The following is a 72,089-nucleotide window of genomic DNA, read 5'->3' on the forward strand; positions in this document are numbered from 1 at the left end:
GGAGAGAAGGGAGGTGAGGTAGGAGGGGGCGAGATGATGGAGAGCCTTGAAGCCGAGGGTGAGGAGTTTTTGCCTCATGCGTAGTGCTTACTTCAAATTTGTTAAGTGCTCCAGGCACTATTCGAAGCACTGGAGTGGCTACAAAAAATCAGGTTGGACACACTCCCTGTCCCTCATGAGGCTCAGAGTCGTAATTCCCATTTTACAGCTGAGGCAAAAGAGGCAAAGAGAAGTGACTGCCCAAGGTCACACAGCAAACATGGGGCAGAGCTAGGATTAGAATCCATGTCCTTCTGATGCCCCAGTACCTGGTGGTACCCTATGCTTTTTATTCTTTTCCAGAGGGGGTTAGAAAGCAACCTCTAACCTTGCCCCTCAGTGACATCATGCCGATCATCAACAATTCCAAGAAATCTCATAATTGAGCCCTCCACACAGCAGATTGCATCCCAGGGATTTGAAGCCCATGAGGTGGAGGTTGTTCAACCCAGGTCAAGGGGTCGTTCTTCACTGGGGAGTCAGTGTTGAGTGGGACCAGGTTTGCATAGTCCAAATGATGGGGAAGATGGAGGAATTGAGAAACAGCGTGGCTTAATGGATAGAGCACCGGCCTGGGAGTCAGAAGGACCTGGGTTCTAATCCTGATCCTCCACTTGTCTTTTATAAGACCTTGAGTAAGGCACTTCCCTTCTCTGGGTCTCATCTGTAAAATGGGGATTAAGATTGTGAGTCCCATGTGGGACAGGGACTGTGCCCAACCTGATTAGCTTATACCAGCACTGTAGTACAGTGGTACATAGTAAGTGCTTAACAAGCACCACAAAAAATTACCTGGTTGACCTGACCAGATTAACTTGTATCTACCCCAACGTTTAGAACAGTGCTTGACACACAGTAAGTGCTTAGCATCATAATTATTACTAATTACTGATTCACTTCCCAAAGGTAGCACAGCCAGAGGAATTCAAGACCTGCATTTCCTGCTTGGATATTCTAGATCCAGGATAGATCCATCCATGCATGGAACCACTCAATCGATGCTATTTATTGAGCACTTACCATGTACAGAGCACCGTACTAAGCACTCGGGAGAGTACAATACAAAGGAATTAGCAGACAAGTTCCTGGCCCATAACAAACAGTCAAGACTGAAATGAACAGTCTAACTCTCACTTGTGTATTTTTCCCCAGTGCTTAGTACAGAGCTCTACACACAGTAGTTGCTTAATAAATACTATTGCTGTTACTACTACAATTTCTCCTACTACTACTATGTTGTTGACTTGTACTTCCCCAGCGCTTAGTACAGTGCTGTGCACACAGTAAGCGCTCAATTAATATGATTGAATGAAAGAATGAATGAACAGTGAAACTGCTCACTCTTCCACTTTACCGTAGCAGTGCATACCCTCTTGAGCCCTTTTCTCTCAGCAGCTGTTTCCCCAGCATGCCTCCTGTTCCATCTCTACAATAATTACAATACTATTAATAACAGTGATATCTTTAACCCCTTACTGTATGTCAAGCACTGTACAAGATACAAGATAATCAGGTTGGACAGAGTCCCTACCCAACATGGGGCTCACAGTTTAAGGGAAAGAAAGAACAGGTATTTTATCCACATTTTCCAGATCAATCTATCAGTAGTATTTATTGAGCACTTACTATGTGCAGAGCACTTATGGGGATAACAGAGAAGTTCAATGACTTGCCCAAAGTCACACAGCAGGCAAATCGGGGAACTGGTATTAGAATCCAGCTCATAAATAACAGGCCCATGCTCTTTCCATTAAGTCACATTGCTCTCTGCCATACACTGAGCTCTTCCCAAGTACTAACATTCAGGGTGCGCCTCTTGGGTCTCTCGGTAATTGCCTTCAGGGGGAAATAACCCTGAAGCAGGGTGAGTCAGTGACTGGCCTTCCTTCTCCCTTGTACCCTCTGCAAATACAGCCTCATTTGCTTCTTATTTCTCAGAGATCTACACTGGCCCACACCAGTAAGACTCCCAGGTGAGTGGGCCAGGCCAGTGGACATCTCAGAGGGACAAGCTCCAGTCAGCCAATTAACCACGCTAACACACACGTTCCCTCAGACAAATATGCATGCTTCAACTCAAGTCATGCAGCCCCACCACACACACACACACGCACACACGCACACACACACACACACACACACACACACACACACACACACACACACACCCCAAAGACATAGAAATTCAAAAACGGATTTCTGTCAAGTGATGGCTGGGAGTAGTTATCCTTACCTGTACCATGATGATTACCACTGACTAGGAATTCCCACCCCAGAGCCTTTTCATGGGGATGGAGGAGAAAATCTGGACCAGCAGTTTATCCTTCCCAATCACACCATCCCATCAGAGATCCTGAATCCATCTGCTCATTTATTCACTTATGTCTTTTATTTAGACCTATTATCTTGCTCTCCGTGGTGGAAAGATACATTAATTCATATCTAATCTCTCTCCCATTTTACACTAAACTCCTTAAGGGTGGGGACGACGATTTTACATCTTTGACAGGGTCAATCAATCAATCAATCGATCGTATTTATTGAGCCCTTACTATGTGCAGAGCACTGTACTAAGCGCTTGGGAAGTACAAATTGGCATCACATAGAGACAGTCCCTACCCAACAGTGGGCTCACAGTCTAAAAGGGGGAGACAGAGAACAGAACCAAACATACCAACAAAATAAAATAAGTAGGATAGAAATGTACAAGTGAAATAAATAAATAAATAAATAAACAGAGTAATAAATATGTACAAACATATATACATATATACAGGTGCTGTGGGGAAGGGAAGGAGGTAAGACGGGGGGATGGAGAGGGGGACGAGGGGGAGAGGAAAGAAGGGGCTCAGTCTGGGAAGGCCTCCTGGAGGAGGTGAGCTCTCAGTAGGGCCTTGAAGGGAGGAAGAGAGCTAGCTTGGCGGATGGGCAGAGGGAGGGCATTCCAGGCCCGGGGGATGACGTGGGCCGGGGCTCGATGGCGGGACTGGCGAGAGCGAGGTACAGTGAGGAGATTAGTGGTGGAGGAGCGGAGGGTGTGGGCTGGGCAGTAGAAGGAGAGAAGGGAGGTGAGGTAGGAGGGGGCGAGGTGATGGAGAGCCTTGAAGCCCAGGGTGAGGAGTTTCTGCCTGATGCGCAGATTGATCGGTAGCCATTGGAGGTTTTTGAGGAGGGGAGTAATATGTCCAGAGCGTTTCTGGACAAAGATAATCCGGGCAGCAGCATGAAGTATGGATTGAAGTGGAGAGAGACACGAAGATGGGAGATCAGAGAGAAGGCTAGTGCAGCAGTCCAGACGGGATAGGATGAGAGCTTGAATTAGCAGGGTAGCGGTTTGGATGGAGAGGAAAGGGCGGATCTTGGCAATGTTGTGGAGCTGAGACCGTCAGGTTTTGGTGACGGCTTGGATGTGAGGGGTGAATGAGAGAGCGGAGTCGAGGATGACACCAAGGTTGCAGGCTTGTGAGACGGGAAGGATGGTAGTGCCGTCAACAGAGATGGGAAAGTCAGGGAGAGGACAAGGTTTGGGAGGGAAGACAAGGAGCTCAGTCTTCGACATGTTGAGCTTTAGGTGGCGGGCGGACATCCAGATGGAGATGTCCTGAAGGCAGGAGGAGATGCGAGCCTGGAGGGAGGGGGAGAGAGCAGGGGCAGAGATGTAGATCTGGGTGTCATCAGCGTAGAGATGATAATTGAAGCCGTGGGAGCGAATGAGGTCACCAAGGGAGTGAGTGTATATTGAGAACAGAAGGGGACCAAGCACTGAACCTTGGGGAACCCCCACAGTAAGAGGATGGGAGGGGGAGGAGGAGCCTGCAAAAGAGACTGAGAAAGAACGACCGGAGAGATAAGAGGAGAACCAGGAGAGGACGGAGTCTGTGAAGCCAAGGTCAGATAACGTGTTGAGGAGAAGGGGGTGGTCCACAGTGTCAAAGGCAGCTGAGAGGTCGAGGAGGATTAGGGCAGAGTATGAGCCGTTGGATTTGGCAAGCAGGAGGTCATTGGTGACCTTTGAGAGCGCAGTTTCCGTGGAATGAAGGGGACGGAAGCCAGACTGGAGGGGGTCGAGGAGAGAGTTGGGTCTCCAAACATCTAGTAAATACACAGGTCTGCATTCAGTAACTAACTTCTAACTGCATCCATGAGAGAGAATCTCTTGCACAGTTTGTCCCAGGAGTGAACTTTTTCTGGCCCTTTTCCATTCAGTTGAAGATTGTTCGAGCATGAATGGCCAAGGGTGAAAGATGGATCTGAACTACCAACAGATTATGGGTGTGAGTTGTTTTTATCATAGTGGTGGTGGTTTGCACTGAGTCATCCACAGTCTCCCTCCTCTGACAAGCACTGTGAGATGACTGGTAGGCGGGACAGGTGCAGTCCATAACCCCTAAACAGAACTACTCAGTTCAATCCTTTGACACCAATTCATTCATTCATTAAATTGTATTTATTGAGTGCTTACTGTGTGCAGAGCACTGTGCTAAGCGCTTGGGAAGTACAAGTCGACAACATATAAAGACGGTCTCTACCCAACAACGGGCTCACACTCTAGAAGGGGGAGAATGACAACAAAACAAAACATGTAGACAGGTATCAAAATCACCAGAACAAATAGAATTATAGCTATATGTACAACATTAACAAAATAAATAGAATAGTATGTACAAGTAAAATAAATAGAGTAATAAATCTGTACAAATATATGCACTTGCTGTGGGGAGGGGAAGGAGGTAGGATGGGGGATGGGGAGCAAGAGAGGGAAAAAGTGGCACAGTCTGGGAAGGCCTCCTGGAGGAGGTGAGCTCTCAGTAGGGCTTTGAAGGGAGGAAGAGAGCTAGTTTGGCAGATGTGTGGAGGGAGTGCATTCCAGGCCAGGGGAAGGATGTGGGCCAGGGGCCAATGGCGGGACAGGCGAGAACAAGGCACAGTGAGGAGGTTAGCGCCAGAGGAGCTCAGGGTGCAGGCTAGTGTTTCACTTAACTTCTCCTGCCATTATTGCTCTACTCGAATCAATTTTAATGATGTTGGTTTTAATAAGTAGTTAATCCGCTGTGATTTTTGTGTGTGTGTGCATGGATATAGAGATAATAATATTTATTGACTTCCACTTGGTGCAGTGTACTGTACTTTAGAAGTACCTAATAACAAAGTGATATATAGTTCCCAACTACAAGAAGATAACACTCCAATGAAAGAGAAAAACCTGTAAATATTTACTACTAGAGAGAAGGGAAAATCCAGAAATGATAAATTCCTCATCGATTACTACTACTGTACTTATCCTAGTGCTAGGTTTTGGGCTCAGTACATGGTAGGTTTTCAGTAAATACTCTTAATTGAGAGTTGGGATAAGGATGTGTGTCTGAGTCAAGGAGCATAGGTTTGGGGCTCCAGAACGATGGGGCCAGTGAGAAGCAGCATGGCCTAGTGGATACAGCAAGAGTCTGGCAGTCAGAAGGGCCTGGGTTCTAACTCCAACTCCACCACTTGTCTGCTGTGAGACCTTGGGCAAGTTACTTAATATCTCTGTGCCTCAATTACTTCATCAATAAAATGAGGGTTAAGACTGTAAATCTTTTGTGGGACATGGACTATGTCCTCTCTGATTAATAACAATAATAATGATGACATTTGTTAAGTGCTTACTATGTGCCAAAACACTGTTCTAAGCATTGGGGGAGATACAAGGTAATCAGGTTGTCCTACATGGGGCTCACAGTCTTAATCCCCATTTTACAGATGAGGTAACTGAGGCACAGAGAAGTTAAGAAATTTGACCAAAGTCAAACAGCTAACAGGTGGCAGAGGTGGGATCAGAACCTCTGACTCCCAAGCCCGTGCTCTTTCCATTGAGCCACCCTGCTTTTCTGATTAGCTTGTTCAGTGCTTAGAACAGTGCATGGCACGTAGTAAGCACTTAACAAATGCCATCATTATTATTCTACCTCAGCACTTAGCACAGTGTCTGGGCTAGTAAATGCTTCACAAATACCATTTAATAAACCAGAAAAATTGTAGAGTCTGTGTCACCTACCTATGTAAATTGTTACTTCTTTCTGTCATGAAATTACTAAAGATGACTCAAAGTGAAATTTCAGCAAGGGTGGGTAGTGAAGGGAGGTGGGTGCAGGATGACCAGAGGGAGAGGCAGCCTTCCACATGCACATCTGGCCCACTTAGGGAAAAAGTCTGGGCAGTGGCTAGTCTGGAGACCAGACCACCAGCATAGCTCTGGCCCTGGGCCAGACCTTCAGGTGCCTGATTGCTGCTGCTGTTTTGGTTACTGCTGCTACTGGGGCCACTGGGGTTAGTGGAATTCCTGCTGCTAACAAACACAAGGTGGGCCATGATGGCAGGAGTCAGGGCAGACCAGGAGCCCAGCAAATGGCGGAAAGGCCCTCGTGATAGCAATCCCGATGTTGCCAACCAGTGATGTGATCCAGGGAGCTTTGGCCCAGATGTGGGTGATAGACTGAAGAATCAAAGTTCAAACCCTCCCTCTGTCACATCCGCTTATGCAGTGGAAGTCATCGTCGGCAGGGAATATGTCCATCAACTCTGTTATATTGTACTCTCCCAAGAGCTTAGCACAGTGCTCGCAGTAAGCTATCAATAAATACAATTCATTGCTCGATTTAAGGTGATCTGGAGAGAAAGGTGGGGTAAAGAGAGGAGCAGGGAGGCTGTAGGTATTAAGGCCTTTCTAGGGCAATTTTCACCTCTGCACACAAGCCAAGGGCCCCGTTAGCCCCCCACCTAGCTCTACTCTGCTCCCACCCCAAGATTACCAGGCAAGATACTGCAGAAATTGAAAGTGTTTCTGCCATCTCAGCACACAGACGCTACAATAGGACAAACATCGTTATGTTTGTCACCACTCATAAGGACAATTTACATGGTTTTGAGAAATGATGGAAATATCCACAAACCACTTCAAGGGCTTCAGAAATTCAGGAGATAGGTGGGGTAGGGGGAAAGATTGTGGTGGCAGGAACAGTAACTCACTGGATGGTGGGATAGGAGGCCAGAGAGAGTCAGGGATAGAAGAGGCAGAGAATAAGTGAAAGACTGAACCAATAAGATTTCTCATTCTGTCAGCTTCCCCAATCTAACCCTACCTCCCAGCTTTTAAGTCTCTCCCAGGCTCTTCCACCCTAACTTGTGCTGGGTGCTCTGGACACAGTAAACACTCCATTAGTACCATTAATTGATTGACTGATTGATTGACCTCAGTGGGATGGCAGGATGGTCATTCATAAAACAATGATTCTTACCTCAGGCCCTATCAATTATATTCATTGAGCACTTACTGAGTGCTGAACACTATTCTAAGTGTTTGGGAGAGTACAATATAACAGAGTCGGTAGTCACATACCTTGCCCACAGCAAGCTTGTTTTCACCCATCAGAGATACAAACTCTGCCGTTTCACAAGAAAGCATTGAATTTAGCTTCCTATAGTCTTTAAATTGGTCCTCATAGTCAACACTAAGTCCCAAATTTTGTTACTGTCACCAAAATGCCTACAGAGAAAGATCCTCTTAGATCCTACCAACAAAATCTACCAATTGCATCCAAACTCACCTCTAAACTGTAAACTCGTTGTGGGCGGGGAACATGTCTACCAACTCTGTTCTACTGTACTCTCCCAAGCACTTAGTAACACTAATGATGATGATGACAGTATTTAAGTGCTTACTATGTGTCAAGCACTGTTTCAAGGGCTGGGGTAGATACAATCTAATTAAGTTGAGCACAGGCCCTGTCCCATATGGGGAGCACAGTCTCGAGCCCCATTTTACAAATGAGGCAACTGAGGCACAGTGAAGTGAAGTGATTTATCCTAAGTCAAACAGCAGACAAGTGGTCGGGCTGGATCAAACCCCAGGTATTGCTGACTCCACTAGCCCACTCTACTACAGTGCTCCACTCACATTAATCACTTGGCAAATAGCACTGATGATGTGGAAACCCCACGCCGACCACAGTGTTAATTTTCCTCCAGAGGACAGCCTTCACCTCCATAATTCCCTCATAGAGCTTTTCACCTCAGCATCATTCCTCAGGGTGTAGATGAGGGGATTCAGCATCGGAGGTATAATGGTGTTAAATAAAGTGACCATCTTATCCACCGCTAGGGTGTGAGAGATATGAACGTACATGAAGAGACAGGGGCCAAAGAATAGGAAGACTGTGGCATGTGAACCCCACTCAGCCTCGACTCAGGTCCTCAGGGTGAATAGGATTATGGTGTAGGAGATAACCAGGATGAAGAAGGCCACCAGAGAGATCATCCCACTGTTGGCCACCACCATCAGGCCCACCACAGAGATGTCAGTGCAAGGAAGTTTCAGTAAGGGATGCACATTGCAGAAGTAGTGATCTAGCACGTTGGGGCGGCAGAAGGGCAGCTAGATGGTGAGGAGGGTCTGAATGATGGAGTGTAGAAATGCGCCACCCCAGAGGCTGGTAGCCATGACTTGACACACCAGCTGGCTCATGATGGTCGGGTAGTGCAAAGGTCTACAGATGGCCACGCACCAGTTGTAGGCTATCATTGTGAGGAGGAAGATGTCTGTGCAGCCAAAGAAGTGCACGGCGAACAGCTGGGTTATACAGCTGCTGAAGGAGATGTTTTTTCTCTCAGCAAATACGTCGGTCATCATCTTTGTGGTGGTGGTGGTAGAATAGCAGACGTCAAGAAAGGAGAGGTACCTGAAGAAGAAGTACATGGGGGAGGCGAGGCGGGGGCAGGCATTGATGGTTATCATTATGAAGAGATTTCCCAACAATGATACCGTGTAGAAGAGGGCAAAGAGGGCAAACCCAATTCTCTGCAACACCTGGTTCTGCGAAATTCCCAAGAAAATAAATTCTGTCACATTGTTTCTCTTCTCCATATGTTCACTTTAGTTGGGTTGAGCAGAAGGGAAATGCATCTGCAACAAAACGCAATAAGAAATAACTATGGAGGGAGCAAATTCAGTCGAAATGTTTTTTTTTTTTTCAAAAACATTCTCCCTGGGAATTCCTCTGATCCGAAGTGTTCTCCATGGTCTCTGCAATGTTTTCTCTGATTCTATGCCCTATGATCCATTCTCTTGGAGCTCCAGCATGGGAGTTGGACAGATGGAGGGTATGAACAACAATTAATCAATGGTATTTCCTGATCACTTACTATTTGCAGAGCATAGTACTAAACGCTCAGGAGGGTACAATACAAATGACCACAATACAAGTGAATTGCTAGACATGATTGCTGCCCACAAGAGAGGCACCATGACCTAGTGGATAAAGCAGGGGCCTGGGAATCAATCAATCAATCAATGACGTTTATTAATCTCTTACTATGGACAGAACACTGTACTAAGTGCTTGGGAGACTATAATATAATAGAGTTGGTAGACACACTCCCTGTCCACAGTGAGCTTTCAGTCTAGAGGGAGCTTACAGTCTAAACAGATCTTACAGAAGGATCTGGGTTCTATTCCCCATTCTACCACTTGCTGTTGCGTGACCTTGGTAAGTCAATTCACATCTCTATGCCTCAGTTACATCTTCTGTGAAATGGGGATTAAGACTGTGAGCTCCTTGTGGGAAATGGAGTGTGTCCAATCTGATTAGTTTTCATCTACCCCAGCGCTTAGTACAGTGCTGAGCCTCTTTGTTCCCAGCCCTGGCTCAACCGAGGCTTTTTGCCCCGTGCTGGGTGATGCTAAGCACTTAGTACAGTGCTAAGCACTTAGTACAGTGCTGGACACTAAGTACAGTGCTCTGCACACAATGAATGAATGAATGAGAACTGCCACCTTGGATTCTCTTCCTGGTTATGGTGTCTCCTCGTGGTCGACAAGCACTTAACAAATAGCATTTAAACATTTTTTTAAAGGAGCTTATCTGCTATAGGGGGAATAGACATTAAAATAGATTACAGGCAGGAGAAATAAGGAGAAATAAGGATATTGACATCAATCAATCAGTCATTTATTGAGCACTTGCTGTGCACGGAGCACTGACTAAGTAGTTGGGAAAGTACAATATAACAATATAGCAGATACATTCCCTGCCTAAAATGAGTTTACAGTTTGTTGACCAGGCAAACACTCCCCAATCTCCTCCCCAAAGTGCTTTCCAACCCTTAGGTTTTTCACAAGTTATTTTTATTACAGGGAACGTGTTTACCAACATCTCTTATACTGTACCCTTCCAAGGGTTTAATACAGCACTCTGCACATGGTTTACACACAATAAATATCATTTATTGATTGAATGTCTTATCTTGTCTTATGCTGTCGAGTCGTTTCTGATCCAAAGAGATGCCATGGACACATCTCTCCTAGAATGCCCCACCTCCGTCTGCAATCGTTCTGGTAGTATATCCACAGAGTTTTCTTGGTAAAAATACCGAAGTAGTTTACTTTTGCCCTCTTCCGTGCAGTAAATTTGAGTCTCTGCCCTTGACTCTCTCCCATGCTACTGCTGCCCAGCACAGGTGAGTTTTGACTTGTAGCAGATTGCCTTCCACTCGCTAGCCACTGCCCAAGCTAGGAATGGAATGGAATGGGATGGGATGGAATGGATAGGCCTCTGCTTGACTCTCCCTCCAGTATTCGAGACTGGTAGAGTTCTGGAAACTCTCCAAGTGCGACCCTGAGAGGGGGATTGATTGATTACAGAATATCAAAAACCTTTAAGGACTAAGTCCCCTACATTTCCAGGTTAAGAGTACATGTAATAACTATGTTGGTCCTGATAGACACTGAAGCCCAGACCTGGCCCTTACAGAACTTTCCCCAAAGACGCATCATGGCCTAATTTAAAGACCACTGGCCTGTGAGTCAGAGGACCTGGGTTAATGATGGCATTTATTAAGCACTTGCTATGTGCAAAGCACTGTTCTAAGCACTGGGGAGGTTACAAGGTGATCAGGTTGTCCCACGGAGGGCTCATAGTCTTAATCCCCATTTTAAAGATGAGGTAACTGAGGCACAGAGAAGTTAAGTGACTTGCCCAAAGGCACACAGCTGACAATTGGTGGAGCCGGGATTCGAACCCATGAACTCTGACTCCAAAGCCCATGCTCTCTCCACTGAGCCATGCTATTGGCTGTGCCACTCACCTGCTTTGTGACCTTGGGCAAGTCATTAAAATTATCTGTGCCTCTGGTCCCTCATCTGCAAAATGGGGATTCAATGTCTATTCTCATTGCTATCTAGATTGTGAGCCCCTTGTGGGACCTGATTTTCTTGTATCTACTCCAGTGCTGCACTGTGGTACTTGGAACATAGTGAACACTTAACAAATATCACAGTTATTACACCTTTAACATACAATTCCTTTCACCTGTCATTTCCCTAGATCTTTTCACCTGCAGATTTGCCAAATTCAGCCAAAATGAAGTTTCTTTCACAGATATAAAAATTAAAATGTGTCACCTACCCATATGATATTAATTGATTAACATACGTTTACACAAGTGGGAGAGAGGAGAGAACCAGGGTTCAACTAGATTTAAAAAGCAAAAGTCAGCGAGATATTATAATCTTCTCTCTATTGTAAATTTGAGGAGGCTGTCAGATTTCCCATTCCTAGTTAAGCTTGTACAGAGTGCTCCAGCACCATTCAAAAGATCTTTCAAATCAGATAATGTATTTCCTAGAACCACAGAATGGGCACTGCCTTAAGAGGACCACACCTCTCTCTGTTGGATTGTTTCTAACAAATACAGTTCTGAATTCAACTTGTAGAATGAATGCTTCGATGCACCAAGCCCTTCCAGGCGTGACTGAAACCTTGTTGGCGAGGGTTAACGGACAGAAAACACACAATAACCACAGGAGGGATTTCCCAACCTCCATGCCTGGATTGTAGTTTCCACCATAACACTGAGAATTCTTCAATCAGAGAAAAACCAAGACTTCAGGAATTGGAAGAAGATGGAATCGACAGGGCTGTGTGCAATTGCTAAGGGCAGAGAGTTTCCTTGACTTACCACACTGTATTTGGAAACGTTACTAAAATGTCTTTATTCTACACTCCTTAGTTCCTCAGCTCTTTCTTTGAGTGCCATCAAGGTGGAATCTAATCAGAGGCAAAGCCCAGTGAATAGAGCACAGACCTGGGAGTCAGAAGGACCTGGATTCTAATCTTGGCTCCTCCACTCGTCTGCTGTGTGACCTTGGGCAAGTCATTTCACTTCTCTGGGCCTCAGTTACCTCATCTGTGAAGTGAGGATTAAAACTGCGAGTTCATGTTGCACATGGGCTATCTCCAACCTGATTAGTTTGTATCTACCCTAGCACTTAGTACAGTTCCTGGCACACAGTAAGCACCTAACAAATACCATTAAAAAATCTTTAACGTTTCTATTTTCTGGCAATTGACATCAAATTATTCCTTTTCAATCAAAGGCATAGCTCATAATTTTATACCATAAATATGAAAGTGCATAATAAAGATATGGTGATCGGTTTAATTTAAAATGTTCACTGCTGTATTATGACAAATCAGGGTGAATTTGCACAGCTACCTACCAACCACTAGCACCATGAGAAAAAGATTATATCAGAGAAAATCTTCTAGCATAAGTAAACAGATTAAAACTATAGCAATGGCTGTATTATTATCATAAATCATTCAATTTTTCAAAAATGAAATAAACTTTTCTTTAATCTCTGTATTATAATCTTGATCATTTATTTAGCAGGCATTTTATATGAATGTTCTACGAGTAATTTTGTTTATACTTTCACAAATTAAGTTGCCCTTTGTAATCTTTTCCTGTGACTCCATGTAATCTATCCATGGTCTGTGAGTCACTCAAGTAACGAATGGTTCTTAAAAACATATGCTACTGAAATATAAAAAAAAGTGTAAAGAAGACAACCAGAATCAGGATTTGATTTGCATGCTTTTAATTCTGAACAAAAGAAAATATCCAGCGCTTTGAACAGTGCTTAACAAATAGTAAGTGCTTAACAAATACTATATTATTACGATTATCAATGTCAAATATCATGTTTTCCACCACTACCAAATGACAAATTTAACTAAAAAAAATGAAAATCCGACTTCATTATAACAATTATAGTCAGATAGGCAATGTGATTTTATTTTATTTTTACATTTTACTAGGACAAAAGAGAACAATCACATTTTGTTGATATTCTTGCTGTTATTAAAAAACTCAGCTGTGAAGATATCAAAGGTTTCTTGGACGCTATGTGATTTGATCCACTTCTTCTAATAATCTTCCTGGACCTGGTATTTAGGGCTAAGAGATAGGATTTAGGGCAAAACCTTAACTTCAGGATCATTTTTTACTACAAAAAAAAGCCCAGGGTCTTCAGGAATGATTGCTAGAGCTATGAGACCAATCTGCAAGTGGTCCAAACTGGAGCCACTCTCAGACCAACTTTGGTTAGCAGGAGCTGATTCACTAGAACACAAGAAATTGGTTCCAGAGTGTTCCTAGTCGAAATACTACACCATCAGTCTCCCAGAGCCTCTAAATACATCATCTAATCTGGTTCTTGGAAAACCTTCCCCTTCTCTGACCCTAACGTACCAAGCATAGGCGATACCCTAAAGAGACTTCCCAAAATGTCTTAAAGCTGGGAAATGAACTCCCAAGAGTATTGAACTCCAGTAGGAATAATTTGACCTAGGAGAAATTACAAACAATATTAAACATGGTCATTTAGAAGCTGATTAACCCTCATCTAAAAATGAGCAGAAAAGAGAAAGGGGGGTGAAACAGCCATTTTTGCTTTTATTAGGAGCTCACGTTAAAGTGATTAATAGGAAAAGGGGTTGAAACTGTTTCATATAAAGTGTAGTTTGGGATTATTTGTGGATTATCTGTGGATCTCATTTATCTGTGCCACCCTATCTCTCATAAGATCATAAGATCAATACGATTGATTGATTGATAAGATCAGGAGAATTGAATGAATTTCTTAATGTCAGTCTCATGGAAAATCTCTGGTACTTTTATCTTCAAGTGTAGCTCTGCAGTGATGACATAGTCATGACATCATCACAGAGAATTTTATAATCCAGTCAATCAATGATGGGTATTTATCGAGCACTTCCTGACTGTGCATCAATCAATCAATCAATCAGTTGTATTTATTGAGTGCTTACTGTGTGCAGAGCACTGTACTAAGCGCTTGGGAAGTACAAGTTGGCAACATATAGAGACAGTCCCTACCCAACAGTGGGCTCACAGTCTAGAACGGGGAGACAGAGAACAAAATCAAACATATTAACAAAATAAAATAAATAGAATAGATATGTACAAGTAAAATAAATAAATAGAGTAATACATATGTACAAACATATGTACACATATACAGGCGCTGTGGGGAAGGGAAGGAGGTAAGACGGGGGGATGGAGGGGGGACGAGGGGGAAAGAAAAGAGGGGGCACAGTCTGGGAAGGCCTCCTGGAGGAGGTGAGCTCTCAGTAGGGCCTTGGAAGGAGGAAGAGAGCTAGCTTGGCAGATGTTGGGAGGGAGGGCATTACAGGCCAGGGGGATGACGTGGGCCGGGGGTCGACGGCGGGACAGGCTAGAACGAGGCACGGTGAGGAAATTAGAGGCAGAGGAGTGGAGGGTGTGGGCTGTGCTGTAGAAGGAGAGAAGGGAGGTGAGGTAGGAGGGGGCGAAGTGATGGAGAACCTTGAAGCCGAGGGTGAGGAGTTTCTGCCTGATGCGCAGATTGATTGGTAACCACTGGAGATTTTTGAGGAGGGGAGTAACATGCACAGAGCGTTTCTGGACAAAGACAATCCGGACAGCGGCATGAAGTATGGATTGAAGTGGGGAGAGACACGAGGATGGGAGATCAGAGAAGAGGATGATGCAGTAGTCCAGACGGGATAGGGTGAGAGCTTGAACAAGCAGGGTAGTGGTTTGGATGGAGAGGAAAGGGCGGATCTTGGCAATGTTGTGGAGCTGAGACCGGCAGGTTTTGGTGACGGCTTGGATGTGAGGAGTGAATGAGAGAGCAGAGTAGAGGATGACACTAAGGTTGCGGACTTGTGAGACGGGAAGGATGGTAGTGCCATCAACAATGATGGGAAGGTCAGGGAGAGGGCAGGGTTTGGGAGGGAAGACAAGGAGTTCAGTCTTGGACATGTTGAGTTTTAGGTGGTGGGCAGACATCCAGATGGAGATATCCTGAAGGCAGGAGGAGATGCGAGCCTGGAGGGAGGGGGAGAGAGCAGGGGCAGAGATGTAGATTTGGGTATCATCAGCGTAGAGATGATAGTTGAAGCCGTGGGAGCGAATGAGGTCACCAAGGGAGTGAGTGTAGTTCGAGAAAAGAAGGGGACCATGAACTGAACCTTGGGGAACCCCCACAGTAAGGGGATGGGAGGGGGAGGAGGAACCTGCAAAAGAGACTGAGAATGAACGACCGGAGAGATAAGAGGAGAACCAGGAGAGGAAGAAATTGGTATAGTACCTGAGAAGTTAAACACCCATTCCCTGTCCTCGATAGATCACAATCGAGAAAACTCAAGATTAAAAAAGAGTAATCAAGGGAGAAAGGAGGAACACAGTACAGACTTCCACCATGGGAACGAGGGTTCTAGATGAGTGAAGATCCAAACTCCCAGAACAGGTTGAAGGATATGGCGGGATCGTCTTGGATCCTGCACCTGCATCTGAGGGGACTTCATGATCAATCAATTGTATTCACTGAGTGCTTACTGTATGCAGAACATTGTTACAGTGCTTCACTGTGTACAGTCACTTTTGTACATCGGTTTGATTTTAACTCGAGGCCTTTGAATTGTAGCTCGCTTATTTCTGAAGACAAACTGATTTCTCTTTCTTTTTTTGCTCTGGTAAAAGACCCTCCATTACATTTAGTGTCTTCAAAGTGTCCCAGAAATGGTCACCACAATCTTAGACCATCCTCTCCTCTTCTTTCAGGAGAGCCTTTAATCCTGGAAAAGAAGAGGTTGTTCAGCAAAGAATGCAGGAAAGATTTGAGATCCTGGAGCAAGAAAAGCTCTGGCTAGAGAAGGATCACTTGGAAGTGTCCTCTATAGAAGGCTCTAGATGGTCTCTTAATTCATTCAATCACATTTATTGAGTGCTTACTGTGTGCAGGGCATGGCTTGGGAAGTACAAGTAGGCAACAAACAGAGCCGGTCCCTATCCAACAACGGGCTCTTTATGGTGGATGAGTGGAGTCCTCTGGTGATGTGGAGTTTTGGGATCACTTAAATCTGACATCAGGGTCATTGGGCGCCACCAGCCAAGCCAGACTGGTATTCAATAAGCCTCTCTTTCCTTGTCACCAAACTCTTTGCCTCTCTCCACCTCTTCTCACCACCCACCGCCTCTTCTCTGTCGGTCCCTCGGTCTTCTTATGTCTCCATTGCCCTTCCTCACTTTTCCAGTCTTACCTCTTGGAGGCGAGACTCTATCCCACGTTGGTTTGCAAGAAATCTGAATCCTTCTACAGCCCAGCCCGCACCCTCCCCTCCTCTGCCGCTAATCTCCTCACTGTGCCTCGTTCTCGCCGGTCCCATTGTCGACCCCCAGCCCACGTCATCCCCCTGGCCTGGAATGCCCTCCCTCCCCACATCTGCCAAGCTAGCTCTCTTCCTCCCTTCAAGGCCCTACTGAGAGCTCACCTCCTCCAGGAGGCCTTCCCAGACTGAGCCCCCTCCTTCCTCTCCCCCCTTCCCCTATCCATCCCCCTGCTTTACCTCCTTCCCTTCCCCACAGCACCTGTATATATGTATATATGTTTGTACATGTTTATTACTCTATTTATTTATTCATTTTACTTGTACATATCTATTCTATTTATTTTATTTTGTTAATATGTTTTGTTTTGTTCTCTGTCTCCCCCTTCTAGACTGTGAGCCCACTGTTGGGTAGGGACCATCTCTATGTGTTGCCAACTTGTACTTCCCAAGCGCTTAGTGCAGTGCTCTGCCCACAGTAAGCGCCCCATAAATACAATTGATTGATTGATTAATTGAATTCCTTCCCTATTAAATTAATATTTTTTGCAGCAGACCAATCAATGGTATTTATTTAGCATTGTGAACATAGCACTGTATTAAATGCTTGGGAGAGTAAACCTCAACAGAGTAGGTAGTCACATTCCCTGCCTGCAACGAGTGTACATTCTAGGGGAGGAGACAGACATTAATATGAATAACTAAATTTCAGATATGTACATAGCTTATGTGAGGCTGAGGGCTGAACCTGTGGTGAATATCAAGTGCTCAAAGGGAAGATTCAGTAAAAATGCTGCCATCCTAGCAAATCCATCAAAAACTTTAAACAGCCTAATGAATTTTTCTTAAAACAATGAAAAGAAGTTATATTGGTGACTAGAACTGCCTTTAAAAATGTCTTGCTAGTAGGGAATTGGTAGGCAAGGTTTCTATGGGGGCAGGCATAATGATCCAAGATTAAGAGAGGGAGAGAGAAATGGAGAAGGGGGAAGAAAAATAAAGGGGATGAGGAATAGAGAAAGGAAAGGAGAGAGAAAGTAAGAGAGAGAGGGAGAGAGGTGATAAAGGAAATGTAGAAAGAGAGGGAAAGGTAAAGGGAAAACTGAAGAGTAGAGGAAGTGAGAAAGGGTGAAGAAGAGGCTGAGAAAGTGGAGGGAAGAAAGAGAAGTAAACAGTTTCTCTCTCTCTCACACACACACACACACACATACCTGCATATGCACCTACGCTCTCATACTCATTTGCTCATATGCATATGATCTCTCCCTTAACCACACATGCAGCCCATAAAATTCCTTTTCCCTCAGATGTTTAATCACAAATCACCAATCTTCTTCCCGTATTATCTTTCATTTTCTCCTCCTTTCATTTTTATGACCCATAGTGTCCTCAAAGAATTTTTCATTTCGGCATTTTTCAAAGAGTAAATGATAGGGTTCAACATGGGGACGATGACAGTGTAGAACACAGCCACCATTTTGTCGATGGAAAACGTGGCATGGAGCTGCATGTAGATGAAGATGCAAGGTCCAAAAGACAAGATCAACACCGTGGTATGGGAGCCATAGGTCGAGAGGTCTCTGTGATGTCCTCTAGAACCTCGTGTCTTAAGGGGAGTAACATAATGACATATGAAACAACCAATACCAAGAAGCTGAGCCCAGACAGCATCCCACCTTTAGTCACAATAAGCAAGCCAATGACAAAAGTGTCCTTGCAGGCAAGTTTCAGCAGAGGGAGCAGGTCGCAGAAATAGTGGTCAATCACACTGGGTCCACAAAAGTGTAAGCAGAATATGAGGATAATTTGAGCCATCGAATGCAAGAAGCCACCCATCCAGGCCATCCCAACCAGGAGGCCACACACGTGTAGGCTCACGAAAGAGGTGTAGTGCAGGGGCTTACAGATGGCAACATAGCAATCATAGGCCATCATAGTGAGAAGGAAAATCTTGGTCCCACCAAAGAAGTGAATGAAGAATAGCTGGGTCATGCAGTCATTCAGGGAAATGTCTATATTTTCAACGCCTAAGTCTAGAATTAGTTCGGAGCAGTTGTGGAGGAGTAACAGTTCTCCACAAAGGATAGATAGCTGAGGAGATTGTTGTCCACTAGCGGACTTGACATGACTGACTCCATTTTGTGTATGTTGACAGTAACCCTCCATTTTGTGCAGGCCGAGAGAACAACTCCTTTTTGTATTTTATGCAAGGCTCAGCAACAGATGTCTTCAAGGCCAGTAACAAGTAACAAGTATCTATGTAAGGCCATAGGGCAGATAACAACCTGCACAAGGCAGTGAGAACAGAGAATAATGAGAATTTGTAACATCCTGTCGGTCCTAATCAGATTCCTGAAATTCCTAAATGCTCTGCTCCCATGTTGCTGTACCTCAATGAAAGAAACAGGGAGAATGGGATCGGGGCTGCTTGTCACTCGTACCTCTCCCGGGAGGTGAACGGGCAGGTAGCCACTCTCGATATTTACTGCTCTATCTGAACTCGTGTCTCTGAGTCATTTTTCCTATCTGCATCACCACCCTGGGTACAAGAATCCTGCAGCCGATTTACACCGAGTTAACCTATTTTGCACCCTACTTGTCGATAACTGTAACTTCTTTGGCGACCACGAAGGGACCCTCGTGCTGTGATCTGGATAGGAACAACCTCCTTGGGTGAGAATGGTTGACTCCACCGAGCTCGAATAATCCGTAAGTAAGGATCTGCTTTTAGGGTCTGAGTCTCCCCTTCTCTCTTTCTGGGTTGTTAATTTGGAGCGCCCGGGTGAGGTTCCGGGTTAGCGGTTTCTTCCTCCTCCGTTTACACTGTGGTGGATGGTTTCTCCCCCCTTCGGCTGAAGGGGTGGGTGGTTTCTCCCCGCTTAGGCTGAAGGGGCGGGTGGTTTCTACCCCCTTCGGTTAGAAGGGATGGGTGGTTTCTCCCCCCTTCGGTTGAAGGGGCGGGTGGTTTCTCCCTCCTTCGGTTGAAGGGGCGGGTGGTTTCTCTCCCCTTCGGTTAGAAGGGGCGGGTGGTTTCTCCCCCCTTCGGCTGAAGGGGCGGGTGGTTTCTTCCCCCTTCGGCTGAAGGGGAGGGTGGTTTCTCCTCCCTTCGATTGGAAGGGGCGGGTGGTTTCTCCTCCTGGGTTAGGAGGTGGTTTGTCGACCTCAGAAGGCATTCTGAGGGGCCTAGGAGACGTCCTAGGGGCTCTTTCCGGATTGAGCGGAAAGGGGGTTCCGGTTGTTGGAACCATGGCTGTGAGTCTTTCTAAGACTAGTAGGTGCCTGGCTAACGGTCTCCGATCATGGGATGAGGGTCACTTGCCTGTAACTAAAGAAATGTCTAAAAAACAACTTGTAGGGTGCCACAAGGCCTGGACTAAGTTCCGGGACCAACAGGGTTATTCTTTCTGGCCCGAGGGAGGGTCTTTTGATCCTCACACTCTTCGCAAACTCCGGGAGGTTTTATCTTGTTCCCGGTCTGATGAAATGTGCTATTGGTATTGTTGGGCTGAAGATAGTCAGAATCAGTCCTCTCAGACTGAAGTAGCAACATTGTCACCTTTGGCAGAAAAGGCTGCGTTGCCTTCAGTCCCAAGTCCGCAGTCCCACCCAGCGGACCTGATAGGTACCTCAGTTCCTATCCCCCCTGCTTATTTACCTCCAGTACCACTTCTAGCCCCTGTTCGTGAGAACTACCAGCAGATCCCAGGGGCAGGCAGGAATATCGTAGTAGCCGGAGTAAGGGCTCATGTCCCTTTCGAGCCCCAAACCCTTATAACCTGGCAGCAGAATACTTCACCCTTTCAAACAAATCCTCAGGAAGTGTATCGAAGTGTCCTGGGAATTTTTTAGAACCCATCTTCCTACTTGGGCGGATGTAGAAGAGCTGCTTGAATTGTTTTTCACTTCTGATGAGTGTTCCTGTCTCAGAGCCTTGACTGTGAAATTAGAGAACAATGGTCAGCCTCATGTGGCGTGTCCAACAATTGAGCCTAATTGGAATTTAAATGTGGAAATAGATTGGAATCGCCTTAATCAAAGGCGGCAGACTCTCCTGACTGCCATCCAAGAACTGGGCTGTAAACCTCCTAACTGGGACTCCTTTCATGGGATGTCCCAGAATGAAGGGGAAACCTCTGATGAATTTTTCACTAGTCTGAGTGAGAGAGAAGAGACGATGGTTAAAAGAATTGTATGTGTATAAAGGAAGAAGGAGGGAAAAGGAGAAAAAAAAGAGAAGGTGAAGCAATTTCAGCTGAAGGAAATTGTCTGCTCAGACATCTACACACTGAGGAGCAGGTGTCCCATAAGGGGGAATGATGGGTGGAGAGATTGCCTCTGAAGGAAATTGTATGTGTATGAAGGTTAGAGTAAGTGTGTGTGAAGGAGAAAGAGAAAAGACACGAGGGAATTTTAGTTGAATGTCGGTCTTCCTGTAATACTCCTGTGTTGCCTGTGCAAAAAACAGGCTTCCTTCTGTCCTATTGGCTAGTCCAGGACTTGCGTGCGGTTAACTCTTATGTTTTGCCCATGCATGCTGTGGTTCCAAGTCCCACGGCAGTAGTTAGCTCCGTGAGTCCCAAAGCAACCCATTTTACTTGTATTGATCTAACTGGTGCTTTCTTTACTATCCCGGTGTCCTGTGAGAGCCAGTAACCTATTATTCAGGTGTCCTTGATCCTGTCATTCTAGGTCAAATACCCTGTATCTGCTGCATAGCTGCGGTGGTAATACTGCTTGAAAAGTCTCAAGATATCCTCTTGGGACATCCCGTTGTTGTTCAGACTCCGCATGAAGTTGTGTGCCTTCTTCGGGGAGCCTTATCTGTGGCACGCCTGACTAAATATGAGGTTGCTTTATTGGAAAATCTGCAGGTACATGTGGAGCGCTGTGGCTCCTTGAATCCAGCTACCCTGCTTGAGTCCTCTCCCATGACTGACCAATTTCATGATTGTGATGAAGTAGTTCGGGAAACTGTCGCTCCTCGATCTGACCTTCTCGATGAGCCTTTGTCCTCTTCTGATCTAACTATGTTTACAGATGGCTCCTCCTCTATGGATCAAGGGGTGCACCTCACTGGCGCTGCTGTTATTACCCTAACCTCTGTGCTGTGGACCGGCTCACTCCCAGCTTCTTGCAGTGCGCAGGCAGCTGAGCTTGAAGCCCTTACACAGGCATTACTACTTGGTAAAGGGAAGGGTGTGACCATCTATACAGACTCTAAGTATGCCTTTGGGGTCTGTCATGCTACAGGTGCCCTGTGGCAAAGTCGTGGGTTCCTCACCTCAGCGGGTCATCAGGTTGCTAATGGGGATTGTATAGAGTGCCTATTACTCCTCTTGCTCCCAGCCGAGGTGGCCGTCGTGCATGTGCATGCCCACACCCGAGGAAGTGGTTCCCCGAGTTTGGGCAATCACCGAGCCGACAAGGCCTCTCGTTGGTCAGCTCGGCATGCCCCCCTTGTATATGTAGCTCCTGTTGTGGCCCTGGCCCCCACATCTATGCCTGGCACTCTGATGTCCTCCCTGATTACTAATAAAGAAAGAGCTGAGTGGCCCCAGCAATATGAGGCGCTGGAAGGGATGGACTCTTTTGGGTCCCTGATGGACACCCTATTCTGCCCGCTGCTGCACTGCCACCAGTTTGTCTGGGTCTTCACCAGGAAACTCACTTTGGTGCAGATGCCTTGGCAGCCACAGTTCTCCGAGTTTGGTTTGCCCCAGGTATCCATCCTGTCGCGAAACGGGTTACAGCCAGTTGTGCTACTTGCCAGAGCTTCAGTGCTCACCCTGGTCGTCGGGTTCCCTTGGGGGGACGCCCTTGGGTCTATTCCCCTTTTGAGGGTTTGCAGGTTGATTTTAAGACACCTCCAAGGGCTGGTCGTTTCCGATATTCACTGGTCATTGTTGATCACCTGACTGGGTGGATTGAGGCTTTCCCTTCCTCCCGAGCAACTGCTCTTACGGTGGTGAAATGTCTCTTGCAGGAAGTCATTCCCAGGTTTGGGCCACCTGCTGTTATTGATTCTGATCAGGGATCGCATTTTACTGAGTCTGTTCTATCTGAAATCTATCGATCACTTGGAATCGAACGTTCTTTACATGCACCATACCAGGGCGATTATGCCATGCGAGCCTATGTTTTGTCTCTCCAGGCAATTCTAGCTGAGCTGCAGGCTGCTGGAATCCTCCATCAGCGCACCCCTCTCACCAATCATCTGCATCCATTCGTCGCTGGAGATTGGGTTTGGGTTAAGCACATGGTCGGCAACGCTTCACTTAAGCCATCCTGGGAGGGGCCCTACCAGGTTCTCTTGTCTTTCCTTTCTGCAGTTCGTGTTGCTGAGCGCCCTTCATGGATCCACCACTCCCAGGTGAAGCCAGCCGTTTTTGATGCTTCACCTCCTGATTGTACTCCTCCATTAGTTTCTGCTAAATCTCAGGATTCTGAGCCACCCGCTGTCCCAGCTTTACAGCTGCATCGAACTTCTACCAGATGGGCCTCGGTCCCGTGAGATTTGTCTGGTTGCTTATTTGCTTATTTGTGTGTGTTGCTGCTGGCTTGTTTTTGGTGTGCTGTGTTTTTCAGCTCCTGAAGGCCTGCCTCTGATGTGCTTCATCTACCCTGATGCTTCTGCAACCCCCGACTGTACCCTTGTCCAAGGCTGAGATCATGGACAGGCAGTGCGGTCTGGATGTCGTGTTTCACTGAGAAGGGGGATTGTTGTGTGTGCTCTGTTGTGCCTGGATTTTTCTGATGGATATTTCTGTCTTTTCCTTTTTGCCTGGATTTTTGTCTTTTCCTTGTCCTATGCTTTAGGCACCGGCTTTGCGGAAGACCTTTGTTCTCCAGAGGAGGGTCGTATGTGATCCTCCCGGAGTCCATGGGCCTCAGAAGGATCAAAGGGGGGATTGTTGTCCACTAGCGGACTTGACATGACTGACTCCATTTTGTGTATGCTGACAGTAACCCTCCATTTTGTGCAGGCCGAGAAAACAACTTCTTTTTGTATTTTATGCAAGGCTCAGCAACAGATGTCTTCAAGGCCAGTAACAAGTAACAAGTATCTATGTAAGGCCATAGGGCAGATAACAACCTGCACAAGGCAGTGAGAACAGAGAATAATGAGAATTTGTAACATCCTGTCAGTCCTAATCAGATTCCTGAAATTCCTAAGTGCTCTGCTCCCATGTTGCTGTACCTCAATGAAAGAAACAGGGAGAATGGGATCGGGGCTGCTTGTCACTCGTACCTCTCCCAGGAGGTGAACGGGCAGGTAGCCACTTTCCGTCTTTACTGCTCTATCTGAACTCATGTCTCTGAGTCATTTTTCCTATCTGCATCACCACCCTGGGTACAAGAACCCTGTGGCCGATTTACACCGAGTTAACCTATTTTGCACCCTACTTGTCGATAAGAGAAATAATACATGCATGAGCCAAGATTCATACTGACATTAACATTTACTACAATGATAAGATTTCCCAGAACAGTGGCTGCATACAAGAGCAGAAATACAAGAAAACATACTTTCTGCACCTCCTTCTTTTGAGAAAGCCCTAGAAAAACAAATTTTGTAACACTGTAACTGCCATGAACTCCATTCCATAGGCGAGTGCACAGGGTGTTCATAGAGATGTTGACTCTGTAATGACAAAAGATTGGGGTTGTGTAGCTCAGCAACAGTAATATGCATCCTTTTCTTCATGTAGAACTTCCTTGAATTCTTTCACTGCCTGAACAAATTTGATCTTTTGCCTTTTCCTAACTCCCTTCCCTGTTAGGGGCTTGAACAACTCAATTTTCTCCAGTGGTTTTCCCATTTTTCCAATTTGCCTCTTCAGAATCTTCTCCAGAACGCATTCCCCTCTACTTCTCATTTGTTAACTCTCTCCCTGGGGCCTTTGCTGTCCTGTATTCGCCCTCTCCCTCAACCCACTTATTGACCTCATCACCATCGCCATCATCAATGGTATTTATTGAGCACTTACTAAGTGTGGAGCACTTTATTATGTGCTTAGGAGAGAACAATACAACAGAGTTGGCAGACACATTCCCTGACCACAAAGAGCTTAAAACCTCTTCATAAATGACTTCTAGTCTTCTGTTGATGAGAGGGGCAAATGATTAGCATATTTAGCCACCCTTCCACAGATATCCTCTTGCTCTTGCTCTTCACCACCAAACCCTTTCGATATGGGGAGGGAATGTTGTTCCCTGCTCGTTGTTGCATTGTACTCTACCAAGCACTTAGCACAGTGCTTTGCACACAGTAAGTGCTCAATAAATAAGATTGAATGAATGAATGAATGAACCCTTTCTAGGTATCTCTCACCTTGGCTTGTTTCTCACTTCTCCCTATACTGACACCCTACCATACTTTCTAAATGTTATTGTCCATAAAGTCCTACTTCATCAATTCATTCATTCAGTCGTATTTATTGAGCGCTTAGTTTGTGCAGAGCACTGTACTAAGTGCATGGGAAGTACAATAAAACTTCATGGATGGCCTGTAGGGACAGAGAACACATTTGGTAAATTTGTTAAATTAAAACCTTGATAAATTGATAAAGTGAGTCAGTAGAAAAAAAGCATGGATTGGAACAGTTCAAGGAAATACACTTAGGGATGAAAGCAAAACACTACAAAAACCAGAAGGATAAATCACTAGTAAGGGGCAAGTATTGAGTAGCAAAATTTAAGTATATTTATTGAATGCTTACTGTGTATAGAACACTGTATTAAGGGCTAAAGGAGTACAATATAGCAGAGTTGATAAATGATTTCCCTGTCCACAATGAGCCTATTGTCTAGAAGTAAGTACAAACGTAACAGATTCAGAGGGAATAACAAAGCATCAAATGTGAGTCACCAATATAGTGCTGGTATTTCAATCAATCAATCATTAGTATTGACTGAGCACTTACTGTTTGCAGAACACTATACTAAGTGCTTAGGGGAAGTTCAATAACAATAGAGTTGGAAGACACCATCTCAACCTTACAGGAGTTTACAGTCTAGTAGGCAAGACGGATGTTAAAACAAATTACAGTTAAGGGAAACAACAAACACCATGAAAATAATAAAGGGGAAATGGGCCTTAGATCAGGAAAGATCAATCACTCGGGCAATAGCAAGCTTATTGTCGACAGGGAATGTGTCCGTTATACTGTCTTGTTGTACTCTCCCAAGCACTTAGTACAGTGGTCTGCACACAGTAAGTGTTCAATAAATACAATTGATTAATAGTATTGATTGAGTGCTTACTCTTTCCAGAGAATTACACTAAGCACTTGGGAGAATGCATTAGGGTAGGCATTCTCTCTTAGTCGAGGAGATTATATCCAGATAGTGAAACAGACACTAAAAAACTCTCTACGCTGATGACACCCAAATCTACATCTCTGCCGCTGCTCTCTCCCCCTCCCTCCAGGCTCGCATCTTCTCCTGCCTTCAGGACATCTCCATCTGGATGTCTGCCCGCCACCTAAAACTCAACATGTCCAAAACTGAACTCCTTGTCTTCCCTCCCAAACCCTGCCCTCTCCCTGACTTTCCCATCACTGTTGACGGCACTACCATCCTTCCTGTCTCACAGGCCTGCAACCTTGGTGTCATCCTCGACTCTGCTCTCTCATTCACCCCTCACATCCAAGCCGTCACCAAACAAGCCGGTCTCAGCTCCACACCATTGCCAAGATCTGCTCTTTCCTCTCCATCCAAACCACTACCCTGCTCGTTCAAGCTCTCATCCTATCCCGTCTGGACTACTGTATCAGCCTCCTCTCTGATCTCCCATCCTCTTGTCTCTCCCCACTTCAATCCATACTTCACGCCGCTGCCCGGATTGTCTTTGTCCAGAAACGCTCTGTGCATGTTACTCCCTTCCTCAAAAATCTCCAGTGGCTACTAATCAACCTATGCATCAGGCAGGAACTCCTCACCCTCGGCTTTAAGGCTCTCCATCACCTCGCCCCCTCCTACCTCAACTTCCTTCTCTCCTTCTACAGCCCAGCCCGCACCCTCTGCTCCTCTGCCACTAATCTCCTCACCACGCCTCGTTCTCACCTGTCCCGCCATCGACCCCCGGCCCACGTCATCCCCCTGACCTGGAATGCCCTCCCTCCCAACATCTGCCAAGCTAGTTCTCTTCCTCCCTTCAAGGCCCTACTGAGAGCTCACCTCCTCCAGGAGACCTTCCCATATTGAGCCCCCTCCTTCACCTCTCCATCCTCCCCACCTTACCTCCTTCCCTTCCCCAGAGCACCTGTATATATGTATATATGTTTGTACATATTTATTACTCTATTTATTTATTCAGTTTACTTGTACATATCTATTCTATTTATTTTATTTTGTTAATATATTTGGTTTTGTCCTCTGTCTCCCCCTTCTAGACTGTGAGCCCACTGTTGGGTAGGGGCCATCTCTATATGTTGCCAACTTGTACTTCCCAAGCGCTTAGTACAGTGCTCTGCACACAGTAAGTGCTCAATAAATACGATTGATTGATTGATTAGATTACTAAAGAGAACCAAAGAGGAGGCTCACGAATTAACAAAATTAGAAAAGCTCAAGGCAAAAAGCATGCCACGAGCAAAGTTATATTAACTCATATCATAAAGTATTCATCTATATTTGACAAAAACAGGGCCAAGAAAATATCACCCACATGGTTGACAGGAAGGGAAAGCTGATAAAAAAAATAACAAAGGTCATTCATGGTTTTTTTTCCTTCACTCTTGAAAAAAAGATCAAATGGAACAGTACATCAGGGAAGTTCTGCTCGAGCTGTAAATTTGGAATGCTAGAGTAGGGAAAGAAATAAGATATAAGAATATCTTTCTAAAAATCTTGTGGTAGTATAGTCATACCACTTCAACCTAATATCACGTCCCCTTTTCCCCCATTCAAGTGGCTGTTGTTACCACAGAGTCACAGAGCCACTTCTCATTATTTTGCAGATCTGCTGGAGAACAGGAAAGGGGTTCTCCTAACCTGGAGGGGAGAAATGGCACCCAAATGTAAAGAGAAAAGAAAAGGTTCAGGGAAGAATACCAGGTAATTACACGGATGTCTGGAACAAACTGGAAGAAACCAAACATTTGTGGCCTTCTGAGGATGGAGTCTCCCATCAGAAACATCCGATGAATCTTGTGGTGGAGAATTTGGACTATGAACCTGTGCAGAGGACTTGGTCTTGGTGCTACTGGCTTGTGAAACACCAGCGTGGAGTGGAAAGCACACGATCTTGGGAGTCAGAAATCATGGGTTCTAATCATGGCTCTGCCACTTGTCAGCTGTGTGACCTTGGGCAAGTCACTTAACATCTCTCTGCCTCAGTTAACTCGGCAGTTACCTCAGTTACCTCGTCTGTAAAATGGGGATGAAGACTGTAAGCCCCACGTGGGACAACCTCATCACCTTATATCTACCGCAGCACTTAGAACAGTGCTTGGCACATAGTAAGCACTTAACAAATACCATTATTATTATTATTATTATCATTATTATTAGACTGTCTCACTCCTGTCAATCAGGTTCCTGCAGGGACTTGGATTTCAGTGAGCAAGTAGGTAGGCAGAGTTGCAGCATATTGCTAAATTCATGTGCATTCTTAATTATAATAATAATAATGATGATCATAATCATTACAGTATTCGTTATGTGCTTCATATGTGCCAAGCATTGTTCTAAGCACCTGGATAAATACAACTTTATCAGGTTGGACAGAGTCCCTGTCCCACATGGGGTTCACAGGCTAAGGGGGAGAAAGTAAGATTTAATCCCAATTTTACAGATGAATACATTGAGGCACAGAGAAGTGAAGTCTCTTGTGCAAGGTCACACAGCAGAGAAGTGACAGAGCTGGGATTAGAACCTTCAGACTTTCAGGCCCATGCTCTTCCACTGGACCACACTGCATTTCGTGTACACCCTCGTAAAATTCGAACTGGGACTAGAACCCAGATCTTGTGATACCCAGTTCAGGGCTCTTTCAACTGAACCAATAGCAGGGCCATTGAAATCCTAGAAAAGCCCAAGATACAGTCAATCAATTGTATGTATTGAGTGCATACTGTGTGCCGAACACTGTACTAAGGGCTTCGGAGAGTAGAATATAACAGAGTTGGTAGGAATATTCCCGTCTCCACCACTTGTCTGCTTTATGACCTTGGACAAGTCACTTAACTTCTCTGGGCCTTAGTTATCTCATATCTAAAATGGGGATTAAGACGGTGAGCCCCATGTGGAACATGGACTGTGTACAATCTGATTAACATATATCTACCACAACGGTTAGGACAGTGCCTGGAATAAAGTAAGTGCCTAACAAATAACAAAAACGAGCTCACAGTCTAGTGGGAAGGAAGATAAAATGAAACAAGATGTCACTCCAGCACTATTACTCCTGGTAAAGTCTACTATGTTTGGAGCGAAGGCTTGCAATGGTATTTGAACGAGGGATTCCCATATAACACACATATACATAATTCCATAGTAGGTAAATGTGAACACAACAAAGTCAAATTCTCAGAAAGATTTATTACCATTACCGTTCATTCATTCATTTATTCATTTATTAAATCACATTTATTGAGTGTTTACTGTGTGCAGATCGTTGTACTAAGTGCTTGGAAGAGTACAATACAACAATAAACAGACACATTCCCTGCCCACAGCCTCCCTTTAGGATGTGAGCTCCTTAAGGGCAAGGAACATGTCTACCAGTGCTGTTGTCCTCTCCCAAGAGCTTAGTACAGTGCTTTGCACACAGTAGGTGCTCAGGAAATGCCACTGATTGAAAAGTACTTTGTGCCCTCACAACTTCTTAGACCATTGCGCACAAATGGGATAAAGACTGGTATCCATCTGATTATCTGTATCTACCCAAGGGCTTAGCACAGTGCTTTGACACGTAATTAGCACTTTATAAATACAGAAATACAGAAAAATATACAGAATCACAAATTTCAGGGAATCGTGTAAGATGATTATCATCATAGCCATCTAATAGCATTTATTAAATCCTTATCCACTGTACTAAGGTTATTAAACACAACAACTCACTGGAAGCAGAAATGAAGGAAAAGCAGAAAACTGGATAAATATTGAACAAGTATATAAATCACATCAGCATTATTTCCATTCAAGCAAATAAGGGCACATTGTGGGGTTATAAATTTAGAAGGCATCAAGTTGTTTATAGATACAAATGCGGTGGCCCTGAAAGTTTGTAAATTTGCTAAGTAATTCAGGAGGGCTACTTGGAATAGTTGGAAATTTAGGGGTAACTGGAAGGAAGAAAAAGAGAGCACATGGCAGAACATTCCTAGGTAATTCACATGAAACTCAAGAACAGAACTTTATTTTATAGAACATGCTCTAGGAGCCTCAGATGCATTTCTGGATACACACCTGATTTATGTGTTACATTACCTAAATGCTTTCCACCTTAGCCTATATTCCTTTTCATTTCAAATAAATTAGCATCACATTAATACCTCCCTTTTAGTTTTTAAATAAAAGAGAAGTTTACAAATCTAAGAATAAAACCATTCGTTTGACAATTCAGAATATATTACTTAAAGTTGTGAAATTTCTTGGGTTTTTTAATGGTTGCTTTTTTATTATCTCTCACTAGATTATAAGAGCCTCAAGGACAGGGTCCATGTATCCTAACTCTGCGGTACTCCTCCAAGTGCTTAATTTAGTGTTTTGCACACCCCTCTAGATTGTAAACTCTTCGTGGACAGGGAACACGTCTAATAACTTTTTTAGGTTGTAATTTCCCAATCGCTTAGTACAGTGCTCTTTTTTAAAAATCGTGTTTGCTAAGTGCTTACTATGTGTCAGGCACTGTATTAAGTATTGGGGTAGATACAAGATAGTCAGGTTGGACACATTCCCTGCCCCATATGGAGCCCACAATCTTAATCCCCAGTTTACAGATGAGGAAACCAAAGCACAGAGAAGCTAAGCAACTTGCCCAACGTCACACAGCAGACAAGTGGAGGAACCAGGTCATCTGGCTCCCCAGTGCATGCTCTTTCCACTAGGCCAAGCTTCTTTTCAACCCTTCTCAATTCAACTCAGTTCTGCACACAGTAAATACTCAATAAATATGATTGATTGATAATAGGTGACCCTTCATCATCTTTAGAAAGTGAGCAAAGAAAGAACGCTCTATATCCACCTCCAAATACCCACAAAGGTCTCTGGGCTGGCTCTTTCCATAGCCACCGAACACAAATCTAATTTTTTTCCATAAGGTACATTGGTTCCACAGCTGAACTACTTTCTTGACCACATTCTCCTCATGGGATATTTCACCTTGGCATTTCTCAGTGTGTAGATGGTAGGGTTCAGCATCTGGGTAATCACCGTGTAGAAGACAGCCACAGTTTTGTCCTCCGGGTAGGTGGACGAGGGCCACAAATACAGGCCCAAAGAATAGGATGACCACGGTGTTGTGGGAATTTCAGGTGGAGAGGGCTTTGCGTCTCCCCTCTGCAGAAGGAGATCTCAAGTTCCTCAGGATGACAACATACGACGAATCCAAGAGGAGGAAGGAGATTACAGAGATTAAACCGCTATTGACCAGAACTACCACCCCCTTCTCAGAGGTGTCCGTGCAGGCTAGCTTAAAAAGAGATGGAGATCGCAGAAATAGGGGTTGATCACATTAGGGCTACAGAAAGGGAGCCTGATAGCCAGGGGTAAATGTGGGTAAATGTTGAAGTGGCAGTTTGGGGGATATAAAGTGGAGAAGATTAGAAACTGAGGAAGACCTCCTAGAGAGTGTGCAATATCTGGGTACTTTAAAGATAGGAAAAGCTGGAGAAACAGTGTGGCTTTGTGGAAAGATTACAGACCTGGAAGTTAGAGGGCTTGAATTATAATCCCAGCCCTGCCAATTGCCTGCTGGGTAAACTCTGACGAGGAGCAGCGTAGCTCAATGGATATAGCACGTGCTTGAGAGTCAGAGGACCTGGGTTCTAATCCCAACTCCACAACTTATCTACTGTGTGACCTTGGGCAAGCCACTTCACTGCTCTGTGCCTCAGTTACCTCAAATGCAAAATGGGGATTAAGACTGTGAGCCCCACGTGGGACAACCTGATTACCTTGTGTCTACCCCAGTGCTTAGAACAGTGCTTGGCACATAGTAAGCACTTAACAAATATCATTATCATTATTATTATTATTATTATTAACTTTCCTGGGCCTCAATTTAATCATCTGTAAAATGGGGATTCAATACCAGTCCTCCCTCCTATTTGGACTGTGATCCCCATGTGAGATAAGGACTGTGACAAAGATCTGATTTTCTTATATCTGCCCCAGCACTAAATAACAGTACTTGGGATGTAGTAAGCACTTAAATACCACATATAATATTACCCTTATTAAATGAATGGTCAGAGAGTGCCAGGCAAGGGGAAGAAGTGAGCAAAAGGTCAGTATCACCAGAGATGAGAATAAGCAGGTTAGCTTGAAAAGAATGAAGTGTGCAATCTGGGCTATAGTGTGAGAAAAGAGCAAATAAGAGACAGATCTGATTGAGTGTTTTAGTGCCTTACCATCAAGCGTTTCCTCTTGGAGCAAAGAGAAATGGGCAACCAACCATTTGAGGTTTTAAAATGGAGAGGTGTATGCAAAATCACATTTTGAGAATAAATGGTCAGGGCAGCAGAGTGAAGTATGAACCAGAGAGGAGAGAGTGGAGGCAGGGAGAGCACTGAGGATGGTGATGCAGTTGCCCAACCAGGATATGACAAGTGCATGGACCAGAGTTGGGGATGTTTGGATGGCAGGAGAATGATGGATCCTGGAAATGTGGAGGAAAAAGCAACAGTATTTGTGACAGAGTGAGTATGGGGATTGAAAGAGAGGGAGAAGTCAAAGATAATGACAAGGTTGCAGTCTTCAGATACCTAATGCAAAATCTTAAAGTGCTCCTCTTTGACAGAGGAAGAAAGAACACTGTATTAAAATATCATTCATCACTCATTAAAAAAATTACCACTGCTGCTGATGAATTCACTTTTACTTCCAGCCTGATCAAATGGCCTCCCAAGTCCTTATGACAAAAAACACTCCCAAAAGAGAAAATTCGATGTGGTGTCATCCTGTCTGTTCTACCCCAAGCATTATAAGAGGTTGCCAGGACATCTGGAAAATCAGGAATGAGGGGTAAATTCAAGCGGCCAGTTGGATTGCCTCTTTCTTACCCTAGTATCCTTTCTCCAAACTATATTTTTTAATCTTATCGGACATTTGATACCCCCCACTTTGGGGTTTACATGTTTTTTTCCCAATTTAGAGCCTGGGATTTAGGTGAAGAACCATCTCATATGCCTTCCAAGGCTTTGAGCTGAACAAGACCTGTTGGTACTTGAGAATGGTAATTAAGGTTTTCTAGGACTCGGAGAGATGGGGTGGGCTAAAGCCTAGAAATATATATGGAGCAAATTCATTCATTCATTCATTCATTCAATCGTACTAATTGAGTGCTTACTGTGTGCAGAGCACTGTACTAAGCACTTAGCTCAGCACGAGGTTTTGCCCCTCCAAGTGACAATGAACAAGCCAGCCTATTGCTGTGGGGGTGTACATGTGGGGAAGTCTCACAGTATGCTAGGAATAATCGATCTCCATCACCTCCTTATCAATGAGCACATTATCATCCCCCTTATTCACGGTCTAAACCAGTTGACTCCTTACTCCAACTGACCAATTCCCCAGGGACCTTGAGGCATCTTAGAAAACAAATGAGGTCAATAGCGGTAATATAGACACTTCTTTGGACTCATGGGCTATGGGCAGTCCTTTATCCTTGAAGATTTATCTTTTATCTATAAAAAGCAACATGGCCTAGTGGATAGAGCATGGGCCTGGGAGTCAGAGAGGCTTTGTTCTAATCCTGGCTCCGTTATTTCCCTATGACCTTGGGCAAGTCATTTCACTTCTCTGTGCTGCAGTAACCTCAGCTGTGAAGTGGGGATTAAGACTCTGAGCTCCACGTGGGACATGAGCTCTGTCCAAACCTGATTATCTTGTATCTACCACAGTGCTTAAAACAGCCCCTAGAATAATCACTTAAATTTCATTTAAAAAGAGATAGGCATCCAAATGGCCTGTTCCTTACTCTTTATGAAATTTACCCCAAACACCCAGAGACTCAAAAGCAAATTCCCAACCTTCCAACACCACTACTATTTAAAACCAATTATGCACAGGGGATTAAGTTCCCACAGGCATTATTGAATCTCCCCAGTGAGAAATGTTTGTCTAATAAACAAGCTAAGAAAAATTTTTGGTATCTACCTAATTACTTCAGATAGAAATACTTTTTTCTCATGTCTGGACAGTTCCACACATGCTAATGGTAGTTGGAGTTGTCAAGGGGTAGAACTTCGGCTCTGCTGGCTAATGACACATAATGAATCAGGAGAATGGACGGATAGACTATGTAATTTGGACCAGTCAGTTGGCTGATCAATGTGTTATTTTCTTCATCTGTAAAATGGTGATCATAATCCCCTTACATGGTGCTTATGAGGACAAATAAGATAGGACAATAAGATAGTACAGTGAAAGTGCTTAGTACAGTGCTTGGCACACAGAAAGCGCTCAGTAAATATGATTGAATGAATGAAAAGGGAATGTGCCTATTTATTGTTAAATTGTACTCTCCCAAGCACTTAGTACAGTGCTCTGCACACTTTAAGCGCTCAATAAATAAAATTGAATGAAATATGATTGAATTAATATTTTTGGAGTCCTTTGTAAAAAAAAAAGAACTAGAAGAATTTAAATGTTTTTTATACCAAGTCTGTTGTATTGTTCACTCCCAATTGCTTAGTACCCTGCTTTGCACACGGTAAGTACTCAATAAATACCATTGATTGATTAGATTAGATTAATATGCTCTTTGTCTGCTATAACACTGGGAGCATTTGGGAAAGATCTCTCCCCACCCACCCCCCACCGCCCCAGTAAAAAGTCTCCCTTGGACTTAGTTCTGAAAAATGAGTAAATAGCCCAACACTGTCAACTTCTACCAAAAGCCTCCATCAAGGGACTCAAAAATAAATGGCCCATCCACAGAGAACAATGGAAGACAAAACCCATACTATCGCTTAGTGCAGTGCTCTGCACACAGTAAGCATTCAATAAATAAATACCATATATAGATTGATATTGCTCAAAGTCAATCCAGTGTGATATCCTAAAATTTTGGAGGCAGATTTGGAAAAAGTTTCAAGGAGAGTAGGTGGTATAATGAAAAATTATCCGTTCAATTTCTTGACATTACTTTTCCATTTAATTCTTTTTAAAAAATGGGTAATCTAATCCATTACTATGTCACTTTGAAAAGTTAAGTATTGTAGCTGTACATTTTCTGTTATCCTAAAACACACATACTTGCAAAACCCCGTGTGGAGAAAAACCAAGCACTGTAGGACTCATAATGTCCAGCTCTCTGTACATGCACACAAGATGTTTCTTCTGACACCATGACACACTGTAACCAAATTGACTCACATTGTCTCATAAACATTCCTTAATTCCCAAGAAGCAAAACACAGTTTTTATGGCCCAAATGAGTGTAGACTCACTTATGAGAGACAAAATGGATTCCTCGGTGGTGTTTAGTTTTTTTGGTATTTGTTAATCTCTTACTACATGTAAGAGCTACATGTAAGAGCTACATGTAAGAGCTCTCGGGTAGGTACAAGTTAATTAGGTCGTACACAGTCCCTGTCCCATTTGGTGCTCACAATCTAAGCTGAAAAATACTTTGTCTGAAATAGTCACCAAACATTAAGCATTGATTTTTCACTCAACAATTGAGAGGCAATAATTGCATTTACTAAGTGCCCATCAACAGGAAGCAGCGAGGAAGAAGCACCTGAGAAAGAATCCATCAATCAATTGTATTTGAGTGCAAAGCACTGTACGAAGTACATAAGCAAGTACAATATAATAAGTTTGGTATACAAGTTCCCTGCCCACATCAGACTACAGGGGGAAACAGACATTAATATAAATAAATAAATTAGGGATATATACATAAATGGTGTGGCACTGAGGGAGGGGTGAATACAGTTTGTAAATAGAGATGAAAGGATCGCTTAAAAGGGAGTAGGAGAAGAGGAAATGAGGGCTTAGCAGGAAAGACCTCTTGAAGGAGATGTGCCTTCAATAAGGCTTTCAAAGTAGGGAGAGTGAGAATTCATTAATTCAGTCATATGTATTGAGCACTTATTGCGTGCAGAGCACTGTACTACGTGATTAGGAAAGTTCAATACAGTAATAAAGAGAGACAATCCCTACCCACAAAGAGGTTGCAGTCTAGATAGGGGGAGACAGACATCAATACAAATGAACAGACATCAATATCACTCTCTCATTCACTCCGCATATCCAATCCATCTCCAAAACCTGCCGGTCTCACCTTCACAACATCACCAAGATCCGCCCTTTTCTCTCCATCCAAACTGCTACCATATTTCAATCACTTATCCTATCCCAACTGTATTACTGGATCAGCATCCTTTCTGATCTCCCAACCTCCTATCTCTCCCCACTTCAGTCTATATTTCACTCTGCTGCCTGGATTTTCCTTTTCCAGAAACATTCTGGGCCTGTCACCCCTCTCCTCAAAAATCTCCGGTGATTGCCTATCTACCTCCGTATCAAGCAAAAAATCCTTTCTATTGGCTTCAAAGCTCTCCATCACCTTTCCCCCTCCTACGTCACCTCACTTCTCTACCTCTACATCCCAACCCGCAAGCTCCACTCCTCTCATGCTAACCTTCTCACTGTGCCTCATTCTTTCCTGTCCCACCATCGACCTCTGTCCCACATCCTACCTCTGGCCTGTAATACCCTCCCTCCTCAAAAAGGCCAAACAATTATACTTCCCCTCTTCAAAGCCCTACTGAAGACTCACCTCCTCCAGGAAGCCTTCCTAGACTAAGCCCCTCTTTTCCTTAGCTCCCCTCCCCATTGCCCCGATTTGCTCCCTTTGCTGAGCGCTTATTATATGTCAAACAATGTGCTTGTATTCATTGTTTACTCATTATTACTATTACTGTTATATTTGTTAAGTGCTTACTATGTGTCCAACACAGTACTAAGTGCTGAGGTAGAAACAAGTTAATCAGTTTGGACACAGTCCCTGTCCCACTTGGGGCTCCCAGACTAAAAGTAGGAGGGAGTAGGATTTAATCCTCATTTTACAGTTGAGGAACTTGAGGCATAGAGAAGTTAAGTGACTTACCCAACGTATCACATCAAACAATTGACAGAGCTGGGTTTAGAATGCAGGTCCCCAGATTTCCAGGCCGGTACTCTTGCCATTAGGCCATATTGCTTCTCTTACTGTGTGCAGAACACTGTACTAAGTGCTTGAGAGACAACAATATGATAGGATTGGCCGATATGATCCCCGCACTCAAAGAGTTTACAGTGTAAAATTAAAAGTAGAAGGGATGTAACGGCTACAGGGGAAGGGATTGAGAGGAAGAGTACATAACAGTAGACTTTAGCAGATATGGGGAAAAGGAAAATGGATAAATCTGCTTTAGTATTAAGCTCTGCATAACTTCTGTTATCTAATGGGAAATTACCTAGTGATGTTCATTTTTTACACACACAAAAAAATCTCAAACACCCGGGGAGTTGTTTGATGTTTGGCTAGTTGACTTCTTAGATATTCCCTGAATGAGAGGTGAAATAGCAATAGCATGCCAATGGCTCCAACTATTTTTTATTACTTCCTTTCCAGTGGTAAAAACATTACGATCTGCATCAAATTTCTTTACTCATCACTCTCCTGCTCCACAGCCTCGTCGTGGCATTCTTCACCTCTGCATTCTACTGAGTGTAGATCAGCGGATTCACAATAGGAATAATAATGGTGTAGAACAAAGCCACCATCTTGTCCTCTGAAAACGTGGTGGAAGGTCGCATTAATTAATTAATTAATTAATTAATTCGTTCATTCATTCAATAGCATTTATTGAGCACTTACTGGGTGCAGAGCACTTTACTAAGCGCTTGGGAAGTACAGGTTTGCAACATATAGATGTAGATGAAGATGCAAGGCCCAAAAAACAAGATCACCACCAAGATGTGGGAGGTGCAGGTGGAGAGGGCTTTGTGTCTCTCTTCTGATGAGCAGGTGGTGAGAGAGAACTAGATGACGGTGTAGGATACCACGAGGATGACAGAACAGCTCAAAGAAATCATCCCACTGTTGGCTACTACAATGACCCCTACAATATAGATGTCTGTGCAGGCAAGTTTCAGTAATGGGTGGACATCGTAGAAATAGTGGTCAATTTCACTGGGGCCACAGAAGGTGAGCCAGGCTATATAGAGCGTCTGGACAATAGAATGGACCAAACCCCCGAGCCAGGAGGTTTGGTGTGTAACCACCAGAATGCTACACATTTAACAGTTCATGATGACAGTGTAGCGCAAGGGCTTACAAATGCCCACATAGCATTCACAGGCCATTGCCATAAGGAGGAAGATCTCTGTACAACCTAAGAAATGGACCCCAAAGAGCTGAGCCATGCACTCTTTGAAGGAGATGACTTTGACCTTGGCTTGGAAATCCACAATCAGCTTAGGAACTGTTACCGAGGAGTAGCAGACACCTGTAAAGGATAAGTAGCTGACGAAGAAATCCATAGGGGATTTCATTGCCAAGATCCACCCTTTCCTCTCCATCCAGACTGCTACCCTTCTCATTCAAGCGCTCATCCTATTCCGTCTGGACTACTGCATCAGCCTTCTCTCTGATCTCCCATCCTCCTGTCTCTCCACACTTCAATCCATACTTCATGCTGCTGCCTGGATTGTCTTTGTCCAGAAACGCTGTGGCATTTTACTCCCCTCCTCAAAAATCTCCAGTGGCCACCAATCAATCTGCACATCAGGCAGAAACTCCTCACCCTGGGCTTCAAGGCTCTCCATCACCTCGCCCCCTCCTACCTCACCTTCCTTCTCTCCTTCTACAGCCCACCCCGCACCCTCCGCTCCTCTGCCGCTAATCTCCTCACCGTACCTCGTTCTCGCCTGTCCCGCCATCGACCCCCGGCCCACGTCATCCCCCGGGCCTGGAATGCCCTCCCTCTGCCCATCCACCATGCTAGCTCTCTTCCTCCCTTCAAGGCCCTACTGAGAGCTCACCTACTCCAGAAGGCCTTCCCAGACTGAGCCCCTTCCTTCCTCTCCCCCTCGTGCCCCTCTCCATCCCCCCATCTTACCTTCTTCCCTTCCCCACAGCACCTGTATATATGTATATATGTTTGTACATATTTATTACTCTATTTATTTATTTATTTATTTTACTTGTGCATATCTATTCTATTTATTTTATTTTGTTAGTATGTTTGGTTTTGTTCTCTGTCTCCCCCTTTTAGACTGTGAGCCCACTGTTGGGTAGGGACTGTCTCTATATGTTGCCAATTCAGTACAGTGCTCTGCACACAGTAAGCGCTCAATAAATATGATTGATGATGATGATGATGATAGGGGAGTTGAGATTTGAACTGCTCTTGATGGTCACTATAATGAGGAGATTCCCTATAATGATCATTGTATAAAACAGTAAAAACAACATGGAAACATGAAATATACTTGCTGCTTCACCTCATTATGAAAAAGACCCATGAGGACAAATTCTGTGATGTTATTTTCCATTTAACCTTTGAATAAGAACCAGATGAACAAAAGTGTGTTAATTTTAAATGTTGCTTCTAAATATTGTTAGCAACAGTAATGCCTTTGTAATGAAAAGCAGCTGAAAAATAACTTGCTATCTCATTTCCTCTTAACCAAGCTCAGAGGGTCTACAGATTTCCCATCTCTCCCAGGATTCTTTTTTCACAAAAGTTTCAAATGTATCCAGCCTCCTACTCTACTGAAGAATCAATTCCCAGAACCCTAACGTAGGACATAATAATAATGATGGCATTTGTTAAGCACTTACTACGTGCAAAGTACTGTTCTAAGCACTAGGGGGATGCAAGGTGATCAGGTTGTCCCACGTGGGGCTCACAATCTTAATCCCCATTTCACAGATGAGGTAACTGAGGCACAGAGAAGTTAAGTGACTTGCCCAAAGTCACACTACTGACAATTGCCGGAGCTGGGATTTGAACCCATGACCTCTGACTCCAAAGCCCGTGTTCTTTCTGCTAAGCCACAATGGTTCTCTCTTAGATTTAAGAGCTTTAGACATAGATTTAAATAGTACAACACCCAGTGAGAGGAGTGAGGAAGATACAATAAGAAATAGTCACAATACCTCACCCTAAAATATAATTTGAAGATGTTACCCCAATAACAATGATGCCACATATAGAATAGCAAATTAATAAAGGACCATTCTGTTGGTAGATCCACCTATATCTTTTTCTCAATTTGTTTGTCTTGTTTTGTCAAGTACTTAGGACAGTGCTCTATCCACAGTAAACCCTCAGTAAATACTATTGATTGATTCATCCAAAAGTTTGTGCTGGTAAGATAAATCCACAAACATGAAAAACAAAATCAGAATTCCAAGTTGGGCTCGTGTTTCCTTCAGCACATTGCAGGCCCCAGTGCAAATGAATTTTTTTAAAAAAAGCAAAATCCATGCAGTACATGAGAAAAAACTTTCTGAAGGGCAACCATTTTCCTTTAAAGAAATTATTCCAGTAGAACCGTAATTCATTTTAAAATAAATTTCTCCTCCGGGGAATCAAAATAATCCAAGGGGACACTTGGAAGACTTCAGATAGTTTATTTTGACTCAGAGTGTCCATTCTGAGAGCTTCTCCAGCCCAGTAGTCAGGAATCAAGCTGGCAATTCTTTTTCCTCAAAAACTAAAACATCAGGGCACTATTCTTGACAACTGTGTGAGTTTAGGGAGAGAAGGGAAGCAGTGTTGCCTAATGGAAAGGGCATGGATTTGGGAGTCAGAAGGTCATGGGTTCTAATCCTGGATCCACCATTTCATTGGTGTGTGACCTTGGGCAAATCACTTAACTTCTCTGAGCCTCAGTTACTTCATCACCTTGGGCAACTCAGTTCACTTCTCTGGGACTCAATGACCTCATCTGCAAAATGGAGATTGAGACTGTGAGCCCCAAATGGGACAGGGACTGTGTCAACCTGATTAGCATGTATCCACCCCAGAGCTTAGTACAGTTCCTGGCACACAGTAAATGCTTAATACACAATTGTCTCCCCCTTCTAGACTGTGAACCCGCTGTTGGGTAGGGACCATCTCTATATGTTGCCAACTTTTACTTCCCAAGCACTTGGTGCAGTGCTCTGCACACAGTAAGCACTCAATAAATACGACTGAATGAATGAATAATAATATTATTATTATATGGGGATTAAGACTGTGAGCCTTACGTGGGATAGTGACTGTGTCCAACCCGATTATCTCGCATCTACCCCAGTGCTTAGAACAGTGCTTAGTACCACAGTGAGTGCTTCAAAAATACCATTATTATTATTGTTATTATTATTATTATTAAAATGGGTGTTAAGACCGTGAGCCCTATGTGGGATAGGAACTGTGTCCATCCTGATTAACCTGTATCTACCCCGGAGCATAGTAAAGTGCCTGGAACAACGTAAGTGCTCAACAAAAACCATAAAAAAAACTGGGGATAAAATCCCCCAACACTCTAAGTCCCAAAATGCTTTGGGACCTAAACTGAATTTATACTGAGCATGCTCCAGCCTCGCTGTGGACATTGGATCTGTAAATCTAATTACTGGTGATGTCTCTGACATATTACTATCTGTCCTTTCCTCCACTGGTCCAGATTATTTATCTTAACCCAATTAACTCAAAAACTCAATTACTCGTTTTTTTAAATCCCCATAATCAAGTGTTTATCTGAGAGAAATTGCTAGTTGATGATTCAAGGCTAGGTAGAGAAATGCACAGTTTCTCCCTTTCGCAGGCTCCTTCAAGGCATGGGGTCCAGACAAAATGTACTCATTTATTTGCAGACCAAGTGGTCTCTGAAGGCTTCCTGGGAAAGGAGTCTAAGGCATCTATCACTCTTCTAATTCCCCATGAGAGGACAGTGAGTGATGATTTCTGGTTCAGAAAATAGACCTTAAGAGAAAAAGTTGGAAAAATTTAGGTGTATCACCTTGGAGAAGAGAGGGAGAGCTGTGGCATAGAAGTGATCAGCCCATTTCTCTAAGTGCTTGGGAGAGCACAGTATGACAGAATGGATAGAGCACAGACTTGGTAGTCAGAAGGTCACGGGTTCTAATCCCGGTTCTGTCACTTGTCTGCTGTGTGGTCTTGGGCAAATCACTTAACTTCTCTGTGTCTCAGTTACCTCATCTGTAAAATGGGCATTAAGACTTCGAGCCCCAAGCAGAACAGGGACTGAGTCCAACCCAAGTTTCTTGTAGCCACCTCAGATCTCAGTACAGAGCCTGGCACATAGTAAACAATAAATACAAATACCAAATGACAGAGTTGGTAGACATGTCCCCTGCCCACAAGGAGCTTACTGTTCGAGAAAGAGCAATGGGAAACAGGCTTACTCGGCAGAAGAGTGGAATTAGATTAGGTTTAAGAAAGACCTATCTGCCTGCAAGGGTTATGCAACCTTGGAAAAACCCAAGGAAAGCTGAGGAATTTCATTTCCAAAACACTTTTAGGCAACAGAGCCATCTTTCTAGAGTAGTTTAGCTGAATACACAAGGAGAGAGAGTCAGTTTACTGGGCAAACCACTCTCCCTAGAGTCAATTTCTCCGCACAGGTTCTCAAGGCCGAAGACTCGGGATGAGGTTCATCCATTTTTTGTTTTCTTTTCAATGATATTTGTTAAGTGCTTACTATGTGCCAAGCACTGTTCCAAGTGTTAGGATAGATACAAGGTTATTAGGTTGTCCCATAAGGGGCTCACAGTCTTAATCCCCATTAAACAGATGAGGAAACTGAGATACAGAGAAGTTAAGTGATTTTCCCAAAGACATACAGCTGACAACTGGCAGAGCCAGTAGTAGAATCCACAACCTCGGACTCCCAAGCCCTGTGCTCTTTCCACTAAGCCATGCTGCTTCAGATTGGACATGTGTCCCACATGGCGCACAGAGAAGTGATGTGACTTACCCAATGTCACACACTAGGCAAGTGGCAGAGCCAGAATTAGAACTCAGGTCCTTCTGACTCTCAGGCCCGTGCTTTATCCACCAAGGCATGTTGCTTTTCAATGGAAAACTCCATTAGCTGGAGGTCTATCTGGAGGCCAAAGGATGGTCTAAGCACTGCTGAAGGTCACTTTCAAGTCTGGGATTCTGTACTTGTTTCTGTTTCAGAGTACACTGGCAAAACAAGGAAGAGCTGCCACTTTTACTCACATCTATGCACCATATGATATGTAGCCTAGTAGCTACTACCTTATTTCTAATTGGTGGATATCCAGAGGCAAAATTGAAAACATTTCCAAGAGTTGCAAACAATAACATGAAACCATATCATGTGTAATAGAGATAAAGATATTAAATATGGAAGAATTAAATTAAATAACATGAGGGGAGGGGCCCTCATTCATGTTCCATGGGCAGATTCCAGTATTTCCTTAGAGATATAATAATGATGGCATATTTATTAAGCATGTACTATGTGCAAACCACTGTGAGAAAGTTTGTTCTGATGGGATTCTCCAGTGCTCCCAAACTTCAGAGTTTTCTTTTTGCAACATTCTTAGTCATTTACATGATGATACTGATGTGAAATAGCTTAACCATTATAATAACCAAAACTGATAGAGCTCTCCACACCCCTATGTATTTTTTCCTTAGGAATTTGTCTTTCTTAGAAGTGGGTTACACTTCTGTGACTCTCCCCAGAATGCTGGCGAACCTTTGGACACAAAGTAGAACGATTCCTTTCTTAGCCTGCTCCACCCGGATGTATTTCTTTCTTATGTTTGGAGTCATGGAGTTCTTCCTCCTGGCCGTGATGGCCTACGATAATTACGTGGCCACCTGAAACCCCCTATAGTTTGCAATCATCATGGATGACAAGGCATGTCTCCAGATGGCAGCTGATTCCTGGATAGGTGGCATTCCAGTCCATGTATCAGATATTCTCCCTTCCCTTCTGTGATTCCAACAAGATGAACCATTTTTTTTTCTGTGATATCCCGCGAATATTTGAACTGGTCTATGGGGACACAACTGCGAATGAACTTTCAGGCTATGCTGAAGCTCTGCTCTTTGTAACAGCCCCATTTCTCTTGATACTCGTGTCCTACATCAAAATCAACTCCACCATCTTGAAGTTACCTTCAGCCATGGGGAAACGCAAAGCCTTCTCTGCTAAATGTCTTGAAGCAGGCTTAGCAGGCAGTTTATTGTCTGTCTTATGCTGCCGAGTCATCTCCGACCTATAGCGACTCCATGGACACATCTTGCCCAGAATGCCCTACCCCCATCTGCAATCATTCTGGTAGTATATCCATAGAGTTTTCCCGGTTAAAATATGGAAGTGGTTCACCAATGTCTCCTTCCTTGAACCTCCACACTCTATGCTCTCTCATGCTGTTGCTGCCCAACACAGGTGAGTTTTAACTTGTAGCAGATTGCCTTCCACTTGCTAGCCACTGCCCAAGCTAGAAATGGAATGGGTATGCCTCTGCTTGACTCTTCCTTCCATAGCTAAGACTAGTAGAGTACTGGAAACTCTCCAGGTGCAATCCTGAGAGGGGAGACAGTTATCTAGACCAACTTCTAGAGTAATGTCTCTAAATCATTTCAATACATAAAGAGGACTGTTTGGTGCACCTGCCAATGTTTTGTGAGACTCTTTTGGATTCCAATACACTGAGCTATATCCACCTCTATTTTGAATAGCAATGAAATCCAGCTCAGTCACATGGCCCAGGGCAGAAACTTTTGGTTTTGTTTGCTTTCTTTATAATATGTGTTAAGTGCTATTTCTTGCCAGGCAACATACTAAGCATAGGGGTAGATAAAAGGTAGTCATTTTGAACACAATCCATATCCTACTTGGGGATCATAGACTTTATCTCTGTATTACAGATGAGGTAACTGAGACACAGAGCAGTGACTTTATAATAATAATAATGATGGTATTTATTAAGTGCTTATTATGTGCCAGCCACTGTACGAAGTGCCGGGGTGGATTCAAGGAAATTGAGTTGGACACAATCTCTGTTCCATGTGGCGCTCACAGTATCAATCCCCATTTTTAAGATGAGATAACTGAGGCACAGTGAAGTTACCTTCCCTAGGTCATATGGCAGAGAAGGGGTTGAGCTAGGATTAGATCCCATGACTTTCTGACTCCCAGATCTGTGCTCTATCCACTATGCCGTGGTGCTTCTCACCATGCTGAGGTGCCCAAGGTCACACAGCAGACATGTGGCAAAGCCGGGATTAGGACACCAGTCCTCTGACGCTGAGGCCTCCGGTCTTTTCACCAGGCTATGCCTCTTCTCTAAAATTGTAAACTATTTCAGGTGTTGTATCCCATCTCTTTCCAATTAGCCACCTTAAACTCTGGGAGAGTCAAGGTATCAAACAGTTCAAGTTCTCAAAACTGTTACTTGTGTTTGAGAGTTTTGAAGATTGCACACATGGGAAAGGAGAAATATAAAGATTGAATAATGGCTTGTCCTTATTCTCTTTAATACATCTCTTGGGGCCCATTTGATTGACTTCCCTTCTTTAGATTTACCTCCTGTAGTTTTATGTCACCATGAAGTTTAGTCTGCTTCACCCCTCTCTGAGGTTCTCTCCAAATAGGTAGAATTGTAATTTGAAGACCCCCCCCTTAAGTAATTCATATACATCTAAAAAACAATATACATAATATCAATCCCTCCCTGACCCTCAGCCCCACAGCCATTGTGTACATATCTGTAATTTATTCATTTATTTATATTAGTCTGTCTCCCCGCTAGACTGTAAGGTCACTGTGGGCTGGGAATGTGTCTACCAACTCTTTAATATTGTTATTTTGGACTCTCCCAAGCATTTAGTACAGTACTATGCACACACAGTAACTGCTCAATATATACAATTGATTACCAGTACAATAAATATTAACGATGAATAAATTCTTCTAAATAAAGAGTTGTAATAATAGAACAGAGCTTGGCACATAGTAAGTGCTTAACAAATACCATCATTACCATTATTATTATTATAATGACAAATTGGAGGCCCAAGCAAATATCTTAGGAAGAAATACATGATCACTGTTATCACACCCATCCTCTGATTAATTGATGTTCTGGCAGTTCCAAAGTTTTCTTAGGTCACTTTTAGAATGCAGTTGATGTGCTTGGATATTCCTCAGCTTTCTGGACTGAGAGGTGAGGTTGTCAGGAGGAGATGCGATTCATTCATTTATTTATTCATTCATTCAATCGCATTTATTAAGCGCTTACTGTGTGCAGAGTAGTGCACTAAGAGCCTATATTAAGCGCTAAGCAATGTGAAATGATGTTCAATGCACACTGACCACAGGCAGAAGAATCAAGAGTCAAGCTGCTCTGGTCCCCACCAGAAGAATGCAGAGTGTATACCGGAGGGCTTAGTCCTTTTGGAGAAACAGGGGTGTGAGCTGTGCTGAGCCCAAGGAAGACTGAAAACTGGTGTTAATAAAAATTAGACACTAATCCTTGTCGAACATGAGACTCAATACCTACGAAGTTACTATGATAACATCAATCACTGGTATTTATTGTGCCCTTACTATGTGAAGAGCACTGTGATAAGCACATGGAATCCTTCCACAAGGATTAGTGTCTGATTTTTCTTAACGCCAGTCTCCCCCTCTACTCTGTATGTTCAGTGTGGGCAGGGAATGTGTCTACCAACTTACCAACACTCCCATGTGGTTAGCACAGTGGTCTGCACAAAGTTAGTGATCAATAAATAATATTGGTGGTGATGATTTGGTCTGCTTCCGTGCCTTCTTAGGCTTAACTTATGCATTGGCATACACTACATGAATAACATAATTAATATCCATAGAGGTTGTCTGAAATAACTCCATGAGTTTCTGCCAATGGCGTTGGCAGAAATGTTTGCCATCCACAATGAGCTTGTAACTTTTACCCATGTTCCCATTTTACCCAGGAATGAGTGGATAAATACTGACATAGAATGTATGTAGAAATATCTTAAATATTCCAGAGTGATTTGCATAAATCTTGGGAAAGATGGAGTGGATGACTGGTCCAGGGGTGTGTAAAACCATTCCAATGAACCAAGATGACTTGAAGAATATGCAAGTTATGTGACATTTATTAATGAATTTAATGACAGAAACCTTGAATTGCATGTAAAAAGTATATGAAATGCATTAGGGACTTATAGCATAGAATTAAGAATATTTCTGTTCTCGTTGACTCTCAATTCAAGCATTATTTTCCTAAGTAACAACCTTGGACTGTTACATTTTGCAGATGAAATATAGATAGAGCATGGGCCTGCGAGTCAGAGGTCATGACTCTATCACTTCTCTGCCGTGACCTTGGGCAAGTCACTTCATTTCTTTGTGCCTTAGCTCCCTCATCAGCAAAATGGAGGTTAAGCCTGTGCTCTCTATGTGGAACAAGGGACTGCATCCACCCCAATTATCTTGTATCTACCTCAGCACTTCGAACAGTGATTGGCACATAGTAAGCACTTAACAAATACCATAATTTTATTATTTTGTTGATGGGAAATCATACCAAAATTATGGAATTTATTTTCATTGGATTTTCCCAGTGTCCCCAAAGTGCAAGGGCATCTTTTTGGGTTATTCCTGGTTATTTGCATGACTATTATTACAGGAATAAGCCCAAGACCAATTGAGCACTCCACATCCCGATACACTTTTCCCTTAGAAATCTGTTACCCACAGTTACTCTCCCCAGAATGCTGGTGGACTTCTGGACACTGGACAGCTCGTTCCATCTCATTGTGGTCTCACTGTTCTTTGGGGTTGCCAGTTCAACTTATTTCCAAGTGAAAGCCTCCTACTCTCCTGAGACCAAGAAACTGCTTTCTCTCTCCTATTCAGTCTTCACTCCCATGCTAAATCCCCTGACTTATAGTCTGAGAAATCAAGAGGTGAAAGGTGATATGAAGACGATTCTGGGTAAAAGGACATCTTTGCAGGATCTGAGAGCCTCTGATTTGTGAAAGTGATTTTTTTACTGAGGTATAAAGTCAGTGACTTTGCTCAGGCCCTACTACTTGGCACATTCCCATCTTTATCATTTGCTGAGGGGTCACTGTGTGCACAGGATATTCTGGGCTCTTGGGAAGACCATGGAGAAGGGTCAGAGGCCCATTCTTTGTTCTCAGAATTAAAGTAGACAACACCAGTAAGAACCCAGGCTAGGAAGACATGAAGTACCAAGACATCAACACATAAAATCGAGCATTTTCTTCATCAATCAATGGTATTGATTGAGAGCTTATTGTTTGCAAAGCATGAGGACAATCTTTTGTAGCATTACAGAATTACTGGTATGCATCAATGTTCTATTTTGTTTTAAAAGTTTGAAAAGAAGAACAGAAAACTATATTTAGGAGTTCCTGGAAGTTGAAGGCTAGGTTGATTTTTCGTCTCAAAGACAAGTTCCTCTGCTCCTGATCCACTCCTACTTCCAGGATCACTACCCTGTTCTTCTAGGGAATACTCCCCCATTCGTATTTAAACAGATACTGGCCATGTCTGAAAATCCAATTATGGGTTTAATTTTTGAAGCAAATCCATAAGTGAAGTGACATCTAGTAACTGTCTGCACCCAAGAGAGCTCAAGGAAAGTATTCTTCTAATTCCAAAAGAAAAAATAATAAGCTTCTTGAATAGTAACATCTAGAGATCTACCATTTATTCAGTTTCTTCAATCAGACTTTTTTAACGGTGCTAAGTGCTTACTATGAGCTAAGCACTGTATTAAGCACTGGGGTTGATATGAGCTAATCAGGTTTGGCAGAGTCCATGTCCCACATGGGGCTCATACTCTTAATCAACATTTTACAGATGACACAAGCTGAGGCACAGAGAATTTAAGCGACTTGCCCAAAGTCACATGGCAGACATGCAGAGGAGTTGGGATTAGAACCCATGACCTCTGACTCCCAAGCCCGGGATGTTTCCACTGAGCTACACTGCTTCTCGCTCCCCATCCCTTGGCTTGCTTGCTGTGCTACAGCTATGTGAGTGTACCCAATAAAGAGGCAGAACTAATCACTTTGCTTGGCGTCTGGTCTTTGGCTTATTGTCACCCAAAGTAAAGAACCCAGAACTGCCCTCTAGTCGGTGACCCCAGGTTACTTGGGAGGCATCTCCCCACACCACCACATGAACAAAAATCTTTTTATATTTCTTTATTCATGCTTTTGATGTCAAGATTCCCTACCCAAATTTTACAGATTCTGAAATCCAAATTATTACCAGCTGATACTCAGAAGCTGCCTGGGAAGAGTACGTAGCACCCCAAATCCTCCTGTATTCCCACCAAAATCCATACGACTTGTATGGGACAAATCAGCTGCTTAGTGAATTATTTTCTGGTGCAGGTTCGAGGTCCCTTCCCCCTCTAAGATTATGTGATTTGTCATTCTCTAATGGCCGAAGCTAAAATGTGGAGCAACCAGGAAAATCAGCGGGCTCAGTGCTGACCTCCCTGAAGTTCTAGGTTTCAGACAAGCTCTTATGTCTCTAGCTGAAACTGTAGCTAATAGCTAGAAAGTGACATTGATCCCCATTCACTGTGCTTTAAAATCTTGCGATGAAGTAGAGTTGAAAAACAATTTCTTCCAGCCGATGCACTTCTCCTTGGGTGTAATTTAGACTTGAGAAGCTGTTTTCTACGTTAAGTTCACTCGGAGTACCATTTAGAGGTTTTTGCTCCAGGGGGACCTAGGTGGTTAATGCAGCTTCTAAAGAGATCAAGGGTGGTTTCTTAGACATTGAGAGAATCTTATTCACTTCCCTGAGTTACATGTGAATGCAAAATGGGAGTGATTTCTCATTCTTGGGAACAAGGTGATGTGGAATTTCTCTCCAGATGCACTAGGAGTTCCAGGGCAATGGTATCAAATGTGAACACTAGGAAGAATGTATGGTATCACCTAGTATGGAGTTTACAGTGGCAAAGATTCATTCATGTTCAGGCTGTACTAAGAGGAAGGGCATATCCACATCGCCAAGGAGGAAAATAACCTTCCTTGTTTTGCCACATCTTGACAGTCCAGAATTACCTGTTCAGTCATAATCATATCACACCAATCTCAAGAGATAAAGAGCAGGTGAAGCCATAGAGATGAGTGCAATTTGCTACCCAAGATTCAACTAATCATCTAAACCTTGACCTAATAAAAATAATGATAATAATGATAGTAATGAATGTGGTACTTATCTAATACTTACTGTGTGCCAGGCACAGTACTAAGCACTGGGGTAGATACAAGATTGTTATGTTGGACACAGTCCCTGTTGCACATATGATTCACCAAGTACAGCACTTACACAGATATTCATAATTTATTCATTTATAGCAATATCTGTCTTCCTCTCTAGCCTGCACGCTCACTGTGGGCAAGGAATGTATCTACCAACTCTGTTAAATTGCACTTTCCCAAGCTCTTAGTGCTCTAAACATGGTAAATGATCAATAAATACAACTGATGCTTTGATAAAGAATGAGAGGATTTGAATTTGCTGCTATAGTCTACTAATAACTTCATTAAACCGGACTTTTCTAGTTTATTATGTAATAGAATATAAGATCATTCACTCCTACAAGTTCCAGCCTAACATGTCAGTTCCGTTAGTTGACAATCCTGAGTTTCCACATTCTCCTCCCAGCAGTTTTCTGTAGTTCATAACCACAGTAGTGGAAATGGTATTGATCTAAACTGTAAGCTTTCTCTAGAGTTATGTATATATCTGCAGTTTATTTATATTAAAGTCTGTCTCCTACTCTAGACTGTAATCTCACTGTGGTCAGGGAATTCTTTCATTTTTTCAATCGTATTTATTGAGCGCTTACTGTGTGCAGAGAACTGTAGTAAGTGCTTGGGAAGTACAAATCGGCAACATATAGAGATGGTCCCTACCCAACAACAGTATCACAGTCTAGAAGGGAGAGACAGACAACAAAAAAAAACAGGTAGACAGGTGTCAATACCATCAGAATAAATATAATTATAGCTATATGCACATTATTAATAAAATAAATTGAGTAATAAATACGTACAAATATACACAAGTGCTATGAGGAGGAGTAGGGGGTAGGTAGAAGGAGGGAATGGAGGTGATGGAGAGGGTAGGAGGAGAGGAAAAGGAGGGGCTCAGTCTCAGAAGGCGTCCTGGAGGAGGTGACTTCTCAGTAGGGCCTTGAAGGGAGGAAGAGAGATAGTTTGGCAGACGTGTGGAGGAGGGCATTCCAGGCCAGAGGTAGGACATGGGTCAGGGGTCGACGGCGGGACAGGCAAGAACAAGGCACAGTGAGGAGGTTAGTGGCAGAGGAGTGGAGGGTGCAGGCTGGGCTGTAAAAGAAGAGAAGGGAGGTGAGGTAGGAGGGGGTGAGGAGATGGAGAGCTTTGAAGCCAATAGTGAGGAGTTTTTGCTTCATAATGTGCAGGAAATGCACCTGTTATATTGTTAAATCGTACTCTCCCAAGTGATTATTACACAGTAAATGCTCAATAAATATGTTTGAATGAATGAATAAGCTCTTTGTGGCTAGGGAACACATCTACCTACTCGGTTGTATTGTACTCTCCCAATTGCTTAATTCAGTGCTCAATTCAGTGCTCAGCACAAAGTAAGCACCCAATATATGAGATTGATCGATTGATTGAGCACTTACCAGAGGCAATGCACTGCATACTTAGTAAAGTGTTCTGCCCACAGTAAACACTCAATAAATACCACTGATTTATTGATTAATTGATTGAAGTGCTGGGAAACAGAAGCACATTCTCTGCCTCAAGGATCTTATCATTTGCATTTGTTGAGGAATTATAGCCATATGAATCTCCTTCAAGGAAACTGAAGGAAGATACCCAACTGTAGTAGAAATAGCAGTAACATAGAATAAATAATACTTAGACTAGCTGAAATAAGGACTCTGGTTAACTTTTAGCAACGAGGAGTTAGAATGAATAAGAGCTCTCAAGGAGACAAATGGTTCCACCATGAGAAATGATAATAATTGTGGCATTTGTTAAGCACTTATTCTGTGACAAGCACTGAACTAACCACTGGGGAAAATAGAAGATAATCAGGTCCCACATAATAATAATAATAACGGTGGCATTTGTTAAGCGCTTACTATGTGCAAAGCACTGTTCTAAGCGCTGGAGAGGTTACAGAGTGATATAATAATAATAATGATGGCATTTGTTAAGTGCTTACTATGTGCACAACACTGTTCTAAGCACTGGGGAGGTTATAAAGTGACATAATACAAATAATGATGGCATTTGTTAAGCGCTTACTATGTGCAAAGCCCTGTTCTAAGCGCTGGGGAGGTTACAAAGTGACATAATGCTAATAATGATGGCATTTGTTAAGCGCTTACTATGTGCAAAGCACATGAAACTCACAGTCTAAGTAGGAGGGAAAACAGGCATTGAATCCTGATTTTGCATAAATTTGAGGGAATTGAGGAAAAGGGAAGTTAAGTGACCCGCCCAAGGTCACAAAGAAAACAAGTCATGAACACACCAGTCAAGAACACTCCTTAGGGTTGGATGGAGCATGGAACACTTATGAAGTGATTTTCTACATAGATTCCTAATTGTTCTTGACTAGAATTGGCATGAGGCTTGGCAAAGCCTAGGAGAGAAAAGGCACGAGTGATTGGTTCAGATAGGGGGTTGTGGTTATTGATAATGTATATCTGGATCTCAGGTTTGGGAGGAATGAGGTTGGTATTGTGAGTGTTGTAGACACAGGTTGGTTATTGAACTCAGATGAATTTGCTGCACTGTTATTCAGGGGGAAAGAGATTAGATGACCATTCCTCAGAAAGTGTTAATGTTCTTCTAAAAATCTGTGGTACCTTACATTGTTTTAAAAGGGAAAAGTACATTCTTATGTGTATTTCAATCCCCTTTTCTATAAAATGTGCAAAGTGAAAGAATACCCCTGTTTCTGGCACCCTTGTACTAAAATAATAGGATTTTTAGTGGTGTCATTAAACATTGATCACTAGCAAGTCACTATCTGCTGAGGGGAGTGGTTTTCTGCTTGAGAGCCCCCTTTTCTGTGTATTTTGCTTGTTTGTAACATGACTAGGCCTCGTCCCTTCTTTCCCCTTCTTCTACTCCTTTCTGTGTCACCCTAACATCCTCCCTTTATTCATACTTTCCCCCACCTGCCAAGTCCCACAACACTTATGCCCATATCTGTAATTTATCCATTTATATTATTGTTTGTCTCCCCTTCTAGACAGTAAGTTTGTCGTAGGCAGAGAATGTGTCTGTTCACTGTTATTTTGTACTCTCCCAAACACTTAATACAGTGTTCTGCACACAGTAAGCTCTCAATAAATATGATTGAATGAATGAAAGGGAAGACCCATCTTGAAATGATGATCTGTAGGGGTTCCTCAAGGGTCAGTTCTCGGTCCCCTTCTGCTCTCTATCTACAATCACTCCCTTAGTGAACTCATTCGCTCCCACGGCTTCAACTATTATCTCTACGGTGACGACACCCAAATCTACATCTCTGCCCCTGCTCTCTCTTCCTCCCTCCAGGCTCGTATCTCCTCCTGCCTTCAGGACATCTCCATCTGGATGTCTGCCCGCCATCTAAAACTCAATATGTCCAAGACTAAACTGCTTATCTTCCCTCCCAAACTCTGCCCTCTCCCCGACCTTCCTGTCATTGTAGACAACACTTGCATCCTTCCTGTCTCACAAGCCTGCAACCTTGGTGTCATCCTCGACTCCACTCTCTCTTTCACCCCACACATCCAGTCCATCACCAAAACCTGCCGGTTTCACCCCCACAACATTGCCAAGATCTCCCATTTCCTCGCCATCCAAACCACTACCTTACTGGTTCAATCTCCCATCCTATCCTGATTGGATTACTGCAGCAGCCTCTTCTCTGATCTCCCATTGTCCTGTCTCTCCCCACTTCACTCTGCTGCCCAGATTTTCTTTGTACAGAAATGCTCTGGTCATGTTACTCCCCTCCTCAAAAATCTCCAGTGGCTGCCTGTTAAGCTACGAATCTCGGCTTCAAGGCTTTCCATCATCATCATCATCAATTGTATTTATTGAGTGCTTACTGTGTGCACAGCACTGTACTAAGCGCTTGGGAAGTACAAGTTGGCAACATATAGAGACAGTCCCTACCCAACAGTGGGCTCACAGTTTAAAAAGTTTCCAACATATCGCCCTCTCCTACCTCACCTCCCTTCTCTCCTTCTACAGCCCAGCCTGCACCCTCTGCTCCTCTGCTGCTAACCTCCTCACTGTGCCTCGTTCTTGCCTGTCCCCCCGTCGAACCTTTCCCCACGTCCTTCCCCTGGCCTTGAATGCCCTCCCTCCACACAACCACCAAGTTAGCTCTCTTCTTCCCTTCAAAGTCCTTCTGAGAGCTCACCTCCTCCAGGAGCCCTTCCCAGACTGAGCCCCCTTTTTCCTCTCCTCCTCCCCATCCCCCGGCCCTACCTCCTTCCCCTCCGCACAGCACTTGTACATATTTGTATAGATTTATTACTCTATTTATTTTACTTGTACATATTTACTATTCTATTAATTTTGTTACTGATGTGCGTATAGCTATAATTCTATTTGTTCTTACGATTTTGACACCTGTCTGCATGTTTTGTTTTGTTGTCTGTCTCCCCCTTCTAGACTGTGAGCCCGTTGTTGTGTAGGGACCATCTCTATATGTTCCTGACTTGTACTTCCCAAGCGCTTAGTACCGTGCTCTGCACACAGTAAGTGCTCAATAAATACCATTGAATGAATGGTATTTGCTAAGCGTTTACTATGTTTCAGGCACTGTACTTAGCACTAGGGTAGATACAAGCTAATTAGTTTGGAAATAGTCCATGTCTCACATGGGGCTCCAAGTCTTAATCCCCATTTGAAAGATGAGGTAACTGAGTCCTAGAAAAGTGAAGTGACTTGGCCAAGGTCACACAGCAGACAAGTGGTGAGGATAGGATTGGAATCCAGGTCCTTCTGACTTTCAGACCTGTGCTTTACCCACTGAGTCTTATTACTTCCCTGTATTTTTCATACTACCTCAATGTTTATAAGTGATTGCATACCGTGTTGTTGATAATCTTGGTCTCCTCATTTGACATTGAGTCTATTTTGCAGTTGATGCTGGGAGGTTGTCTAGTTCGTTCAATTGGTCTTCTGGGGTACATCCAGGTCTCAGATGTACAGAAAGTCGAAGACCCCCAAAAGCTTTATGGATCTTCAGCTTGGTGTGGTCTCCCGATCTTCTGAAAGTCAACTTGAGCTTTTTAAATTATTTTTCTACTTAGTATTCCTGCAAAATATAATGAGCTCTGTCCTCCTCTCCCATCATCTCTCTCCTTCACACTGCAGATAACTTGCGGGGTTCTTACAAACCTGTGTTGGGACTGAAGGAGATGAAGAGGAGGGTGATGCCTGTCTCATCTGAATGAGTGGGGAGAACCTACACTGGTCCCTGGTGCTCCTTGACTCCGAGAAGGGGATGGTTGACCCATGTCAGTCATGGGCCAGACTTGAAATGAAATTAATGAAAGCCACAGCTCTTCCAGGGAGTTTGTGTAAGAAAATTACTGAACCTTAAAAAAAGCAAGTCTCTTAATTTCTCTTATCCTTTGTCTGCAAAATGGGGATTCAATACCTCCTTCTCTCTCCTACTTAAACTGTGAGCTTCATGTGGGACCTTCTCCCTGCCTTCTAGACTGTAAACTCATTGTGGGCAGGGAATGTGTCTGTTTATTGTTATATTATATTCTCCCACAGTAAGCTCTAAACACAGTTCAGTGATCAATAAATATGTATGAATGAATGTATGAAAGACAATAATTGTGGTATATTTTTATGTGCCAGGTGTTGTATTATGTGCTGAGGTACAAGCATATCAGACCAGACACAGTCCCTGCCCCGTGTGAAGCTCACAGTCTCAATCTCCATTTTCCATTTTACACATGAGGTAACTGAACCACAGAGAAGTGCAGTGACTTGCCAAGGTCACACAGCAGATAAGTGGAGGAGTCCATTTGAGAACCTATGATCTTCTGACTTCCAAGCCTGTGCTCTACCTACTGTGCCATGCTGCTGATGTGATTATCTTGAATCTACCCTAGTGCTTAGTACAATGCTTGACATGTAGTAAGTGCTTGACAAATACCACAATTATTATCATCAGTAATAGTGCTGATAATGATAATAATAATAATAAAATAGGTGTTTTGGGAAGCACTCAAAATTCCAGTGACAGAAAGGTCATGGTAACCTTTTTTCTTCACCACATGGAAACTCTCTGGGTCTGTGATTCTTCAGGAACCTGGATCCAAATTACTGAAACCCCTGAGAAAAATGTCTCTCAAAGTGTGTGGCTTAGGAGCCAGGGGAGGAAAAAGGGGCTCTATTTTATAATTAATTGGACAATCCCAAGCTTCAGAAGACCTGGAATCAATTTGCTTTTTCCACTTGAAGATAGTTTAAGCAAGGAAAGCCCCTTCTCCTTTCTGCCTTCTAAGTTGGTCCAGAAACATCAGGAGTTTCATTACTTCCCTCAAAATAATCTAAGTGGACAAAATAAAGAACCTTCCTAGAGGCGCGTTCTCAGAACTTTTGATCTAGTTATTGACCGCTTTTTTGAGGGCCATTAAAATGTGACTTTCAGTTGAGATAAAGAAGAATAAATATATCAAAATAATTAAGCTTGATCTATTTGATTGAGGGATCAGTCAAATGCAGTTTATGTTTATGGTCACCACCAGCCTGTCTTTCTGCATACTGGTTTCTGTTTTATTCATCTGTGACCTTGGGAGAGTACACTATAACAGAGTTGGTAGACACATTCCCTGCCCACAATGAGTTTACAGTCTAGAGGGACATCCCATGTATCATTTGGCAACAGTCTGTCTGAGTCTAACCAGTCATATAGTGTTTTTCTGGGGAGATGCCTGATTCCTTCCCCTGCTCCCTTACTCCAGGGCTTTTCCCTTCCCTTCCCAGATTCCTGTGATCATGGGCACTGGCTTCTTAGCAAGAAAACTAATCAAAACTGAGAAGCAGTGGATAGAGCACAGACCTGGGAGTAAGAAGGTCATAAATTCTAATCCTGCCTCCACCACTTGTCTTCTGTGTGGCCTCGGATAAATCACTTCACTTCCCTGTGCCTCAGTTATCTCATCTGTTAAATGGGGATTAAGACTGTAAGCCTCACGTGGGACAGGGACTGTATCCAACCCTATTTATTTGTATTCACCCCAGTCCTTAGTACGTAGTAAATGCTTAACAAAAACCACTATTATTATTATCTATGATAATAATTAAATTTCCTGGACATATCTGCCATCCTTGTTGTATTGTACTCTCCCAAGCGCTTAGTACAGTGCTCTGTGCAAAGTTCACCCTTCTGCAGCCCAAATGTTATCAACCAGTAATTCTGTGATATCGCTCCACTCTTAGCCCTAGCCTGTGCCGAATTTCACCCCAGCAGGTGGTTTCTTTTTATCTTGGCTGGCACCGTAGGAGTATCTAGTGACCTGGCCACCCTGGTCTCCTACGTTTACATCCTCATTGCTGTCTCGAGGATTCGCTCTGTCGCCGGGAGACGCCCACCTGACTGCTGTCACCATCTTGTATGGAACCCTCTTCTTTATCTACATTCGACCAGTGTGAGCCTCTCGCTGCATGTGAACAAAGTGGTGTCTGTCTTCTACACAGCTGTCATCCCCATGTTGGACCACCAATATATATCTTGAGAAACAAAGAGGTGAAATATGCCCTCCGTTGGACTTTTCAAAGGAAGATGGTTCTCTTCAGTAAGCAAGAGAGCTATGATTGTGCCATTTCTCTCAGGAGGAAATCTTACAAACATACTCAGGGGCTGATGTTCTTTCCTAACTGCTGCTTGTAGCAATCCACCACCTCTAGTAGTAATGATAATGATAATAATAATATTTTAAGCACTTATTATGTGCCCAACACTGTTCTAAGCTCTGGGGTAGAAACAAAGTACTCAGGTTGTCTCACATGGGGCTCACAGTCTTAATCCCCATTTTATAGATGAGTAACTGAGGCACAGAGAAGTTAGGCGACGTGCCCCAGGTCACATAGCAGACAAGTGGCAGAACTGGGATTAGAACCAACGTCCTCTGACTCCCAAGCCTGTGCTCTTTCCACTAAGCCACGTTGCTTCTCTAGACTGTCAGCTTGTTGTGGGCAGTGAATGTTTCTGCTATATCGTTGTGTTGTACTCTCCCAAGAGCTTAGTACAGCGTCCTGTACACAGTAAGCATTCAGTAAATACAATTGATTGACTCTAAGCTCCTTGTGAGCAGAGAACATGTCTACCAACCCTGTTGTATTGCACTCTCCCAACTGTTTAGTAATACAGTGCTCTGTACACAGTAAGTGCTTAATAAATCCCATTAATTGATCGATTGGAGCAATCTATAACATTACAGACCCGTATCCTTAGGCTGTGAGCCCTATATCCAACCTGATTATCTTGTGGGATAATAAGGACCCCTGTCCTTATTACAGTGCCTGGAACATAGTAAGCACTTAAATACCAGAGATGCCCTAATGGAAAGAGGTCTCAATACAATAGTAATGACAACAATGATAATGCACTTGTTAAGCACTTAATATGTGTCAAGCACTTTTCTAAGCACTGGGGTGGATACAAATTAATCAGGTTGGACAGAGTCCACACAGGACTCGTAGTTTAAGTAGGAAGAAGTGGGGTTTAATCTCCATTTTGCAGATGAGGAAACTGAGGGACAGAGTGACTTACCCAAGGTCACACAGCAGATCAGTAGCAGGGTCTGGATTAGATCCTGTCCCTGTCCTCTGACTCCCAGGTACATGCTCTATCCACTAGGTGATACTGCTTCCTACATTCTTCAATCAATGGTAAGTACTAAGTTCTTATTGTGTGCAGGGTAGTGTACTTGGGAAAGTAGCAAAGTAATAAGCACTTGTTATTGTCAGAGAAATACAAAGTCATATAAAGACATATCATGAAAAGTCACAAAAACAAAAAAATTGCAAAAGGGGATTGCTAAAAATCATGATAATATTTTCATAATTTTCATAGATTCTCAAATCACTGAGGCTTGAGGTTCTTTAGAGAATGTGTTCGAGGATATGAAGCTGAAGGAGAGGGAGGCAGCTTCAGAGGAAACAGAGTGAATTCCTGAAGAGGGATGTGGGAATGTCCCAGAGCAAGGAATTCAGATCGGGCAATGTTAATGGCAGAGTTCTCTGCTTCATCTCTCAAGAAATCCATCTAGTGCCCGAGGGATCTAGGATGTAAAGCCCATGTATTGGGATTAGGTTGTGGTTGCTTAGTGGCACATGTATAAAAGAGTGAAGGCCAACACTGAGAAATGGTAAAACTAAGAACAATCTTCCTATCGTTTCTATGAACATTGTGATGAGGGTCAGACAGGGAGGGTACCAGGGAATGACATTGGTGAGCGATATGTAACTTCAAATATTTCACAGCCATCTTTGAAGGATAAAACTGAAGTTTGACTGGATTAAATTATTTGATCCAAAATATTAGTTGTTTCCAAGTGGGATAACAGTAAATAAAGAAGCTTTAATTGTTCCTGGGTTTGTGACAGGCTGATCTTTGTGAATATCACCGTTCAATAATAAGAAGCTGTGTGGCCTAGTGAATAGAGCACTGGTATAGGAGTGAGAAGGAACTGGGTTCTAATCCCTGCTCCACCACTCATCTGTGTGGTCTTGGACAAGTCCCTTAACTTCTCTGTTCCTCCATTACCTCGTCTATAAAATAGGGATTAATTCTGTGAACCCATGTGGGACATGGACTGTATTCAAACTGATTTTCTTGTATCTACCCCAGAGCGTAGTGCAATGCTTGGCACATAAAAAGGGCTTAACAGATACTATATAAAACAAACAAAAAGTGTTCTCACTTTCATTTTAAATCCCATAAAAGGTGCTTTGGAAAACAGGTCCCATCTACTGGACTTGTGGAGAGGAAACATGGGGCCACAGTGAAATTATCTGTGTGCCAATCAGGAGTTTTTACTGAGTGCTTACTGTGTAAAGTGTGTAGAGTATGCTCAGTGGAAAGAGCACGGGCTTTGGAGTCAGAGGTCATAGATTCAAATCCCGGATCCACCACTTGTCAGCTGTGTGACTGGGCAAGTCACTTCACTTCTCTGTGCCTCAGTTACCTCATCCATAAAATGGGAGCGAAGACTGTGAGCCCCACGGGGGACAACCTGATCATCTTGTAACCTCCTCAGAGCTTAGAACAGTCCCTGGCACATAGTAAGCACTTAATAAATGCCATCATGATTATTATTATTCCAGCGCTTAGAATACTGCTTTGCACATAGTAAGCACTTCATAAATGCCATTTTATTATTATTATTAATATTACTAAGCTCTTGAGAGGCAGAAGGAGAACATTGAGAAAGACCAGCTATGGAGATAAGAAGAGAACCATGGGAGAACTGCATCAGTAAAATTAAGGTTAGAACATGTTTCCACTAAATTGTAAGCTCCATGACAGCAGGGATTGTATCTACTAATTCTATATTATATTGTCCTCTCCAAAGAACTTAGAGCAGTGCTCTGCACACAGCAAACACTCAATAAATACCATTGTTTTGTCGATTGATTAAGCAGTCAAGGAATATTAGGATAGAGTAGAACACATCTCCTGAAAGCTGGGATTGGAGGCTGGATTGTTCTGTCAGGGTGACATGTGATGCAAGTTTTCCATTTTGGGTAGGGAACGTGTCTATCAATTAAGTTGTATTATACTCTCTCAAGTGCTTAGTACAGTGTTCTGCACATACTAAGTGCTCCAAAAATACCACCCATCTATAGACTGGTTTCCAGGATAAGCTTGGAGTTAGGAGTTGTGGATGTGTGCCTCCAAGTGGATTGCTGTATCTGCTGAGCCCACACCTTGCGATTATCAGGTTTGCACTAATTACAACCATGACCACAGTGGTGCTTAGGACTGAAAAGCTCATTTAGAAACCATGCCATTTTCCAGTGTGGATATGTTTATAAATACCCAGTGAGTTGGACCAGCAGAAGCAGGAATCAGAGTCAATAGGTGGAAAACAAATGAAGAAATATGATAGGCTTGATGTGGATGGTAAGGCTTTGCTGCTTGTAATGGTGCAAATGGATTTTTTATTTACTAGGATTTATATCTGATCGAGACAGTCACCCATAGCACTCAAGGGAGAATTTCTAGTACAAGATAATTTGGGCTTTACAATTGAATTTCTCTAAAGATTTTGTAATTCAGAATCCCTGTAATGTTCACTGACATTCGTGAAATTCAGGGAGCTAGGAAGGTCGATGAGGAATGGTGCTGGACATTCTACCCATTTGGGGATGAAAGTACTGCCCAGTAGTGAAATATACAAGGAGTGAATAGAGCATAATCCATGATGGCCACGTGATAGAGCCTTGATTTCAAGGGAAGGCATAGCTACGTCAAACTTTGCTGATGAAAAAATCACAAGAAGAAACAGAACTAGGCGGCATGAAATTTCAAATTCAAATTCTTAGGTAATTATTCATTCATTCATTCAATTGTATTTATTAAGCGCTTACTGAGTGCAGAGCACTGTACTAAGCGCTTGGGAAGTACAGGTTGGCAACATATAGAGACAGTCCCCACCCAACAACAGGCTCACAGTCTAGAAGGGGCAGACAGACAACAAAACAAAACATGTGAACAGGTGTCAAGTCATCAGAATAAATAGAAGTAAAGCTAGATGCACATTATTAACAAAATAAAATGAATAGAATAGTACATATGTACAAGTAGAATAAATAGAGTAATAAATCTGTACAAACATATATACAGGTGCTGTGGGGAGGGGAAGGAGGTAGGGCGGGGGTGATGGGGAAGGGGAGAGGAAGGAGGGGGTTCAGTCTGGGAAGGCTTCCTGGAGGAGGTGAGCTCTCAGTAGGGCTTGGAAGGGAGTAAGAGAGCTAGCTTGGTGGATGTGCGGAGGGAGGGCATTCCAGGCCAGGGGGAGACATAGGCCGGGGACCGATGTCAGGACAGGTGAGAACGAGGCACAGTGAGGAGGTTAGCAGCAGAGGAACAGAGGGTGTGGGCTGGGCTGTAGAAGGAGAGAAAGGAGGTGAGGTAGGTGATGGAGAGCCTTGAAGCTGAGTGTGAGGAGTTTTTGCCTGATGGTTGATTGGTAGTCACTGGAGATTTTTGAGGAGGGGATTAACATGCCCAGAGCGTTTCTGCGCAAAGACGATCTGGGCAGCAGCGTGAAGTATAGATTGAAGTGGGGACAGACAGGAGGATGGGAGATTAGAGAGGAGGCTGATGCAGTAATCCAGTCGGGATAGGATGAGAGATTGAACGAGGAGGGTAGTAGTTTGGATGGAGAGGAAAGGGCAGATGTTGTCGATGTGGCGATGTGAGGGGTGAACGAGAGAGCAGAGTCGAGGATGACACCAAGGTTGCGGGCTTGTGAGATGGGAAGGATGGTAGTGCCGTCAAGAGTGATGGGAAAGTTAGGGAGTGGGCAGGGATTGGGAGGGAAGATAAGGAGTTCAGTCTTGGACATGTTGAGTTTTAGATGGCGGGTAGATATCCAGATGGAGATGTCCTGAAGGTAGGAGGAGATACGAGCCTGGAGGGAGAGAGGGAGAGCAGGGGCAGAGATTTAGATTTGGATGTCATCAGCGTAGAGATGATAGTTGAAGCTGTGGGAGCGAATGAGTTCACCGAGTGAGTGTAGATAGAGAACAGAAGGGGACCAAGAACTGACCCTTGAGGAACCCCTACAGTAAGGGGATGGGATGGGGAGGAGGAGTCCGCCAAAGAGACTGAGAATGAACAGCTGGAGAGATAAGAGGAGAACCAGGAGAGGAGAGAGTCTATGAAGCCAAGGTTGGATAGCCTGTTGAGGAGAAGGGGGTGATGCACAGTGTCGAAGGCAGCTGGGAGTTCAAGAAGGATTACGGTAGAGTAGGAGCCGTTGGATTTGGCAAGCAGGAGGTCATTGGTGACCTTTGAGAGGGTTGCCAACTTGTACTTCCCAAGCGTTTAGTACAGTGCTCTGCACACAGTAAGCGCTCAATAAATACGATTGAATGAATGAATGATGGAAGCCAGATTGGAGGGGGTCGAAGAGAGAGTTGGCATTGAGGAATTCGAGGCAGCACGTGTAGACGACTCATTCAAGGAGTTCTCCCTCTCTTTCCCCTCCTTTTTTCTCATTCTTCCAAAGCACTTAGTACAGTGAATACATTGCACTTAGTTACTTCCACATTCAGTCCCTTCTAGACTGTAAGCTTATTGTGGGCAGGAAATTTGTCTGTTCATTGTTATATTGTACTCTCCTAAGTGCTTAGTACAGTGCTGTACAATCAGAAAGCGCTCAATAAATATGAATGACTGATTGACTGACTAATTGACTGTCAGAGAAGTAGCATGGCTTAGTGGAAAGAGCACAGGCTTGGGTGTCAGAGATTGTGGGTTCTAATCCTGGCAGCACCACTTGTCTGCTCTGTGATCTTGGGCAATTCACTTAACTTCTCTGTGCCTCAGTTACATCACCTGTAAAATGAAGATTAAGACTGTGAGCCCCACGTGGGACAACCTGATTTCCTTGTATCTACCCCAGCATTTAGAACAGTCCCTGGCATATAGTAAGCGCTTTAAAAATACATCATCATTATTATCATTGTTATAGATACATTTCTCTATGTTGTACATTAATGAGGGAATCCAGACCCTGCCTAATGCGATAACACAGGATAAAAATAGACCATGCTGTGAGGAAAACAAGCCTTCTTATCTTCTACTCCCTCTCCCTTCTGTAATCTTTATTCACCTCATCCTCAGCCCCACCGCACTTACGTACATAAGTTTAATTTGTTTTAATGCCTATCTCTCCCTCTAGACTGCAAACTCCTTGTAGGCAGGAAACATTTCGACCAGCTCCGTTATGTTTACTCTTCCAAGTGCTTAGTACAGTGCTCTGCACACTAAGCACACAGTAAAAATGATTGCCTGATTGATTGATTTATGATTAAAAATTGCATCTCTGTAAGAGTTTAGAGTCTTATTTTCTGGAAAGTTGGCTGGTGGGACAGTATGGCAGCTCTAGAGGTAAAAGGATCTGGACAGTCAATCTGTCAGTCAGTCTGTAATATTTATTGAATGCTTACTGTGTGCAGAGTACTGTACTAAAAGCTTGGGAGAGTAAATATAACAATAAACAGACAAATTCTGTCAATAAACATACTGGAACAGCCATGGTAATACAGTCATGGTTATACTGCTCTGTTGCTAAGCAGGGCAGGAATAGAAAGCACCGAGGGGTTGGCAATCACTATAATGACACTCTCTGTGGATTGATAATAACGCCATTAAGCCATTGCATTCCATTCACTTGACAGTTCCCTTTCTAAAGTCCTGGTTACTTATCCCACTCTAGACTGTAAGCTTCTCATCGGCAGGGAAGATGTCTACCGACTCTGTTGTATTGTATTCTTCCAAGCACTTAGTACAGTGCTGTACATATGGTAAGCTCTTAATAAATATGATTGAATAAGTGATTGATTGATACTTTCTGATCACTTGGCCCTTGGCTAATTTATCTAACCATGGCCACTGATTCCAGAGAGGAATGATTTCCTTTACAAGAATGGGAAAAACTCATAGATAGTTGGTAAGTCACTGTTTTACTCCTGCTGAAGGAGACCTCGACATCCCATCCTAGAAAAAGCATTCTACTTACCAAATAGTCCCTTCTTAAGGGGAAGAGCTCTACAGTTATTGCAAACAGACCTGAACTGTGACTACAAAGACAGGTTGGACCGCAATTAATTATTGCCACAAAAGTGTCCTGATTTACAGTCTGCTGGGTCTAATTAGGTTCTTTGCAACTCATTTGTGAGGTAGAAGATAAAGTGCTTTCAAATTGTGTAATTGCTCATCTCTGAGCAGCCAATGAATGTTAATAAAGTCCGAGGCAGCTTGTTAGAGTGGGGATCTCTAACAACCACTGGGATTTAGGGCCTGTTCTTAGTACTGGGAAAAAGGTCAAGTTAAAGCCTTTACCAAGGTGTGTCAGTTTAACATCTTAATTCCTTAGACTCCAAATTCAACAGAAATCTCAGGAGGTTTGGTAGCCTTGGAGACTAGTATCTATGGATATTCTTTTCTAATTCCTGTGGCAATATCAACAGGTATAGACTCCCTCAGGATCAGGATATTCTTTTCTTGTACCCTAAAACATACTGAAAGCAGGAGTTCTAGTTCTTGTGCCAATAGCTTGCTTTGTGATGCTGAATCACTGAACTCTACTTTACCTCAGTTGTTTCACCTATAAAATGGGAATGATAAAGGAAAAATTCCCCAAGTTTCCAGAAGTACCTGTCTGTCACCAAACTCTATTCTCATTTGTTCTCTTTGCCTTCCAGTCAAGTGGGTTAGAGCAAGGAAAAGTATCTCCATTATACATAGGAGGAAACTACTGTATATTCAGCAATTAATATTCTCCCCTCTCCCCAATTAGACTACAAACTATGCAATATAAAGGGATTGTGTCTTTCTCCTCCATTGTAAATCATTTCCTGAGTCCAGACTGGAGCCTGATTTTCCTGGCACAGCCAGGAGTTTCTACCACTTCAAATTAGATTAAGTTTTCCAGGAGACTTGATAAGAGTCATTATTTGAAGTGACGGCAAACACCTTGGGAAAAGTTAATGTGCTATAAATATTTGAGAGCTTGTTTCCCTCACTGATCTGATTCATCCTCAGAATGCCCCTGGGAGGAGACTAAGGGAGAGGCTTTATTATTTGCATCCTTTCTTTGGGGAAATGGTATCTAGGGAAGGCTAAGGGCTTGCCCAGGAAGTGGTGAAATGGACTAGAACTGGTGTGATGATTCAGAGTCGTCATTATCAATCATATGATCATATTTATTGAAAACCTGCTGAGTGCAGAGGACTCTACTGAGGAGGTGGGAGAGTTCAAAACATTCATTTTTACTTTTTATGGTTTTTGCTAAGTGCTTACTATGTGCAAGTCACTGTACTAAGCTCTGGGGTTAATACAGAGTAATCATGTTGGACACAGTCCATGTCCCACATGAGGTTCACAGCCTTAATCCCCATTTTACATTTGAAGTAACTGAGGCACAGGGTAGTTAAATAACTTGCCCAAGGTCACACAGCAGACAAGTGGTGGGGCCAGGATTTAAACCCAGGTGGCTGAGATTAGATCCCAGGTCCTCCTGACCTCCAGGCCCATGTTCTATCCACTAGGCAATGCGGCTTCTATGACATTCTCTGCCGTCAAAAAGTCTGCCATCTATTATGGGAGACAAGTATACTTAAACTATGTGCCAATGATAAGAGTAGGAGGAAGAACAAGGATATACAATTAGAGAAGCAGTATGACCTGGAGGAAAGAGTATAGGCCTGAAAGTAAGAAGATATAGGTTCTAATCCTGAGCTTGTTGGATCATTATATTGAGCTTCTTCTGCATAATGGCCCTAATTTACCAGCTACAGTTCCATTGTCTTCTGCTCTTAGAAGACAACTCTCCCAGACACCCCGAGGGAATTTCAACATTTAGGTCTTCACGTGGCTCCTATCAGTCTGGTTCACCTGTGATCACAGCAAGCAATATGATGAAGAGCATTAGGTTTAACACGTTTTTTACAAAAGGTGGAAACTTCACACTATAGTAAGTTTGATGCTATAATAATCAGGCTCCTGGTCAGATGCAATAGACGCAGGGTTATGATATTAGGCTATAACTTGCTTTACCTCAACTCACAAATAATAATAATAATAATGGTAATAATAATAATAATGATAATAATAACTGTGGGATTCATTAAACACTTATTTTATACCAGACACCTTCCTAAGTGCTGAGGTAGATACAAGACAATTGGGTTGGACACAGTCCCTGCCCACATAGGGCTCACAATCTTAATTCCCATTTTACAGATGAGTGAACTGAGGCACAGAGAAGTTAAGTGACTTGCCGAAGGTCACACAGCAGACAGGTGGTAGAGTTGGGATTGGAACAAAGGTCATTCTGACTCCCAGGCCCATGCTCTATCCAAAGAGCCAATCTGCTTCTCCACTCAAGATCATTTCTCTCCAAATTGAAATCTTGACACATACCCCAGAACACAGGCCACGATTTTCTCTATTCTGTCTCTCAGTGACAGCTCTCTCTCTCATGTTATCTGAATCTATGTTCTGGATCCTACTCCCAAGATCTTGATTGTCTTCTCAATTTCTGATATCTCCAAAATAAATACATTCATTTATGTAGTTCAGTATTCTGAACTCCTGAAAGTACAAGATGGAGAGATATAATAACTTATATGGTATTTGTTAAGTGCTTACAATGTTCCAGGCACTGAACTAAAACCGGGCTAGATACAATCAGGTTGTATCAAGCTAGTCAGGTTGAGGCATAGTCCATGTCCCACATGGAGCTCACAGTTTTAATCCCCATTTTACAGATGAGGTAACTGAGGCAGAGAGAAGTTAAGTGATTTGTCCAAAGTCACAAAGCAGACAAGTGGTGGAACCAGGGTTAGAATCCATATCCTTCTTTCTCCCAGGCCCATGTTCTATCCACTAGACCACACAGCTTCTCACTTTATTTACTACTGTGAACCCAGAACCGACCGGATTCTCTATCTTTGCATTTTCCTGATGCTGAGTGCATTGTAAGTGGGGAATAAATGTAATTAATAAGCAAATGATTGTATCTAAAGGAAAAGATGAGACAATCATCAATCAACATGCGGATACCAGATTATTTTTTGCAAATTACATAACAGTTATTGACTGGTGGCATAATTCACCAATGGTAGGTTACAAAAGCTAAAACTAATTAAGTACACAAGTATTTTTTCTGTAAAACCTCAGAGTTCATTGTGCTGAAAAACTTAAAAAACTTGATCACTTCTGAAATATGGAAATGTTTAAGACTACAATAGTCACAGATTTTTGTGAAACAATTGGGGTATTTGTTAAGCATGTACTATGTGCCAGGCACTGTACTAAATGCTGGGGCAAATAAAAATAATTTTATTTTTAGTCCCGGGCCCACACAGGGCTCACAGTCTTAATTCCCATTTTATAGATGAGGTAACTGAGGGCAAAGAGAAGTGAAGCGACTTGTCCCAGGTCACACAGCAGACAAGTTGTGTAGCTGAGATTAGAACCCAGGTCCTTTGACTCCCAGGCCCATGCTCTTTCCACTAGGCAACACTGCTTCTCATAATTTCACAGAATTTCACTTTGAGAACAAGTAGGAAAGACATTTGCCAGTGTGACCTCCCGTTGCTCCCCGGGGTTTCGGGGGCAACTCTCGGGTTCTTACCCTTTCCGGGTCTTCGGACGTCTCCGGACGCAGGCCGCGCGTTCACACCAGGAAGAGTCAGCCAGAGGTCCAAAGCTTGGTTGCCGTTTATTTGCTATCAGCGATTACATGGTTAATGAAGAGAGAGGGAAAGAGAGAGAGAGAGAAAGGGAGGAAGAGAGGGCACCTGTGTGTGCGTGTGAGCTGCGTGCGTGCTTGCACCCCCCCTTGTCTTGTTCGTCTCTTATACCCCCCGTTGCCCGGGGGCAGGATTTTCTCAGGCCATGTAGCACACTCACTCGCCACCCTCCAGCCACTAGCCTAGCAACAGCTCTGTCCATCACGAAGCGTTTGCTCTGGCTGGCCCCCAGCCACCCGTTGCCAACCATTGCTGGCTGTGGATATGGCCTTGAGGTTGCCTCCGAGCTTTGCAGGTGCAAGGTTGTTTTTCTTGCCCTGGTCCCTTTATCTTCTGTTGTTGAGTCTGTTTGGCTTTGAGCCGTTGGGTACGGTTTGTGTGCACATACTCCCTATCTTTCCCACGCTCCCCACGTGTCCCCCTCCCGTTATGGCGGGGACCGCTAGGGGCGTCCGCGCAATGGGAGCATCTCGACCTTAAGCTCGCGGACCACCCGGGCAACAATGGAGCAAAAGAGACGAAGGAGGCACGGGAGGCACATGAGCAAAAGTAAAACCCCCCCAGTGGCGGCAAGGACCGAGACCAGCCAAGGGGCCAATCCCCCGGGCATCACGCGTTTAATCCAGTCCCAAAGTTCCTCCACCGCGTCCTCCCCGCGGCCTAGGTCATCCCAAGCCTTGGGGAAGCGCAGCGACTGGGCGTTGAGCTCGTCGATAAGGCGGCACAGTTCCTGTAACTCGCCGGTCACGTTGGCGGCCAGGAAAAGTCCCTCCAGGTGTTTCTTCACTCCGTCCCAGGAGGCAGGGAACGAAGAGTTGGTGGCGTTGCAGCGGAGCGGAAGCACGCAGACATGCCGATACCGGTAGTCACATTTCACCGCCTGCCGTAGGGACAGGAGGCGAACCTCGTCGCCGAGCGTCTCGATCACGTGCTCAAGGCCGATCAGCTCCTGCTGCAGGGAAGCGTCCAGGTGACGCTGAACCCCCCACGCCAGTTGGGTGGAGTGCATGAAGGCCGAGAGCTGAGACGCGAGGAAACCAGTCCGATCGTACAGATTCAGGATTTGCCATTCCTGGAAGGCGGAAAACGCGAGGTTCGCAATACCCAGCATGGCCTCAAATAATTCCCTGCGGGTGCGCAAGCCACGCAAGCGGGTCGCTAGGGTGTGCCACCGATGGTCGGAGGCCTGGGAAAACCAAGGGTCAGCAGACTTAACGGGTATAAGGGTGTAGCGGGGCCGCCGGACCAGCCAAACAGCGTAATCTGCCGCACCCTCCGTGGTCATGGGTCGCGCCCGAGACATAAGGACGCATCGCGAGGAACCCGTGGTGGACAAGGAAAAGTCGCCATAAGCTGACCGGGAGGCAGTAAGGGTCCAGCTGGGATCAGTACTTGGGCAGGCTATAAGCGCGTAAGGGGCAGGGATAAGGGCGTTCCCTTGAAAGACGTAATCATGGTCGGTACAATTGCCCCGCAAGTGCAGGGAAACGTTCAGACCCTCACGGAAAATAATACGATACACCGAGAAAGGGTAATCCTGGCACGTCGCCCCGTCAGGGCAGGCGCACGAGCGGACCCTGACGGTCGCGGTGGGGGAGCGCAGGGAAGTAAAGGCTTTCCAGAGACCGGGGTGATGCATCCCCCACGGTAGCGCGTAAAGCCCCGGGGCGGCCGCCTCTGTATATGTGCGGCCCCCAATGTGGTCATCCCAGGAGAGCAGGAGGGTACCGTTAGCACTATGGGGAATACAGCGGAATATGCCTGTGGAACAGTCAGTTAGAGGCATCCAAACCCCACCCCGACCCTCGGCGCACATTCTCCCGGGACCGGGGAGCGAGCTCGCATTGCGGATAGGGCCAAAAAACCCCCCACTTCCCTCGCTGGATTTTGTGCCGCCGGGGGTGCACTGAATTGTGCCGTGGATCCCCAGCAGGGTAAGGTTTCGGTGTGTGGGATGCCCCTGACCTTGGGGAATGTTGACTTCCAGTGTAGAAGTAAAATTTAGCAACCGCAAGCAAGATCGGGTCACCTCGGGCCGGTCCGAGAAAGCCCCATTGCCGGTGTACCAGCATATGGGGGAACCAGTGCTGCGCAAGATAGCGCCCCGAATACGGATGTCATGCTGGTCAGGGTCTGGGGACTGACCCTGGTGCTGGCCCGTAAGCTTGGTCACATTCCCTTGAAATGAGAGTTGGGGGGAGTCCTCCCTCCAGGAGACCATGCGTAACAAAGGCGCATTGGCGAGGAGGGCCCACCTCCAAACCCCGCTCTGCTCCTCAACATCCTTTAGGTGGCTATTTACCAGAGCAGTCCAGTTAACCCACGTCCCGGCCTCCCTCCCCACCGCGCCCCCGGGAAGAAGAAGGGGAAGGGGAAGGAGGGGGAGGAGGAGGGGAATCAGGGCGCAGGGACTTCCCCTGCGGCCGGGCATCGTCTTCCTCGACGAGGCGGAGATGTCGCGAGGAGATCCAAACGGGGCCGTCACCTGTGGAGATACAAGCATATCCTCGACCCCGAATTAGTACCGGATCAGGACCGTGCCAATCGCCCTCCACAGTACGCCACATCGCTCGCCCCATAGTGCGGGCGTGCGGGTGGTGGCGCCGGGGTTCCACGGTCGCGGACCTGTGGCAGAGTTGCCGCATGGCGGGGGAGAGTCCCGTCTCCCGATCAACAGATAGAAAGTTATGGGTGTACGTTGCCTTGTCTAGGGCGCACTGCGTGACCCGCTTCCCCACCCCCTGCTTCTGCAGGAGAGTTTTCAGCGTCCTGTTTGCCCTTTCCACTATACCTTGACCGTTGGGGTTGTAAGGTATCCCAGTAACATGGGAGATGCCAAAGGAGGAGAAAAAGAGGGACATGGCTTTGGAGACATAGCAGGGGCCATTATCCGTCTTTATCTCCTGGGGTGTGCCTATAGTGGCAAAGCAATGGTACAAATGGTTTTGCACATGTTTTGCGGCTTCTCCTGCTTGGCATGTCGCCAGCATGAATCCGGAGAAGGTGTCAATGGTCATATGAATCGTGGAGGTCCCCCAGTGGGTGACATCCATTTGCCACAGCTCGTTCGGCGCGAGCCCCCGGGGGTTCACTCCCGTCGACCCTGCCGGCCTTGGGGTGAACGGAAGACAGCGAGTACAGCGCCGGACAATAGACCGGGCTTCCTCTCTAGTGACCCCATACAGCCGACGGAGCGAGGTGGCCGGGAGATGGAACTCCCTATGCGCCGCAGCCGCGGCATCCAGCCCCATTAGTGACGGCCCTGTGGCGTGTAGGCTGGCATCCACAGTTCGGTTGCCGTCAAAGATCGGCCCTTGTCCGTCCGTGTGGGAACGGACGTGCATGAGGTATACCTTACATTCCCTAGCCGCTACAGCAGCCTGGAGCTGAGAGATCATGTTCCCAATCTCCGAGTACCTGTCGAAAAGTACGGAGGTTTCAATTCGCCGGGCAAGATTAACGGCATACAAGCTATCCGAGATAATGTTGATCGCCTGGGGGTAGGTAGTCATTGCCCATATGATAGCGAAAAGTTCATTTCGCTGAGTCGAGCCGTATGGCGTGTCGAGCACCGACAAGGCACCGGTGGTCTGATTGAAAACTGCCGCCCGGTGTTCCTTGGTAGCGTCCGTAAAAACATTGTCTCCCCCGACCGGAGTATCGGAGATCACCCGAGGGGTCAGAATGTCCGATCCCTCGTACAAGTGGCTAAGAGTCAACGGGGAGCGTTCCGTAAAGGTGGCCTGCTGTAAGAGCATGGCCCACAGGAAGCTGTCCCTGGCTATCGCCTCAAGGTCTCCCATGGCTATCCCGA

The 72,089-nt window shown here is 44.2% G+C and overlaps 1 non-coding gene and 2 pseudogenes across 1 annotated transcript; all 3 read right to left on the reverse strand.

Moving 5' to 3' along the window:
- Positions 1-8,053: 8,053 nt before the first annotated feature.
- Positions 8,054-8,938, reverse strand: LOC119923960 (annotated as a pseudogene).
- An 8,927-nt stretch (positions 8,939-17,865) lies between these two features.
- On the reverse strand, positions 17,866-38,231 carry LOC119923989 (annotated as a pseudogene).
- Positions 38,232-44,145: 5,914 nt separating this feature from the next.
- LOC119924007 lies at positions 44,146-44,283 on the reverse strand. The gene has a single exon (XR_005449021.1). It is a non-coding gene; the product is annotated as a small nucleolar RNA SNORA7 (small nucleolar RNA).
- Positions 44,284-72,089: the final 27,806 nt, after the last annotated feature.

This window comes from Tachyglossus aculeatus, unplaced genomic scaffold, assembly GCF_015852505.1.
Source record: "Tachyglossus aculeatus isolate mTacAcu1 unplaced genomic scaffold, mTacAcu1.pri scaffold_75_arrow_ctg1, whole genome shotgun sequence".
Taxonomy (NCBI): domain Eukaryota; kingdom Metazoa; phylum Chordata; class Mammalia; order Monotremata; family Tachyglossidae; genus Tachyglossus; species Tachyglossus aculeatus.